This window comes from Lepidochelys olivacea, assembly GCF_965140295.1.
Source record: "Lepidochelys olivacea isolate rLepOli2 genome assembly, chromosome: 8".
Classification (NCBI taxonomy): Eukaryota; Metazoa; Chordata; order Testudines; family Cheloniidae; genus Lepidochelys; species Lepidochelys olivacea.
In genome coordinates this window covers 25,808,466-25,880,554 of record NC_140418.1, presented here as the reverse complement: position 1 = coordinate 25,880,554, position 72,089 = coordinate 25,808,466, and the positions used below count along the sequence as shown (strand labels likewise).

Genomic DNA, 72,089 nt, shown 5'->3' with positions numbered 1-72,089 from the left:
TATGAGTCTTTTACAGCCTCTAGACAAACAGAAATCAAACAGTACAGGGCCATACTTTGAAATCCAAAGATCCCAGATTCAATCCCAGCCAAAAAACCATGGAGTTATTGTTACAAATTATCTAAAAGCATGCGTCTATACATCTTGAACTAAAGGAACTAGCCCATTAGCTTAGGGACAGAAGACTCATATCTATACACGGGCTGGTTGCTAGTGTAGAAGAAAGACCCGTAAATGGTAAATCTATATATCATTTACAAGTCTCTGAATTATAAGTCTGGTATCTGAGGACCTTAAAAGATCTAAGTGTTCTCTTAAATTATTAAGTGTAAACAAAAGGAAGCCCCTGTTGTATAAAAAAAGTAGCATATTTTATTTGATTGCTCTCTTTTTAAAAGGAGCAGGGGCACTAGATGGGTCAGGGTATTTGTAATGAGAAAGGGTCCGATCCAAAGCCCATAGAAATCAATAGAAAAAATTCCCATTGACCTCAATGGTCACTGGATCAAAACCCAGTCACCTCTAGATCCTGCATTACTGGGTCCTCTATGACTGAAAATTACTTCTTTCTGTCAGCTCTCCATATGGCCTGTGAGAAATATGTCTGTTGTTTCAAATCCATCTAGCACCTAGTGATACGAAAAACAAAAAACAAAACAAAAAAACACCCTGCACACCTTACCATGCAAGTTGGCTGCTTGAGCACAAACACCAAGGACTGAACAAGAATGCCGACTGAACCACCTCTCCCTCCTAGAAGTGGGTGGCCCGTTAAAGAGCCCTGGAAGGGAGGTTAGCCCTGCTACTTGGTGCACTTTACAGACAGAGGAATTCAATCCCAGGGGCTCTATTCTTCCAGTTCCTCTGGCACCTTTCACAGATACTAAAATCACTTCAGACTTAAAATAAAGAAAACTTCTTCAGCTTGACCAGCAAATCCGGATAGTAGATTGGATTTTGCCACCAGCTGGCAAACTTGGAGCGACTACAGCGAGTTCGAAGTCACTGCACGCAGCAGCACAGGCTATGTGGCACCATAGGCTGTGCTTGATTCTTGTACGTGGTCCTACAGAGAAGCCGGAAGAAATAAAGGAAATCTCTGCAGAGATATGCAGTTGGAAGTTGCAGCATGGAGATTATTTTAAAAGAACAAAAATACACCCTTCTTAGGTCCAGAGAAATGCAACCTTGTTTCTAGTACAAGTTAAGAGATGAGAATTATGAGAGGAATTCTACATACTGAAATGTAATCAAACTAAAAAACAGCAGTTGATTTGTCTTCAACAGAGAAGGGGAAAGTGTGTAATATCTTTAATATATGGATGGCTGGGTAGACTAAATGACTGTCGCACAGAAGATTTATCTGTAAACTCTGCAGCAAGCCCTAAGATTTTTACCACAATAAATGATTGGTTTCAATCAAATGCTGCTAAAACGAAAGGCAAGGCCCACAGGAGTAATTACCAGTCTCTTGACTGAAACAAAGGGCAATTACAAAAACTGAAGTATGCTCACAATAGCTGTGAACTTGATTATAGAGTGCTGCAGCAATCAGCAAGCAAGCGACACTCTTTTTGCCTACATGATCACGGTTTGATATTATTGTGAGGGGAGGGGCTCTGTTAACGCAAGGCCTCATTCTCCTCTTTTAAAACATGTGATGCAAACTTAAAATATTGAAAACGTTCTAAGCAGAGCTTGAACTAGAAGCCCAGTGAGGAAAACATACTAAGGCCTTGTCTACACAGGCAAGTTTCTGTGCAGTAAAGCAGCTTTCTGCGCTGTAACTCCCGAGGTGCACACGCTGCCAAGCCACTCAGTGCGCAGAAACTGCGCAGCTGCAGCGCTGTAAAAAAACCACCCCAACGAGAGGGGCTACAGCGCAGCGGTGCCAGTGTAGATACCCTGGTCGACTGACCTCCAGGAGGTTCCCCAAAATGCCTGTTCTCGCCTCTCTGGTCATCGGTTTGAACTCTACTGGCCTGCCCTCAGGTGAACAACCATGAGCGCCATCCCTTAAATTCCTTGAGAATTTTGTAAGTCCCTTTCCTGTTTGCTCGGTGATGTGTGCAGTGGTCTCAGCGCATCTTCCCAGGTGACCAGGCCTGCTCCACGCACCACGTGATCCCCAGTAGGGAGCAATGCCGAGCTGCTGGACCTCATCAGCATTTGGGGAGAGGAGGCTGTGTAGTCCCAGCTGCACTCTAGCCATAGGAATTATACCTAAGGACAGATTTCACGATGCATGTCAGAAAGGGGCCATCACCGGGACACACTGCAGTGCAGGGTCAAAGTGAAGGAGCTGCAGAAAGCCTACCACAAGGCGCTGCACCCACGAGCTGCCGGTTCTACAAAGAGCTGGACGCGATACTCCGTGGTGACGCCACCTCCATTGCGAAGGCCACTGTGGATACTTTGGTGGCTCGCATGCCAGTCAAGAGTGGACCAAGCCAGGAGGAGATCTTGGACGAGGATATGGAGAGGGAGGGGGAACCAGAGGCAGAGGATGACTCAAAGGTCAGCCAGATCTTCTCTACCCCGGAGGAGGCTAGCCAGTCACAGCTGTCGGAGCTTGGCGAAGCGCAAACAGGAGAGGAGGACCCTGGTGAGAAGCTTTAATTTTGAGAATTGCTGAAGTGAGTTGTTGGGGGCAGGAGGGTTGCAGAAAGCAGGCTTGTGTCTGTATGCTGTGTGTACCACCACATGCCTAGTCCGAACAGCACAACAGGGTGTTGATTGACTCCCTCAGTTACCGGGAATCTGCCTCAGAAATCTCCACGAAACTCTCATGGAGATACTGGGCAATCCGCTGCTACAGGTTCTTTGGCAGAGCTGCTTTGTTTCTTGCCCCATTAAGGGTAACTTTCCCACGCCACTGTGCTGTCACGGGGGAGTGGGGGAACCATTGCTACACACAGGCAAGCTGCATAGGGCCAGGGCAAAAGCCGCAGTCTTCAAGAACACCTTCCTTGATTCCCTTCTCACCCTCTGCAGTGAGACAGCTTTCATAATGAACACGGCTTGTGGAAAATGTGGGGACAGTAATGATTATAAGGCCCCACCCTACAGTGCTGGCTCTCCCCAAGAGCCACATGTCCAGTGTACTGTATGGTCCTGGAACACTGTCCCTGTGGTTACTCACTATTTTGGGGCTCATGTGTGCTTGGTTGGGGCCATCCAGTTAGTGACAGGTATGTGAATAGTAGCTGTTTTTTAAATCACTGAATCAGTGGTCTGTGTGTTGCAAACAATACTGCTTCTGTAAAATGTTGCATTTTGGCTTCACAGATATGACCTTGGGAGCCCAGCCTCTCTCTTTCTTATCACCAGCTGCATGGCTGTGCAGAATTAGAAAGCAGCCACAAAGAACTAAAGAGGACTTTTTGTGTGATGTCCTGATGCACTCCGCGGCCAAAAAACAGGAATTGAAGGAGTGGCGGGACAGCGAGAAGAGGAACTGAAAGGAGAACGCGGGGTGCCAGAACGAAGCCACGGAGCGGCTCTTAAAGGTTATGGAGCGCCAAGCAGACACGCTCCAGGCACTACTAGCACTGCAAACCAAGCACCTCCGTGCCTGCCCTCCTCTGTAGCTGCTGTCACAAAGCTTTCCCATGCGGCCCCCAGACACCACCAACACACTCTTATCGACCTCCTGGCTCCAGTCTGTACCCACTGCATTCCACTCCTCCCCCGCCACAGTCCAGCCCTGCGGACTCCCAGTACCCACCGCACTCAACACCCATCCCTCTGCAGTTTAGCCCTGCTGAAGTACAGTACCCGCTGCACTGTACTCCAAAGGAGAAGGCTGGATATGATACCTGGACATACACAAATCTTTAGTCGTCCTGGGATCCCACCTCCTCTTGGGACCTTCCCTTCTTCCATCCCCCTCAGTGCTAATGTGTTTTTTTTTTGTTGGTCTCTCTCCTCCAGTTGTTTAATAAAAGAATTGTTTTGGTTTGAAAGCAATCTTTATTCCATTAATTGAAACCAAAAACAGAGCCCTGCAAAGCAACAGGCAATTTTCTTAAATCTTCACAGTGCATCATCTGCACCAATCACAATCATCTGCTAGCATTACAAGCACTGCACTCCTGAGCATAGCAACAAGTATTTGTGGTTTTCAGCTTCAAATTGCTGCCTCAAGGCATCCCTGATCCTTATGGCCCCACGCTGCGCCCCTCTAATAGCCCTGGTCTCTGGCTGTTCAAATTCAACCTCCAAGCACTGAGCCTCAGTCCAGCCCTGAGTGAAGCTCTCACCCTTTCCTTCACAAATATTATGGAGCGTACAGCACATGGCTATAAGCATAGGAATATTGTTATCAGCCAGGTCCAGCCTTCCATATAGGCAGTGCCAGCGGGCCTTTAAACGGCCAAAAGCACACTCCACGGTCATTTTGCACTTGCTCAGCCTGTTGTCGAACCACACCCTGCTGCTGTCAAGGTGTCCTGTGTATGGCTTCATAAGCCATGGCATTAAGGGGTAGGTAGGGTCTCCCAAGATCACAATCAGCATTTCGACTTCCCCTACGGTGATCTTTTAATCTGGGAAGAAAGTCCCTGCTTGCAGCTTCCTGAACAGGCCAGTGTAATCAAAGATGTGTGCGTCATGCATCTTTCCAGACCAGCCTGTGTTAATGTCCATGAAACACCCACGGTGATCCACAAGCACCTGGCGAACCATTGAGAAATACCTCTGCCGATCAATGTACTCTGTGGCTAGGTGGTCTGGTGCCAAAATGGAATATGCCTGCCATCTATCACCCTTCCAAGTTAGGGAAGCCCATTTGTGCAAAGCCAACCACAATGTCATGCACGTCGCCCAGAGTCACAGCCTTTCGGAGCAGGATGCGATTAATTGCCCTGCACACTTCCATCAACACGAGCACAACAGTCGACTTTCCCACTCCAAACTGATTAGCGACCGATCAGTAGCAATCTGGAGTAGCCATCTTCCTTAGAGCAATTGCTACGCACTTTTCCACCGACAGGGCAGCTCTCATTCTTGTGTCCTTGTGTCGCAGGGCTGGGGCGAGCTCATCACACAGTGCAATGAATGTGGCTTTCCTCATCTGAAAGTTCTGCAGCCACTGCTCGTCATCCCTGATGTGCATGACGATATGATCCCACCACTCAGTGCTTATCTCCCAAGCCCAAAAGCGGTGTTCCACTGTGGTCAGCACCTCCGTGAAAGCCACAAGCAATCTCATGTCATAGCTACTACGCTTGGCGAGATCAATGTCAAACTGCTCTTGCCTTTGTAGTTTAAGGAATAATTCCACTGCCACTCAAGACACATTAGTGAGAGCAAGCAGCATATTGGTCAACAGTGCAGGATCCATTCTTGCAGTCCGAAGAGGCAGAGCACGCAGTACACAAACCAATACCTCATGGCATCCCTGTCTCTCCTCCTGATTCTCAATAGTCTAGAGATGTGAGTATGGAATAGAAGGGCAGCATAAAGAGAACCACAAGGAGACAGAGTGACAGACATGCACATATGTACTCCAGGGGATGTGAATGCAAGGAAGGAATGGACCAACTTACAAACGAGCATCTTCTTGGTGCTTGCCATCTTGTGTTTTGTTAAAAATATCTCTAGCACTTCTGACTACTCAGAAAACCCACCGTCACTGACCTGGGACAAGTCATTTCACCTCTCTGTGCCTCCATTTACTCTCCCATTCTTGGTCTGTCTCATCTCAGACTGTCTGTTCTTTGGGGCAGGAACTCTCTCTTGCTACATGTTTGTACAGTGCCTAGCACAGGGGTGGGCAAACTATGGCCCGGGGGCCACATCCGGCCCTTCAGACGTTTTAATTGGCCCTCAAGGTCTTGACGGGGACCGGGGCTTGCCCTGCTCCACGTGTGCCGTGGCTCTGCACAGCTCCCGGAGGCAGCAGCATGTCCCCACTCTGGCTCCTATGCACAAGGGAAGCCAGGAGGCTCTGCACATTGGCCCCGCCTCAAGCGCTGCCCCTGCAGGTCCCATTGGCCAGGAACCACGGCCAATGGGAGCTGCAGGGGCGATGCCTGTGGATGTGGTACATGCAGAGTCGCCTGGCCGTGCCTCCATGTAGGTGCTGGAGGTGCCGCTGCTTCTAGGAACTGCTTGAGGTAAACGCTGCCCGGAGCCTGCACCCCTGACCCCCCTCCCACGCCCCAATACCCAGCCCTGACTCCCCTCCCACCCTCCAAACCCCTCAATCCCAGCCCAGAACACCCTCCTGCACCCAACCCCACCCCAGAGCCCGCACCCCCACCTGGAGCCCCCCACAACCCTGCCCCAGCCCCCTCCTTCACCCTGAACTCCTCTATTTCTGGCCCCACCCCAGAACCTGATCCCGCCAGCTGGAGACCCCAACCCCCAATTTTGTGAGCATTCATAGCTCACCATAAAATTTCCATATCCAGATGTGGCCCTCAGGCCAAAAAGTTTGCCCACACCTGGCCTAGTACAATGGGGTTCCAATATCTAATACGGTTCTCTATGCACAGCCTGTCACAGCGTCTCTCTTGAGCACTCACCAGACTGCTGAGAGAAATCCAGCTGCTGGATCTGTTGCAACTCCCGAGTCTGAACAGAGTCCATGCATTACCCCTGGCTTGAGGGTCTCTAGGCTCCCTCTCTGTCTAGTATCCCCTCACGAGAGCTGAGACATCACAATGCAACTGCCCAGCCCCTGAAACCAGTAGTGATTCTCCATTCTCCCCCATAGCTTAAACACACCATCCCCCGAACTCCAGTGTTCTGGGTCCACAGGTTAACTCTTCAAGGACACAAGGCATATGTAACATATAAAACAACCCAGACGGACTTTGCACTGGATTCTAAAACACCATTGCTCTTTCTTTAATAGTACGAGAAGTGCAGAGCTAAACAAAAATAATAAACCCCACATGCATTTTCCTGCCGCATTTTCCCCACCACTCTGGAGTTTTCTTTGAGGTGCATTCCGAGTCCTCTGAAGGTGGCCAGAACCCTTCTGCTGCAGCTTGATTTCTGAACCTTGAAACCTCTCTTTCCATCTCCGTCAGCTTGCTTTGAAAATGGTTGGTCCTTTAACTCCATGGAGTTAAACCATGCCTCACATGTCCTTCCCCACTCTTCAAAGCCTCCTATATGATTGGTCTTCCCGACTCACCCAGCCGCTGTGGTTTTCAAAGGTGAGCATCAATGCCCTTTTCTTTGTCCTGGAGCTGGCACTTTTGCCCACTGCAACATCAGCCACTGCAGACAGGTGGGAGAAAACTGGTTCTCCTTGCTTCAGCTAATCCATTGTCCCAAGCTGCTTCCATCTGAAAAGGCAGTGGTTGAGTTCTAAAGAGCCTGTTGTCCCTGGCCAGGGCATCTGAAGAAGGGGGGTGGGGTTTACCCAAGAAACCTTATGCCCAAATAAATCCGTTAGTCTTTACCAGACTCCTCGTTGTTTTTGTGAATTCAGACTAACACGGCTACCCCTCTGACACTTAAAAACCTATGTCAGGCATATGCAACCATTTAAAAATTTGTCCCTTGTAAGCTCTTTAGACATGAAACTGTCAGTTATTATATGTTTGTACAGCACCTAGCAAAATGGGGCTTCAATCTTGATGGCCTCTAGGCACCACCACAACAAATGTTATAACAATTTGAAATTTTTACTGTATATTTACTAATAATCTGATGTTTAAAATATGTACTGTACAGCACCAGTGTTCGTTTAGTATACATAACCTTCTTGTTCAGTAAGTAAAAAAAAATTACACTATGAAGCTATCAATCCCACACAACACTTTAAAAAAAATTATTTACAAAAACATTTTTCAGTTAAATATTTGAGCATCAAACTGCTGGCATAGCAAGTGGGGGAATCCCAGGATTGCTGGTGTAGCAATTTGCAGGGGGAAATCAAGAGTTAATATTTTTTTTCCCTCCACTTCCCTCCCAACCTCTCTTCATTCCCTCGTTTTATCATTCAGCATGAGCCCAATCCTTGGCTTTTTAAAATCAGCAGATCTCCACTGAGGTAAATGAAGCTGCACCAATTTATGCAGCTGAGGAACTGGCTTTACACTTTATTCTGAAATGAATGAAACACCTAAGGTTTAATTGGAGGACTCTGTGGAGGAAAGTAAGTTTTAGAACTTATTTTCTGATCTGTTCTTTGCAGTTGCTAGTGCCAGAGATCAAGCTAATTAAACAGTGAGCCAAGAAACTCAGATCAAAGTGGGGACATATAAAAATCAACCTTTCAAAACCTTTAGTGCTTAAGAGTGTTCTGTGTAAATCCTACAGTTGTTTCAGTTGTACCTTAGTTATGCTCCTTGTACTAGAAATAATATAAAAAGGTCAGTAAACTGAAAGAAAACGAAGATGAAGGTGAAATAAAAAAAGAGGAATAAAACAAAGCTTTGCTGAGTTTAGAGTCTGTGCCTTCTAGAATCCAAATGTCATCCGAGACTAGAGCCACACCAGGCATTTTTAGAGGTTGAACATTATATGATTAACATTTTTCACCAACACTATTAATTGTTGCCATGCACTATTGGACTTACTGATTCCAACAAGAAGCAGCAGCAACATGGGAGAGGCTGTCCTTCTAATATTCCTGATGGGAATGTTGATACTAAAATTCTGTGGGAACAATTCCCCAATTTTTACAGGCTCAAGAAGTTTAGATACTTTGAATAAACCTCGGCTAAACTCCCAGATGTTGATTTTTTTATATCAACCCAGCCCAAACTTTGAGCCTTTTGAGGTTTGCTCATTACTTATTTCAGACTTATTTTTTATTTCAGTGAATTGGATAAGTAAAAAGTGAGTAAAAGGACTCTCAGTTCTTCACAGAGATAAGGCAGTTGGGTGCTCCATGAGCAATTTCCCCCATACCACAAGAGTATTATGCATATGTCTTGTAACTGTGCCTTCTTGGGCCACAACTGAGAATGCCAAATTCAGGACAAACCACTGAGAAATAGGGCAGATAAACCCCAAGATTGGTGGCTAATCCCCCATAGGATATACCAAACCAGCAACAAAAGTAAACTTCTGTTTCACCACCCTGGCTAACAAGAATTCATAAAAGCAGTTTCCTTAGGCTTTCCAGTCCTTGTATTACCACTGAAAACACTAGACTTAGAGATGCGTGATTCTTTAAAACCAATCTCTTCAAATAAAAGGTTCTTCTGATCCCAAAGGACCAGCCACCCACCCAGGTCAATATATAACTTAGATCTTACCCAAAAATCACACTGATGCCAATTCTTTAGTATTTAACATCTAAAGGTTTATTCATAGAAAGAAAGGTGAGAGTTAAAATTGTTTAAAGGAATCAAATACACACAGTACTTGCAAAGTTCTTGGTTCAGACTTGTAGCAGTGACGGAATAAACTGCTGGCTTGATAAATCTCTGCTTGCTTCCAAATCACTGGAAGGACCTCAGTCCCTTGGTTAGAATGCTCCCATTAATATATAGTCCACAGTCCAGAGGTTTGGGCAGGACAGAGGCAAAATAGAGGGGTTTCCAGGGCCTTTTATATCTTCTGCCATGTGGAGGGAAACCTATTATTTCAAACAAAACCCTCAGCACAGCTAGCAGAAAATTACAGATGACAAGGTGGGAGTTTGGAGTCACATGGGCAAGTCTCATCTGCATGCCCGATTTCACTTAGTCATTGCAGGAAGCCATTACCTATACTCCAGACAGTACGTTTGCAGGACAGTCCATTCAGTGTAGATAGGCGTCTCCCAGGGTCCCTTGTCAACTAAATGTTTCTTGATGAGCCACTTAATTTGAATAGTCCCTCCAAGGTGTGCAGGCTAAATACCTTGTGGGCGTTACCCCAGAAGCAAACATTTGAAATCCAGGTATAGAGCCAATACTCATAACTTCAAATGCAAAAATGATACATGCATACAGATAACATAATCATAACCAGCAAATCATAACTTTTTCATAGACATCTTACATGCCACATTTTTACCAGATTTGTTGCAAATATATAACAGTGGTTGCAACAATGATCTATATGGTCATATTTTAATTAGATACCGTCACAGTAATTAACAAACTTCATTGACTTGTCCTTTATGTAACACCACCCTACTGAGTTATTTGCGAGGCCTAATTCTGGGACCGCTGGATACAGATGCATGAGCTAAGAGACCATGAATGTTAGCTTGAAGGCAGGAACAGATTCAGCAGACTCTTTATGTGGTCCAGATAGTAGAGGGAAACAAAGCCCAGACTAAGGTAACATAGATTACATCTGTTGCACACAGACTTAGAGGCCTAAGGATTTCTCATGCCCAGTTCTCAGATTGCAAATCTCAATTTTAATAGAAATGCAATAATATAGGCTCAATCCAAACTTCTCACTCAGGCAAAACTTCCACCACGCAGAATATGAACAATTATTTGTAAATATTCTGCTGTCAGCTGTACCTCTGAAAACAAAATTCCATTGATGCAGTTGTTAATTCATCCCAGTCATTCCACTATCTTTGACTCCTTTGTCCTTCTTTCCCATCAACTCAAACCTGGCTCACCCCCAACATCCACTTCCTCTATTGATGTTCCCACGCTTTTGCAAAATTCCCTCCTCTCCCTCAAAATGGTCTAGTCTTTCACTGAACCAGCACAGTACTGATATGTCCACATTAAACAATCATTTCTATAATATTATCGATCACTCTTAGTGAGCCTCAGAACATTCTGAGTGCACTTTTAAAGGGTTTTTATTTTAAGTGCTGGAGAAACTTGACAGATTGACAGCAATAGAGACTGAAGTTCTATAGTAATCCAAAGGAGACATACAATATAGGCAATGACTGTGTAAACCTCCAAATACTCCTTTGGCAGCACACCTCAATGCAACTACTCCAGGGGACGAGCAATTAGTGAAGTCCCCGTGGAGCCTTTGGGCTCTCTGTTGAGGCTGCTAGCAACAGTGCTATTTGGTGCTCATCCAATGCTGGGATTCAGTTGAGAGCACTTTGCTATGTGGGTGGAGAGGGGAAGGAGAGGCCATTTTATTTGGAATGATTCCCACACTGTACAAGTTGTGTCTGTGATTTTAATGACATTTACAACTGACCTCTGGGAAAGTGACCTCCATCACCTTCGCAGTTCAAGGCCCCATGTTCCCTTCTGCACATACACAACAGTTCTGCCTCTGGACAATGCTGCCCTCTTCACCCCTACTCCTCATTCTGCACAAGTAGATGGGAAGGAGAGTGACGATTCCCCCTAGGAGAGGAGGGAACCCTTGGTTTGGGGGTTAGGAAAAAAAGGGACTCACAGCATAACTCAATGATGAGAAAATGTTTGTTTCCATCAGACAGGGCACTCCATGCCAGAGTCTCACATCACATATAATTAGCATAGTCACTGGTACTCATTAATTACATCAGATACTCTATCTGTCTCCCACACCTCCCTCTTTTAGCAGAGTCATTTTTTTACATTGCATAATGTTGCCAGCGACAGTCACCCGGACATTTAATGGCCCACACGGAGTCAGAAGCTTGAGGCCTGAAGGGTCAATATAGTTTCCTCACTCTCGGCCTCCCTTTCACTTGGTAAGGCACTTGCATAACACACAAATAAAGGGTGGTCATTAATCTAGAACAGAAGCTCTCTGTAGAGCTCTGACAAAGGCAATATTTTCTCTCTTTTCTAGGTTACAGACAACATTTTTAGGAGAAGTAGCATCCATAACTAGTTATTGAAGTGTGGCTAGAGAGTGGAGTCTCACGGGTGTGGCCCCCACATTCCAACAGATAAAAGGATAGTCTAGTGGCTAAGCTACAGGCTTGCGAGTCAGTAGATGTGAGTTTTCTGCATGCCTCTGCCACAGATTTCCTGTATGAGAGCAAGTCACAACCTCTCTCTCTCTCTGTTCCCTCATCAGTAAAATCAGGTAAGTACTAACCTCACAGGGGCTTTAGGGATATTTTTGTCAAGCAAAGTGAGACCTTCAGATGGACACACAGAGTTGGCTGCGTCTTTTTACAGAACTGTCTGAAGAAGGAAAGGGCTAGATGGGCTGTGGAGGAAGAAGGGAGTTTGTTGTAAACGCATCTGCTCCAACATCTACTCAGATATTATACTTAGTGCAAAGGGTTGTGGAGCATGCGGGCCTGTGGCCCAGAGCATGAGAAACCCAAGGTGCCAACAAAGAGTGCAGACAGATATTCATTTGCTCGTGCTGCTGATCCACATGGGGAGGAGAGACAGGGAGGAGTGACTGGAGCACTAAAAAAAGGGGGTGCTCCTTTTGGTAATGCTATGAATGCGGCTGAGGTTATCAGGTCAAACAGGGGAAACTACAATGCACGCAACCCTATAGGTATGTATGTATTGCAATAAAAGACCCAGGCATGGCCACGATCAGCCTGGGTCAGCTAACTTGGACTTGCAGGGCTCAGGCTGTGAGGCAGTGTAGGCATTTGGACATGGGCTGGAGCCCAGGCTGTGAGACCCTGCAATGTGGGAGGGTCTCAGAGTCCAGGTCCTCAAATCTACACTGCTATTTTTTAGCCCCGCAATCTGATGACCTGGGCTCTGAGACTCAGTGCCACGGGGTTTTTTTATTGCAATGTAGACATGCCCTATGGGATTGCTGAGGCAGCAGAGGACTAAACCCTACACTGTTTCTCATTCACATGGTCACTGTAAGGCTCGATGTGCACTGCAAGTGAAAAGAGGGGGGGAGGGAAATCACACCCACATTTAAAAAACAAAAAACAAAAACTTATCCACACATCCACCTGGATAGTTATGGCTGAGATTTTCAAGTTAATTTAGACAGCCAAATCCTACTGAAATCAATGGGAGCTATGCATCTAATTCCTTTAGGCTTCTTTAAAACTCTCAGCTGATGTGTTTCACGTCACACAAGCAAACAAGTTAAAAATTTATTCAGTTGTTGAAGAATAGCAAGAATTTTGTTGCAGAAAGACTAACTAGTCCTACTTCCTGATGACTGGTGCTCCATTCTCAATCTCACTCTTTTGTTTCCTGTCTTTGGCAGGGGTTTTTTTTGATTGTTTTTCTGTTTTTGTTTTTAATCTGGTTCCTTGTTGTTTGGTGTTTCAAAAGGAGAGATTATTTTTTAAGCAATATTTAGCAAACTTCTTGTGGTTATCAGCTAAAACATTCCCAAGCTTCCCAGCTTTGCTCTGCAGCCGGCCTTACATAATACATCTCTGAAACAGCTGCAACCGTAGTTCTGAGATTGATTTTTGAGCAGGGGAATAGCACGTTCAGACACTTGGATTTTGTTATACTTCAGTCAGTACAGTTTTAATTTCTTTCCATGGCTGGAGAGCAACCATTTAAAAATAAAACACCAACAACAAAGGGGAGTTTTGCCTTTTTAAAAATACACAAATCTTATAAAAGGGTTTTCCACTGTGATATTAGTACTTCAGATATTGAAATGGCCACCTGGCATGAACAGATAAAAATGCACTGGCGACTTTTAAAAGGTCAGGTATTTTTGATGCTAGCAGATATTTTGAAACCATAGGAGTGAATCTAATTTGTTAGCAGCAAACATATGGGTGGAATGGAATCTACACATTTAGACACCACCACCAATGACATGTATTATAGCACTCACACAGTACAAAATAAATTAAGGCAAAAATCAAATTGAAAGGACAATTTCCAGAAGAGGAAGGAAAAAAATGGAGAGAAAATGAATTATTTCAAACTAAAAGCAATTATATTGTGAAGACGGAAGCAGATGTTACGTAGCACAACTGTCAAGATGGTACAAAAAGATTAAAGGTTTTTTTTGTCATTTAAAACTTGTTTCCGGGACTCAGAAAAAATGTCTGCCGTTCAGTTTGTGATTTTTAATAAGATTTCTCAATAGACACTTTTCAGTTAGAAAGAGAGAAGCTAAAAAAATTAGAGGTGATAGTGCAAGTAAGTTCACTCACAACTTTGATCTAGTATCATTCACATTCATTGTTATGGCAGAGTCAGGCAGACTGTTTTTGCTAGAGGTTGTGCTCTCTACAATATCTATTGTCGACAGAAAATAAATGCATTTTGTGAAGCTTTCACAGGTTGCAAGCTGCTGCTAGGATTAAAGTCTCAAAGAGCCAGAGTAATTTGTTCGAAACAAAACTGAAAAGTTTTGATCAAGAAGAAAGATGGTTCTATCCAGTCAAAACTACTGTGTGCACCATGAGAAAACCTCAAATGGAACTGCATTTTTTAATGCATTTTGGGATACCATACTATCCAACTGTTTACATTCACACTCTTGACTATTAAGCACTTAGGTTGTTGTTTTGCAAACACTTTACTACCACTGGGCATAATGCTTATTGCCAGGAAGACTCAGGCTCTGATTTTCAGTTAGTGTATCCATGTACTCAGTACAAAGAGAAGCAAAAAAGGGACTTAAAGAAACCTTTGTGCTACCCATATTCTGGGGCCATTCAGTTTGCTCTTAACTTACATACTACTTCCCTCAGTCCCTTACAGAAAAAAGAGAAAAAATAGAGTGCAGCATGCTCCAGGCATGGCCCCCTGCTACAGTAGCGGGTGGTAGCAAGGCCAGCGTAGGGCTGTTCCAGCACCTCTGTGCCATCAGAGGAGCCTCCTTACTCTGGAGGCATTGCCCCCATGGCCGTTTTTGACCCTTTATGTTGCCAGTGTGCAGCAAAATGGATATTCAGTCCCCCAGACCACAGTGGGGCTGCTCATGGTACATTCTCCCCAGTGCTTAATTTGTAATGAAAGAGGCACAAGGGGTCAAGCAATTAGGTACCAGGGCTCAAGCAATTTTTTTACTTTCATAACTGACGGTGGCGAGCCCAGAGAGATGCCAGGGCTATGAACTGCCAAGCCTACAGGTGCCGGGGCTCAGCCCTGGCACAAATTAAGCACTGACCACACTGGGACTGCTCACGGTAGTAAGCACTGTACAAGGTATGGTAAACACAACAGTAAATGGCTGGGGTAATGAATCATCTGGGGGCTGAGTTCAATCCCTCGTGTGGGCCAGTGAATTTTAAATGGAAAAGAATTCAAGAACCAGACAGAAGTGCCCAAAGAGGCAGGACCACCAAAATCAAGTGGATATGTGGAAATATCTGACTAATTATTGTAAGCAAGTAAAAAGACTGACAAAAGGTTCCTCTAATACAGGGGAAGTATTTTGTTTTTTGTAAGTATAGCCTCTGATTTGACCTATTGCACAGGTTTCAAATTTCTCAAAGTCCAACCTATTTCATAAAAACAATAGCAAATGAAATACTGAATATGCATGAGGCATTGTTGGTATTTTAAGGGTTTGTTTTCTTTTCCAGGAGACAGCTCAGCTGAAAGCACTGAAGTGAATTGCTAATTATGTCTCACACCATTTTGTCCATTCAGTTAGCTTGATTAAGTTTGAGTCCTCATGCAGGTGCCACACTTGCAGCATATTTTAATACCCAAACATGGATTAGAGCAATTTTATTTTCAAAAATGTTTTCAATTCCCAAAGCTCTATCAGCAGCCATGTTGATTTTCTGTCTTTTATTACAGGTACTTATCTTTAGAGTCACTTCTAAATTTGAGATGGGGGTGGCTGGGATGTTTTTATAGCAAAGTGTAGATTCTAATATGCTCCCATACATCAATAGACACACACATGACTATAAAGAAATATAACAAAGAACCTTGGAAAAATTAAAAGCTAGTTGGGAGAGCTGAATGGCTCAGGGCATGTTGTCCATCTCAGTGTGGCTTCAGAACTAACGCAGCAGCCCTCTGCCCAACACACAGACAATTTTTCTATTGTTGCACCACTGCTTCGATGGTGGTTACTGAATCTTATGTCTGCAGCAACTACTGCACTGAAATTAGGGACATAAGTGAGTAATTTTGTTTTCCTCCAAAACTCATTTGCCCACTTAGGCATCTGATTTTAGCTGCTTTCGCCTCTTGATTTTATCACTTCCAGAACAGCTGAGCTCAGTGGTACACGGGTTTCCTTTTCCGTACTGGTAAGGAAGCACTTAAATGCTACATGAACATTCTCTCCTTCTGCTTGTTGAGTGTCTAGGAGCATAACAGCCCTCTTGTTCATACCTTCAATATACTCCAGTGGGAATAGTATCTACTGGAATCCAACCTCAACAAGCTCAAAGTTCCCCTTCTTCACAGGTGGAGGAGTTGGCTCCTTAGACATAAATGCACCTGGGCTCTTGCTAGCCCTTTGGAGTTTCTTCTCCACCTTTGATTTGCCATGAGAAGTATCCAAGTGCTCTTGCACAACTCCAGGCGCTTTCATCAGGCCAAAGCCTTTTTGAAAGAAGTAGGTAGGCTTCCTCCCCCCCCGACCTAGATCTTCCTGGGATGTAGTGGGAAACCTCTGGATTTGCACTGAAGTAAGTGATTTGAGACTCTGGCCCAGAAATTGTTACAGTTTATGCTGAGGGGAAGGGGAGGAAATGGAGAATAAAACCCACTTGAATCACCTACTTCAACACTTCAGGAGGGACATATGGCCAGGAGCCAGAGGTTATTGCTGTTGGGGTCTTTCTAGCAACGGAACACTGCATTGCTGCTACTACTACTGCAGCCTTGAGGATTGGGTGAATCTGAGAAAGAGGAGAATAGGCTGCTGAATAGGCTACTTAGCTCAGGCTTCTGTCCCTAGAGCCTCTTGTGTATTGCCGTGAGAAAAGTGGCAAGGGGGAGGGTCACCTGAGTAGCCATCTGTACAATCCAATGAATCACTGCTGACCAAATTAGGAAGAACTATCTTCAGCCAGGATCTCTGAAGATCTCCCATCAGAAAGACTTTCCCCTCAGCACACAGAGGGAGAGAAACACAACACTGGCTATGAAGTGGTTCCTTCCTCCTCCGCTACATTGGGTTCACCATTTTGAGAGTTAACAGGCCTATTTCTCCCAGGAGAGGAAAGAGAAGCACTTCCCATTCTCAGGGAGAGAGAGAAGATGAACACACAGATGAGCAGGGAGGAGCTGAACAAATTAGAAGGAGGAAAAGGGAAAATAGCTGTGGAATATTGTGCTTAAGACAAAGGCACCAGGAGCATGGACTAACACAGGCAAAACACTATAGCAGAAAGTGAAGGGCAGGCTCCTTAATTCTGGTCCACAGTCAATTGTCATCTCAGTACACTGGTCCAGAGGACTCTACTTATCAATTACCAATCAGTCAACATGACTCAGAGCAGTCTTTTACCATCATAAACTTCTTGGGCCAAATTCAGGTCAATGGAGTTGCACTCTCAGTATTCAGGCTGAATTTGGCCTCCTGTATCTCTCCTCCACATATGATTTCATTCTTTAATTTACATAAATAATCAAATGTCACCTTTCAGGTCTGAGTTGTACCCTGAGCTGAATCAAGCCGTTATTCCAATGCCCTTTCCTGGTTCTTCCTTCTTCACATGCCAATGGGCCACTCTGTCAGCATCATCAGTCGAGTAATCCCCCCTGTAAAGCATAAAATAAGGTGAATTGATTCAGCTCCTGAAATTCATTTTATGTTAAGGTTTTCTGATGCTGGAGAAGAAGCTCTTGCTGTGAGCTGAAGTCATCAGCGACACTTCATAATTCACATTTTGCTCCTTTTGCCTTTTGAAGTGTCATGTTACATTTTAATAAGTTCATGATGTGTTTGTACCCATTTTCCATTATTTGATTTTAAATGTCTTCCCCTATGTTAATCATTCCCTTTGCTTCCTTTTTGTCTAAATATTTTACTGCATCGTTACATTTAGAGACATTCATAGAAAATCACCTATCAGAGGAATTTAGGGGGAGATTTCAAAATATCTAAGTAATTTCGGAGCACAAATTCCATTAACTTTCAATGGGACTTGTGCTCCTCAGTAACTTAGCACTTTCAAAAATCCTCCCTTTAGCCCTTTACCATTTAGAAAATATTGCACACACAGACTTTGAGCAGTGTGGCAAGGCACCCCTTCTGCCTCACCGGACTTAGCACTTCCTCCTCTGTCAGGAAAATCAGCCTGGAGAAAATCAGCCCCCCCACTCTGGAGTGTCTGTCTTCCCTCTTCGGGGTTTGTTTCTCAGAGCCTTCCTGGTAGGCCTCGGGGCTGGCCTGAGGAGTGCTACTCTGCCAAGCAAAGGGAAACAAGTCTATAACGCAGGGATTGGCAACCTTTGGCCCGCGGCCCACCAGGTGGGCCGGGCCAGTTCATTTACCTGCCGTGTCTGCAGGTTCGGCCGATCGGGGCTCCTACTGGCTGCAATTTGCCGCTCCAGGCCAATGGGAGCTGCGGGAAGCAGTGGCCAGCACATCCCTCAGGGGCTTACCCTGGCAAGCCACATGCCAAAGGTTGCCAATCCCTGCTATAACACACCAAAACAAAAGGGAATACCTTTCCCTGGACCCCTCACTGGGGCAGATGTTGTCCTGTTGCTCACCTCGGGGTGTCAGTCCTTCCCCTAAACAGGCACTGGGTTTGGGGTGTCTCCCCTATAGGGAGGACCGCAGTCTCTCACACTGGAGAAGCCTATCTCCCTGCTGCCTTCAACCTTGCAACAGTGAGAGATTTAACAGGTTTCAAGCTGCCCTTAATTGGACTCAGGTGTCCCTAATTGACCTGAAGTAACCCCTTCCCAGCTTGTAGGAAAAAGGGCCTTTAGCATTCTAGGGCTAACATACCTGTTTTCCCAGACCCTCCTGCAGCCTGACTTTGTCACAACAGTTACTGATAAGGATGTAAGAAAATTATGGGTCTCAATTTTATTATGGAAACCACCACTTTTTATACACACCACAACTTTTTATAGTAGCCACACATTTGAGTAGCATTGCAACCATGCACCAGGTCATAACGCCACTCACTCAAATCTGGCCCAACCACCCCTATGTCACGCCAAAGGAGCTACAGGCCAAATTTGAGTGAGCAGTGTTGTGATCCTGTCAGAAAATGGTGTTGCAACCTAGTGCACAAGGTCGCAATGCCATTCCAATTTGGCCCAGCTGCCGCTCTGTTACGCTTGCCTTCAAGAGCCAAGTGGGTCTCTTTTTTTACTGCTGCCCTGCTTTGGAAGGCAGGCTGCATGACTTGCACTAAAACTGCAACTTTAAGAAGCTGTGGCCATAACTTTTGAACCTCCCACACACACACACACAAAAAAAATCACCACTTTCTTACAGCCATACTAACAACAAAAAAATGCTCATACATTCAAACGCTTGGTGGGAACACATTTCTGGCTTTGGATTCTTTGAGTTACTTCAACTGTGCCTTTGACTATTTGCTCTTCGTTATGCATGGTATATGACTGGTCCCCAATGTCACATGAAATTGCAGCCACTCTTTGAGTGGATGACTAAATGTCTAACAGTGGAGAGCACTTCTGGCAAAAATGGAGAATGCCTGTACTCAACTGGTCTGTACGATACTCATGAAGAGACCAAAATGGGGAGGTTCATCCCCTTGTTGTCTCACACTTAGGACTTGCCTATACAGAGCGTTATACCAGTTTCACTAAAGGTGTGAATTTAAACCCATGCAGACACGCTTAGTTCAGTTTTAAAGCTTTTGATTAAATTTATTAACCAGTTTCATCTACACCTAAACTAGGGTGGCTAGGTGTCCGGTTGAAAAGGGGACCTGACAGTGTCCAGTCAGCTCTACTGACCGGACACCTAAAGTCCAGTTACTGCAGGCGTGGGAGGCACCAAGCTAACACCTGCAACAGCCCCTACTCAGCCAGGGCCCCTAATACCTGCATTGGGCAGCTGCAGCTCTCAGCTCCAGCAAAGCAGGCAAGTCTCTCCCAACCCATGCAGGGAGGGGAGAAAAAGCAGTGAGTGACAGAGGGAGGGGGAAAGAGAAACGAATGGAGGGCAGGGCCTCAGGGAGAAGGGGCAGGAGCAGGGCGTGGGGGGAAGGGGTAGGACAGGGGCGGAGAAGGGGAGGTCCCAGCTGGAGTGTCCAGCTGCTGGAGTGTCCAGCTTTTAAATATTACAAAGTTGGCAACCCTAATCTAAACATTCTTAAACCCAAGTGTGTCCACACAGAAGCTACATAAACCCTTTTAAAACTGGTGTCAGCTTGTGTATAAATAAGGCATTAAATTGTCAGAGTTTTTAGGCAGGGACCATCTTTTTGTTCCATTTGTGTACAGAGACTGGCACACTGGGTCCCTCATCCTTGATTGGGGCCATTAAGCCCTACCGCAATACAAATAATTAATATTGAGAATGTTCTGAGGAATAGAAAGGGTTACTTTTACTTAGTCTATCCTCTAAAATGTTAGAAGCTGAAGGACTAACAAGATTTCCAAATGTTTTCCGATCATCCTTAGCTCAAGGGTATTCTTGTGGGTAAAACTGCTTAAGGTTTTCTTGGACAGAACTTTTTTCTGATTAAATCTCTTCTCTGTTCCAGCAATGGCATCATTATGATTCTGATAAGCTGATGTTACACCATATCTCACTTTACAATCCCATTTGCACTTGCAGTGATCATGGAAGAATTTTTTCTCCCCTTCACTGATACATGAGATTGAGCTGTTATGCAAAGACATCAAAGCCCAAAGAATTAAAATCCCATAGCGAGTTACAGAAACTACTGAGGCATGAGGAGAAATATTTGTAGAAACTTCACAGATCACAGCAGTAAAAGAATGCCTTAATAATTACTGCTAATTAAAAATAATACCCACTCCACCCCTAGTCCTCCCCCGCCCCAAGTCTTCAAGAAGAAAGTAAGGGTATGTCTTCAATACCCGCTGGATCGGCGGGCAGCAATGGATCCAGCGGGGATCGATTTATTGTGTCTAGTCTAGACGCAATAAATCGACCCCCGAGCGCTCTCCCGTCGACTCCTGTACTCCAGAGCCGCGAGAGGCGCAGGCAGAGTCGACAAGGGAGCAGCAGCAGTCAACTCACCACGGTGAAGACACTACAGTAAGTCCATCTAAGTACGTCAACTTCAGCTATGTTGTTCACGTAGCTGAAGTTGCATAACTTAGTTCGATTACCTCCCCTCCGCCCCCGGCCTGTGTAGACCAGGGCTAAGTGACCTATTTACTACTGGGATCACAAAGTCACAGAATCCAAAAAAAATATCCTAATGCATCTCCTCTGTTTCTATCTCCTTGTCAAGTCAGGGTTGTTCCCACCATGACATTTTCAAGTGTTTGACCCAGAATAATTTTAGATGTCCTAAGCAAAGTCTCTTGGGAGACTATCCCACAACCTAGCAACTTCCTAAGAGACAGGAATTTCCTCTTGATAATCAGTCTATTATTATTATTTGTATTTCTGCGGTGTCTGGGAGTCCCAGTCTTGGACCATGACCCCACTGCTAGGAACAGTACAAACACAGAACACACAGATGGTTCTTGCCCCAATTTATGTAAGTCTCTGCTGCTAGTGTCATCCCATTATTCCTAATTATACCCCCATGTGGCACCTAAACAATTCCTCTTCCATGATGGTACTTACATCCTTTGGGCTAAGACTGAGCCTTTAGGAACAGCCCTGAGCAAGGGGCCCTACCCCAGAAGCAGGCAATGGAAGGCACTGTTCCTCAGAGACCCCTCTCTGAGAGGGGAGCGTGGTAGTAATTTGCTGCTGGCCTATATCAGTAGGAAATTAGGTCACCCTCAAGCCAGTGCAGCTCTTCTGGCTGGCATACTGTGGGGGTGGAGAACCCCAAACCTCTCTGTCCATCTGCTATAGGAGGAGAGGCAGAGAACTAGTGGGCAAGCAAATTACTTAGGCTGTAACCTCTTTATGTTGGGAACTTTTTGTTATGTGTACACAGTGGGGTACTGATCCTGGATTGGGGCTTCTAGGCATTAGCATGATACAAACTTACAACTACACCCAAACAATCACATCCAGACCAGACCTGATGTCCTGGTACACCACTCAAGTGTGTATGCAGGATTCTTACTCTGCTGCTAAGGCATGTATCATAATCTAGCCCTTCAGATAGCTGTAGCTAGTTCCATTCTTGTCAAGGTTCCTCCCCCACTCTGAACTCTAGGGTACAGATGTGGGGACCTGCATGAAAACCTCCTAAGCTTACTTTTACCAGCTTAGGTTAAAACTTCCCCAAGGTACAAATTAATTTTATCCTTTGTCCTTGGAATAACCACTGCCACCACCAAACTCTAACTGGGTTTACTGGGAAACGTAGTTTGGACACGTCTTTCCCCCCAAAATCCTCCCAACCCTTGCACCCCACTTCCTGGGAAAGGTTTGGTAAAAATCCTCACCAATTTGCATAGGTGACCACAGACCCAAACCCTTGGATCTGAGAACAATGAAAAAGCATTCAGTTTTCTTACAAGAAGACTTTTAATAGAAATAGAAGTAGATAGAAGTAAAGGAATCACCCCTGTAAAATCAGGATGGTAAATATCTTACAGGGTAATTAGATTCAAAACATACAGAATCCCGGCAAAACCTTAACTTACAAAAAAGACACACAGACAGAAATAGTCATTCTATTCAGCACAATTCTTTTCTCAGCCATTTAAAGAAATCATAATCTAATGCATACCTAGCTAGATTACTTACTAAAAGTTCTAAGACTTCATTCCTGTTCTATCCCCAGCAAAGCAGCATACCAACAAACCCAGACCCTTTGTTTCTCTCCCTCCTCCCAGCTTTTGAAAGTATCTTGTCTCCTCATTGGTCATTTTGGTCAGGTGCCAGCGAGGTTACCTTTAGCTTCTTAACCCTTTACAGGTGAGAGGATTTTTCCTCTGGCCAGGAGGGATTTTAAAGGGGTTTACCCTTCCCTTTACATTTATGACAGTTCTCTTACCCTTACTAATGTCGAGTGGTCCCTTTTGAATGAATGGAACCATTTAAAGAGTAAGATACTACTCAACTTCAGTTAACATTGAAAGAAACTGGGCCTTGATCATTTCCAGGCTCCAGGTCATTGTTATTGCCCCCTTACTAAATAGTTTCTTATCTATTGTGATGCTCTACACCATTCCAGAATATGCTGCATGATCAAACTTCTTATGAGTCTCCATTTTATGAATGACCCCAGGAGCAAAGTGATCGAAAGGTAGCCCTAGGATGATCCAGATATTGTGGAACCTTTAAGTGTTTAGACAACAGAATATAATTGCCCAAGTTCAAATTTGGCCACTTCACCTGCATTAACTTTCTTCCTCTTATGAAACTATGCAATAGAGACCTCCATACTCATAATATCAGCTTTTCACCTCACTGAAAGAACATTCAAAATCCCTAACATTGTGCTGAGGTATTGGCTTAATTCAGATGGAAGAGAAAACTCATCGAGCCATAAACACCATGTTCCTTGGGTACTGTTCACACAAGTGCTAAGAAGCAGTGGGATCTACTGGACAGGAATCAGTAGGCCTGGATTCTATTCCTGGATCTACCAATGACCTCCTGTGTGATTGTGGGCAAGTCACCACACCCATTTTCGCTCCACCCTTTGTCTGTCTCATCTAGTTAGCTGATGAGCATTTTGGGATAAGCACCAAGTCTTATGTATGATTTCACAGTGCCTAGCACAATGGGGTTCCAATTTCCAATTTTGGTCAGACTAGGTACTACCATATATGATGATAATACTAATTCAGCCTGATCCTGTTGGCCTTGTAACAGCTGATGGGGTCATAGCACAAAATGGCCTGGCTGCAGGGTATAATGCTCTGCCTCCTTTTTGTTACCCATGGAACAACCACCACTCTTTGGTAGCACTACCAAAGAGGCTTGCTGCACTACATATTATTCCCACTTGTCTTGCAACACTTGTACATGAAGAGCTATAGTACATCCAAGATATGATGTTTCTATTATGCTATTTGCTAACACTGAAATGTCCTTTTTGGAGATGCACTCACCCTGAGGCAGCATTATCAGAAATGTCATTTAATAGATAATAGGTGGGAAAACTTGGGACTAGATCCACAAAGGGATTTAGGTGTCTAAATCCAAAATTTAGATCCTAAAACCCCCCACTCAGCTGCCGCCTAATCCCACAGGCATCTAAATTCCCTAGGTGCCTAAATTTCCACCAATAAAGTCTCTTAGGCTCCTAAAATCTGCCACTAGGAATGTGCACAACTGCCTCAGTCCTGCACCTACCTCACACCTAAGCTCCAGCAAGATCCTCAAATGAGGCATTTCCTCATCTAGCTTGCCTGCGGGACCCAATCCTGTAGGTGTGCTCAGATGCTGCCTAGAAGATTGGACCCCACACAAAATGCCAACCTTTGGGCATTATATTTCAATTACTAGAAATTACACTGAATTATCAGAACAGAGATATATTTTTGCCACTTCTACAAAAATAGGGAGGACGGAGTTACCACTTGGTGGTTATTTGCTCAGTGTGAAAGGCTTTGTCACCTTAATCCAGCTCCTAATGGACAGGTGTCTCCATCACAATTGTTGATCTCAGAAGAGTAGCCACAGATTGAATGAAAATGGAGACAAACTACTCCCTTCCACCTCTTCTAAAAGTTGTCTGAAGCACATTGGTAGGTCTGTGTGGTCGTGAGTCTGGATTGCTGCTGACTGTTCTGTGGCTAATTAGCATATCCTTTTCCACTGCTGTCAGTCCAGAACCCCTATACTAGCATTAAATCCATAAAGGGGGGGGGGAGGAGAAAGACTCCCCTTAGTTAAAAAGCACTTTATTAGCTGCATATCTGTGGTCACAAATTACTGTTTACCTGTCAACTGGGCTCTGAACACCAATAAGGTATTCTTTGAAGTTAACCTCTTGGATTTAAAGAGAATTTTAAAGAGCTGTTGAAGAACTGTTTGATCTAAAATCTGACTCTTTTGAAGTTGAGTTAATGGAAGATTATTTTTATTCACAATGATCAAGCAGTTAATGAGATAAAGTGATAGGGAGACAGGCTTAATAGCATATGTGGTTGCATTGTATGTTAATCCTTACAAAACAGAAAACCCAGAGCTAGTCAAGGCCACAAGAGTCAAAAGCACAATGAGAAAAATTAACTCTTCATCAGACAAAGCTCCTTGATTAATTTTTGGCCAGACCCCAAACATTTCAGCACCATTTTCCAAACTCCCTCTCTGATGAGTGGTGAACAGATGACCGGTGAACAGATGACCTTTTGTTCACACAAGCACAAAGTACAGTTAATAAGGAGCTCAGCCATGCTGTTTTTGCCATTATCTCAGCATGCTCCCTGACACTTGCCTGATGCACCAAAAGCTAACATCCTCCTGGAAAGGTGAGCATGGCTATACAAAATGAAGGCCTGGTTAAAAGGATAAGGACTCCATGCATAAAAAAGCTGGCATGCAGAGGGCGTAAATTCAAATTTCAGGCTGCTTTTTAGGAGACAGCACAAATGGGTGTTGGGCACAGGGTCCTGAAGGTTTGTACCACACTGACAGAGAAGCATCCTGGGATACTGTGTGTGTCAGGTTGCCCAATGAAATCTTCAGCTAGTATATACCAGAAATGTAAGTTAGAGCTGCCTGTAGGTTGCTCTAAGTCATGTGGCAGACAGGACCAGATAGGCACTCATCAGACAATAGAATAAGGAAGTCACAATTGGCACAGGGAACGATCATCTCTCTCTATATATATACATATATAGGTATAAACAGGTGACAGAAGGATTGTCCCCATATCCAGTGACAGCATAGTTAAAAGTTGAAGCAAAAATGGGATTTGTCTGTATCCTTATAACCGAGTAAAAACCCTAAACAGACAAAGGATATAGCTTAGTTATTATTGGGTTACAGTTAGGTCCAATCTGCACAATTTTTAATCAGGCTGTAACTGGATCTTCTAGCTTGTTATTTATATAATTCAGACAGGCCTGTCAGAGAGAGAAAAAGCAAGGGCTACATATATAGAAAGAAGATTTTACCACAACCCACACAAATTTGTTTGTATATTGCCAAGGAAGGATACCAATAACACCATGTATTTATGCTCTGAGATTTGCTTTCCTTCAGTTCCTTTTTTCTGTTCTTTTATATAAAAAAAATTGAGAACACGAACATAAAAATCAAACTTTTGGCAAAGCTCCATATTTGCTTGTATCCTTCTCTTACACCAGATAGTTGTACCCTTGAAATCAACACCTGAAAAGGATGAATCAGTCCAAACACTGCTTGAGCAAATAAAATTTTAACATGTACAGAAATAACCCTATAAAGGAACTTGCAATCTAGCTTAATAGCTTAGTGCACTCCACTTTTGCCTCCATAAGTCACAATAAAATGGCAGAGGATTTCAGTCCTGCATCCTCTTAAGCTGCAATATATCAGTGACAGAAATGGCAAACAGAAACCATGGCAAAATTCAGGACACTACTATTTATTTTCCTGAGCACATTTTGTTCTAGGGTAGAAATGCCAAGGACACTTGTAATGGAATTGTTACATAAACTGAGAAAACTAAATAAAACGTAAATACTCAAAAAAAAAAAAACACACATATCCAACACATTTGCCAAATACTGTGTTATACATACTGTAGATACATCATCTGTCAAAGGTACAAATCCAAGTCTTATAGTATTTCAATTGTTTCAAATCTGCCCACTGATTATTCTACATATACTAAATACAAGTTTAGTTATTACAAAATATCTTCTTTCAATCAGATATTGCTTATAATTAAGGCTACAATTTAGGCACAGGTATTTTTAGTATAAGTCATGGACAGGCCACAGGCAATAAACAAAAATTCATGGCCTGTGACCTGTCCATGATTTATACTATAAATACCTTTGACTAAATCTTGGGGCAGCTGCTGTTGCGGGGGGCCATGCCCCAGGGCCCACAGCTGTAGGGGCCACTGCTGTCGGGGGGCCAGCGACACTAGCTGCTGTGGCCTCTGGAGCAGCAGCTCTCTGGCCACCCCAGGGACTGCTAGTTGGGCAGTCCTTGGGGCCAGTGGCTTCAGTCACTGCTTGGGCGGTCCTGAGGACCATATGCCTGGAGCTGCCTGAGCAGCAGCCCATGCAGCTGGCCTTGGGCTGCTCCAGCTGCCCTGAGCCAGCTGCTTGGGCAGCCCAGGGGTCAGTCACACTGCCTGCTGCAGAAGTCACAGAGGTCACGGAAAGTCATGGAATCCGTGACTTCTGCAACCTCCATGACAGACACTGAGCCCTATTTCTAATATAAAAGGTATCCAGTTTTACAATACTGGAAATATTTGTGTATGTTGCACAATAAGTTTGATCACACATACTATATGAGAAACATATGAACATTATAGGAACTGGCACATGAGATCAGATCAGTGGTACATCTAATCCAGTATCTGATCTCTGATGGTGGCTAGTACCACACGTTTCAGAGGAAGATGCAAAAAAACTGACAGTGGGATAGTTATAGAATAACCTGCCCATATGGAAAGATACTGTAGGTGTCCACAAATGAATGTGAAAATCATGGCTCCAATAAATGGCACTACTCATGTGAGTAAAGTTGCTTATGTGTAAGTGTTCGCAGGACTGGGGCCTGGGTGCACACATATTGTTGAACATGCACTTTAGAAGGTCTGGGCAATATTCTGCTGTTTTAAATATTAGGTCCAGTGTGTGGAATGTTAAAGAGAACCTATTTCCACAATTAGAAAAGATATGTTACTTTGTATTTCAAATCAGTGAAGGCTGAATTAGTTTTACAGGTGATCCTATAAACAGCAATTTACATGCAGAGATCATGAAGCCAAATGGAAAACGCCTCTTTCCCAGGATTTGAAATCAGCTGATTAATTTCAACTTGACCGTGTGCCTTCAGGACAACAGAAGTTTAATTCATCTCACTCATGATACTTATAACTAGTTTTACATAGTCACTAAATAACTAGTGAAGAGAGATTATTCTGTAGACGAAATCCCTCTGAATGAACACAAATTGAGTGAAGTGGATCAAAAGTGCCTGGTTCTGATACCAGAGAAAGTAAGTAAGTATTCTTCAGTGCTAGAGAAGTGGAATATATTCCTATTACAAGAACTTTAGACAGGGTGAGATAACAGCTGTGTTTAATACTCTGAATCATTTTCGTTCCTATGAACAAGATTTAATAATAGAGAAGGAACTCCAGTGCACTAAAAAATACGGAAAAGCATTAGTAGCTGATAACTAAATAGTGACAGCAGAACATGATAAAGTGACATCCTGATGGGGCATCTCCTGGCTCATTAGTACACAGAAGGCTCAAAGTATTTAAAAAAAATATTTTATATAGATACATATGAAGACTTTATATTTTGTTATTTATTAGGCCTTATGCAAGACTCCTTGGAGTCGAGGGGAATCTTTCCATTGACTTCAAGGGGCTATGGATCTGGGGCTTAAATCCAAACTGTAAACTCCCTTACATCCATCCATCCATATAACCCTACTCTGGAGATCTAAGTTTACTCAGTGAACACAGAACTAAGAGAAAATCTATTGGGCTGTCCATGTCATCCAGCTGCCACTGCAGAACTTCAATTTGTGTTAATAAAAAGGTGACACTAAATAATTAGGACTGATATTTTCTTTTAATAAAAGCTCAATAAAAACTACCCCCAATATTCTAATATATGTTTTCTCTGCATTAGAGGGTGAATGTGTTTTCTACATGGTACATTTCCTAAAGACATCATAAGTACGGGCCTGATCCAGAATCTAGTGAATTCTGCGGGACATTTTCCATTTACTTCAGTGGGCAGTGGATCTGGACCTATATGTAAGCAGGCACTAGACTCAGAATCTGCCTATGTGGATGTTAAATATAGACATATGGAGTTGCTCTTTTGCTCATACTATATAAGGGAGCGGTGAAACGATGTGTCTGCTTGAGTAGTATCTGCCATCCCATAGGAAAGGTCTGTCACTCCAGCTGTAAAACATAGCAAGAGTAGCAGCTCTTCAAAAGTGTTATGAATTATCAATATTTACACAGTAATTGAGGGATTGATAAAATACATCTCTATTAAGCATCAGATTGTATCGCCATTATTGTTTTGAACTAACAAGGTCAGCAGCACACCAGAGAATATTTAGGGGCAGTGCTCCCATGTAACTGCTTTGCCACCTCCCACCACACCCCCGCCACTTCAGATGCTAACTCCTAGAAATGCCACTGGCACACTGCAAACATCACAGTCAATTCCAGGGGGTCACAACTTGAATTTTCTTTTTGGAAGAGCTGAATTACGTGAGCACAAAAGCAAGTCAATTCAGCATTAACTAGATCCAGGCACTGCACTGGCAGCTGCTTTAGGCCCATGAGCTCATATTTTTATACAGTGTAAAATTGTGATTAGAGCAGTGTACCTCACTAGTTCACTTCTGGTGAAATTCACCACTATGAAGATCAGCTTGAGGCCTACACATTGCTAAGCCCCATTCAAGACTATTCTGAGGGAGCAACTAACATAGTGTTGGCTTTATAGTGTATAGCAGATCAAAAAAAAATTGAATTTCAATTAAAAAAAAATCTGGAAAAAAAGGTCACAAAATATTTCCCCTTTTTTGACCAGCTTTACTTGTGGTGGCCCTCTACACAGGGCTGAATTTCATCTGTAACAGCAGATAGGTAGATATTCTATTCCACCTTACCTGCCTCACAGAAGCTAAGTCTGAGAAATACGACTGGACATAAGGAAATTTAAAGTCAGTTTTATGGCATGGACACAAGACTATGGTCCTTCATAAAACAATGAGTCCGTATTATCTTATTGGAAGATCACTATTTTATTTTATTGAAGCATTCACAAAATTCATCCCCAGTGTCCCAATGTCAGAAGAGCGTGCAGAACATCTAGCTATTAGACCATGTGAAATACCTGAGCAGCACAGAAGGATGCACATGCATATGTCCCAGTATAAATTTGACAATGGATCTTTGTGAATGTGATGACACCCAAAACCTGTTAGCTGATTACAATTGGATGAATTCATTCAGCCCACCCTTGTTAGGAGTTCAGTTCATACATCCAAATTTCTGCAAAATTTCAACACGCTTTTTGGAAGACAAGAACTACTTTTTGGAAGTGGAAAACTCTGTGATTTTGCTTTGCCAAGATTCATGCAAACTCCCTCTCTGACTCAAGTCTATGGAGGGATTGTCGCCACCTTCTCCCACTTCCCCAAGCCTCTTGATGTTTTGAGTTCAAATCAACTCCCCACAAACCCAAAGTAAAATTCTGTAAAACTTGCCAAGATTCAGTGCAAAACCATGCGGCTGAGATAAATTCACACCAATAATTTGTGAACCTGTCAGTGATAGAGCTGAGCAAACTATGGCAGAAAAACTATCCATGAATATTCATTTGAATTCAAAAGTGAATTTCAATTTGGCTGTGTTCAAAACTCATTTGTGTTCATTTTCTGTGGACAATCAGGTGCTGGAGTTTTATTCATGAAAATGAATCTGAAGCTCAAATAGTTACTAAAAGGGAATTTTGAGCAGCATATTCAATTGCAGTTTGTGCCTACCTTGGTGAGCTACATAAGTCACCTAATCAGGGAAGAAAACACAAAGAACAGTAACTTATGTACCTCTCAATGCAACACAATCTGTGGATATATACACAAGAAAGTGTTTACAAATGATCTGCAAAGCAAGCACTTATTCATTGAAGAGTATGGCCTAGTGGCTAGAGTATTGGACTGGAACTGAAGAAACCTGGGTTCTGTTCCCAACTCTGTCACTGACTTTCTGGGTGACCTTTGACACTTCACATCATCTTTCTAGGCCTCGGTTTCCCCATCTGCAACTTGGGGAAAATATTTGGTAAAATTCCTTAGCAAAGTACTTTGAGATCTAGGGAAGAAAAGTGCTATGTAAGAACTAGGTATTATTAATGAATCTGGAAATCTCATAATTGTTTGCAGACAATTCACAAGCAGCAGTAGAGGGAGGAAAGATAAATATATTATTGGCCATGAACAATTTACATTGCCCTAGATGACAACCTGGTTTTAGTTGCAAGGCAAGTGTCACATGGTTTTACATTCATTATGCACAGCATGTATGGTGTTTGTTTCGGACAGTTTAGCTCTTCTGTTCTTTCTATTCAATGAACCTCTTGCAAACTTTCCACAGATATACAGTACCTTAGATTCAAGGAGGCAAATGGCAACTTTGTGTAATTGGAATCCATCAAGAGCTGCATCGTGCCATCTTCTTCTTCAGAGTACATGAAAACCCAAGAAATGAGATTTAAGTCAGAAAAAGATAGAGCCTGAATAGTGAGGCTCTCTCACATCTCGGACTTTCAAATTCTTACATTTGCCCTTTACTTAAAAAAGTCAATGATTTCACCAAGAAAGTTTGATTAGTTTCTTTTACTTTCTGTAATGAAGTGCCATCCTTTTTACACTTGAAAGGATCTTTGTAATAATGCAACATTGATCTTTTGAATACAGATGAGCTAACCTAGATAATAGGATTTGGTACCCGAAAGATGGGACTTCTGAACATATCTAAGACTCCACTGCCATCAAGTGGATTTTCAAAACAGAGCATTGATTCACTGAGCAAATTTTAGATTTACCAGTGTCCCTCTAATGATAGATCTTTTTTCTCTTCCATTATATTTTTAGTTGCTCTTTTCAGCCCAAGGAAAAATCCTATGACAATTGAAAATTTAACATCTGCATGCCAACATGGGGATGCACAACCACTCATAGATGTTCTATACAGAGAGAGAAGCAGCTACCAGCAGATCCCAGTGACATGTATTTCAGAGCCTTTTTTCTTTTCTGTAGTTCTTGCTATGCCATCATGTCTAAATTTACAATCATGTAACAATAATTTCTGAAGGTGACTAGAGAACGGGAAGAGTTTGATGAGCATTTTGAATGTATCTGCCCAAATACCAAGAAAATTGACTGAATTTAAAACAATCTGTTATATTTAAAATGTGTTTTCATAAAAGGAGTGATGCCACCAACAGTGCCCCATGAAAACTGTCAGATTACATATTTGTTTAACTAATGTATGCTAGTCCCAATTTTCAATCAATTGCCTACGTTCAAATCTAACAAGTGAAGCGAACTGGGCACTGTACTGGGATTCAAGAGACCGAAGTTTTCTTCCCAGCTGTACCACTGACCTGCTGTGTAACCTTGAGCTAGTCACTTCATATATCTGAGACTGTTTCCCCTCCTGCCCTTTGTCTATTTAGATTGTTCCTTACTATTTGGTTGTAGAGGACCTAGGACGACAGGGCCCTGATCTTGGCTGAGGTATCTAGATAATAAATATGTGTACTGGCCCTAAATGCCCATTTGGGCAACCAAATTATTATTTAACACCTATGTGTCAAATTAAGCACCCAACTGCAAGATTTGGTCACCTAACAGCGACTTTTAGCTGTGAAAACTGGGCTTCATGTATCATCATTATTGAAAAAAATCTGATTTGCAAGAGTCTGTTAGTTCAGTTTGTAAAGGGCTTTCATATGATAGCACAGTTCTTCAAGAATTTAAGTAGGCTTTTTAGGATGTTCAAAAAATTAGGGGCTTCATTCACCCCTACTTCACTCCAGTTTTACATCTGTGTAACTTCACTAATTTCAACAGAATTACACAGGTGTAAATTACACTGAATTACGATTGAAGTAATGCATGGGTGAAGCAGGCCTTAGATATATAATCCAAGAACAACCCTAGAATGTGGGTTGATGGGGGTGAGGAGTGGAGCTAGATCTAACTTAAAGATGGAAAGAACTTGAATGAGTTGAATGAGAGAATTAGTTTCTTTAATTTGAATGAGAGAATTAACCAATAGATGCTATGCTCATCTGAGTTAGTATCAGTTGCTCCTTGAGGCATCAGCCAAACATTTGCCAATGAGTTGTGCGTCTGAGACCCAGCAGCAGTCTCAGAAATTGCACATAATCTTGCAAAGTATAAGAGAAGTGTCTCAGCGCTGCAGAAAATGATGCAGGAAAAGTTGTGTGTATAGATAATGTGTAGTCTCAGAACATACCTAAAAATTTATTCTTAAAAAAACAAAAAGGCATGGGAGATTATTTTAAGCGTACAAGATCACTGGGTTTTGGAAAAGCTTAGTTGCATCTCAGCAAGTCCACCGTTTGCTGCTCTCTAGATATTTCACATACTTTCTAATAGATACTCATTTCAATGGACCCTGGCACTTTGAAATTTAAATCCTTACACCTCAGCTACATCAAGAACAGGGCTATGGTGCTGTGTTAAAAAGCAGTCCAAGCATGGCTCCTATTTATCCATCATCTGTAATACATGTTACTCAGCAGGTAAGCACAGCACCAAACTGTGTCAGGAAAACTTTCAAAAAATAAGGGCCAACCTTGGCTCTGTAGGGTTGTTTTGATGGGTGGAGGGGAAGTTAAACAGCTTCTAAATGGTTATTGATAGGGTTGCCAACCCTTCCGGTTCCGCCTGGAGTCTCCCGGAATCTCCTGGTTCTTTAGCTCTATCTTTTGGTGGCTAATGAAGCCAAATCTGGAGATTTTAGGTGCTAAAAGTCCAGTGGCTCAACAGGGCTAAAGCAGGCTCCCTACCTACCCTTGCTCCACGCCGCTCCCAGAAGCGACCAGCATGTCCCTGCGGCCCCTGGGGCGGAGCAGGAGGTTTCCACACGCTGCCCCTGCCCTGAGCGCCAACTCCGCAGCTTCCATTGGCCGGGAACTGCGGGCAATGGGAGCTGCAAATGCCGTGCCTGCAGCCAGGGGCAGTGCACAGAGATGCCCTGGTCCCCACCCCCAGCCTAAAAGCTGCCACAGGGATGTGCTGGTTGCTTTTAGGAGCCACCTGAGGTAGGCCTCACACCCAAACTCCCTCCCAGAGCCTGCACTCTCTCTTGCACCCCAACATGCTGCCCCAGGCTGGTGAAAGTGAGCGAGCGGGGGGGAGAGCGAGTGATGGAGTGAGCGGGGGGCAGGGACTCGGAAAAGGGGTGAGGCAAGGGTGTTTGGATTTGTGCAATTATACAGTTAGCAACCCTAATTGTCAGCCTGCAGAACTACTTGGGAGCTCAGTTTAAACCCTGTTTAACATTTTTCACATGCAACTCTATTCCAAGTGTATATGGAGCCTTAGAATAAGATAAGGTAAGGTAAGAGTCAGTTCAACCGACCCTTCTGAAGTCTTTTTTACTATATAACCCAATAACAGACTTATTGGGGATGCATTTTACACTGGCAAGATTCGTATTGCACTTGATAACTGTAGTTGGGCGTTATCCTGTGTGCATAAATCAGAGTTTGTTAGCACTAGTGCACATGTGCCATCATTTCAGTTTCAGCTTGCCAGACTCTGAGATTGTTTAAACACAACAATTCTATATTCAGAACATCAAGTGCTTCTGTTAGACCAAGACAGCAGCAGGATATCTCCTGACTTTTCCTTTGCAAGGGCCTTCGGGCAACACCTATAGATCGGTAGCTTGAGAAAAAAGCCAAAGTGAGCCATGGCTTTACTTGTAAACAGGGTCTTTGAAAGAGCAAAGGTGTGAGTTTGCCTCCACTAAAGCAAACTTACTTTGCTGTTTGCTTTAGGCATTTTTGTGATAAATCTGACGAGAAGGAATGGATTTCCTGTCGGTCCCTGCAAACTCTCCTTTTACTGAACCAAGCAAAACTGCTGGGATTTGATTCCAGATGCAAGCAAATATGTCAGGGTCAAAGACACAGGGTCAAAAGGGCATTTTATGATTAGGTGCATTTCTTCTTAACCTTCATGCAATCTGAAGTAGCAAATTAAAATGTAACACTAACATTTTGCTAATATGTAAAAGAGGCAGAATGGTAGAACTCCTGGGCTCTCTTCCTAGCTTGTATATTGATTCATTCTGTGACCTGTTAAATTGCCACTTCCCAAATGAGATAGATGCTTACATCCAATTTACAGCTGAGTAAATTGAGACAGATTAGTAATGTGTCTTAATAGTTCAAATATATGATAAACCCTATCTCTGATGTAGTACTTTCCAGCCACTGATCTCAAAGCACTTTACAAAGAAAGCTAAATATCACTCTTCCCCTTTTAATGATGGCAAAACAGAGACATGAAGTGACTTGCTCAAGGTCACTGAATATGGAGTGCCAAGAATAGAACCCAGGTCTTCTGACTCCCAGGCCCGTGCCCACCTACTGGGCCACGCTAGCTCCCAAGGCCAGAGTATAGTTTTTGTAAAAGGCATATGGATTATTATAAGTCTCCTGGATTTCTGCTTCACAGCTAAATAATGCATATCCAGATTCAATGCTGCAAGAACCTGAGATATGAATGACAGGACTTATTAAATGGTATCAAGCTTATATATATTATCTTGGTGACATTTCCCACTAACCACTACCTATTCCATAAGCATAGTATCAAAGGGGAGATGAACGTTCTACTCAGATTGTTAGCATGTGTCTATCAAGCCAGGAAATGAAGATAAATTGGCTACTCTGCCACTTCCAACAATATATATACACAGAGAAATAATATACAATATAAATTTTTAACTATCTGTCTGGTTCTACCTGCAAACATGAAATTCTCTTGCGATTCCATAAACAAAATATACACTCAATGAAATCTAACAAATGTGCCATCTGTTCTGGAGTGGCTGAGAGAACAGAACAGCTTGTTATGAGGCAACACTGGCCCCTGGTGGCACAAATAAAGAGTAACACCCTAGAATTGATAGGAAGCAGCAAAATTTCGATTTTGAAAACTCAGGCATTTCCATAAATATTATTATTATTTATTTGGATGTTCATGGTGCCTATGATCCCCATCTCAGACCATAGCCCCACCATACCTGGCACTGTATAAACACCAAACAAATGCCTTATTTACTATAAAAAAACTTAACTTTAAGCAAATGTCATGTGAGTTGCTGTAAAAGGGAATATGGGACAGACACAGCTTGTCGGTTTGTTCATTCTTTATGCCTTCCTTCTATTTAATACAACTGACAAGGGTGAATTGGAGCATGGCACGTGTATTGTATTGATATTGTAAATGCTTGAGCCCAGATTCATCCCAGTGCAGAGACAGAGAGAGATGGGAGGTTGATGTGTCTCCCGACTCAGAGACTGCAGGAGTTCAGTGCAGACTGGAGCGGCTGTTGAGGCTGGTCTAACTCGTGCCCCTGTAACACTAGCGCCTCTACAGCAAACCACAGGGTTCAGGTTCTCCCTAGCTACATCCCCCTCCTACCCACACTCCTCCAAGCTACTCCCAGCCCACTCCCGAATGCCTTTGCACCTGCGGCGCCAGCTCAGCCCCCATGGCAAAGAGACGCTAGGGGAATAGTGACTCTGGCCTATGGATCCCTGGAGTGGTGGCTGACCGGGTACAGAAAAGGTCATAGTGTTTGAGACTGACTAAAAGATTCACATTCTTATCATGAAGAGGGCATTACAGGCACTTAGAAACACATAAGCAGAGCATTGCAGGAATTCCCGTGACCTGGGAGTCATGGAAGTGAACCCAGGACAAAAGTGAGTATGTCTAGATTTTAAACTTTACTCCTCCAAAGTCAAATGGTCATTAAATCTGAGGTGCCACTGGAAATCAGAAATAGTCATGGGTAAGAAAAGGATTAATAAGAGCCCTCATGGCTTTTAGTTGTAAGTATAGGGTTTTTAAACTACCTTCTATTTCAATGTTTGGAGCCCTCTTTCCCCATGCTAAAGCAATTTACCATGGAGGAGGAGAAGTCATAGGGGTGGGGAAGGGGAGAGAAAACCCTTGGAAAGGTTAACCCAGGAAGGGACTGCAACTGTATGTGACCCCAGCTGCATAAAGAAGTAAAGGGGAAAAACCTGTTGCTGAGTTCCTGGCTCCTGCAGCACTGCACTACTCCACGCACAGTGCAAAGGAATGAAAAGCCGGTTCCTGCAGGCTCCAGTATCCTCCTGGGTGAAGAGGCACTGAACACCTGGCAGAACCTCCCCACTGCTCACTGCTGCCATTTTGAATCCTGTGACTGAGTCTGGGAGGGTGAGGAGTGCAGCTCATTTATAAATACACACAGCCCCACCTGGTGGCAGAAGTGCTGCACTGCTGCCTTCCATTAGAACGGAACAGAAGGTGCAAATCCAAGGTTTTTTTGCTCTATCTTTTAGGGTTACCAACTTTCTAATCCCACAAAACTGAACACCCTTGCCCCACCCCATGGCCTGCCCCTTCTCCGATGCCCTGCCTATGCCCTGCCCCTAGTCTGAGGCTCCCCCCCACTCGTTCCACCCCCCTCCCTCTGTCGCTCACTCTTCCACAGCCTCTCTCACTTTCACTGGGCTGGAACAGTGGGGGGGGGCGGTTTTGAGGGTTCCAGCTGGGGGTGTGGGCTCTGGGGTCGGGTCGGGCCGGGGATGAGGGGTTTGAGGTGCATGAGAGGGCTCTGGGCTGGGGCATAGTGTTGGGGTGCGGGGGGTATGAGGGCTCTGGCTGGAGGTGGGGCCGGAGATGAGGTCTTTGGGGTGCAGGAGGGAGCTCTGGGCTTGGCCAGGGTTTGGGTGCAGGGGGGGGTGTGGGGTCCCAGTGGTGCTTACTGCAGCTCCAAGAAAGTGGCCACCAGGTCTCTGTGGCCTCTAGGTACATGGGTGGCCAGGCAGCTCTGTGCGGTGTCTTCACGCCCGCAGGTGCCACCCCCGCAGTTCCCATTGGTTGCAGTTTCCGGCCAATGAGAGCTACAGAGCCAATACTTGGGGCGGGGGCAGCGTGCGAAGTCTCCCAGTCCCTGGTGGCTGCTTCTGGGAGGGGCACAGAGCTAGGGCCCCTGGCCCCACTGCACCACCGATGGGACTTTTAACATCCCGGTCAGCGGTGCCAACCAGAGCCCCCAGGTCCCTTTTCGACTGGGTGTTCTGGTCAAAAGCTGGATGCCTGGCAACCCTACTATCTTTAGTTTCGTGCTTTGTTGTTTTGCTTTTTTTTTTTTGCTTGTGGAAGATGCTGGTGCCCCCTGATGGCTAAGGGAGCATAGTGTTTATAATGGGGAAATAAAAGTTATTGGTTTAAAGAAAAAACATGGTAAGGTTGCAGCATTCTGATTACCTTAACCCACTACACTTCAAGTACTATCTGCTGCATTGAAATGTCACAGGAATTTAAGGGGATATTGTCTAGCAGATTAGGCCACAAATGCAGGGACTAATCTATAGAAAAAAGAAAGGCAGATATATGTGGGGACAGAGCTCTAAAAATCCAGTTCAAATAGAAATTTCGTTTATTAAATTGAAATTACATATAAGAAAAAGCAGGTGGTGTTTGTGTTATTTAAACATTCCCTTGCAATGCTGGAAGCCCAAATCAAACAGCACTGTTAGTGCGTGAGAACTAGAAAATGAGACTGTCTATATTCAAGAAGTTAATCAAACCAGTTTAATTTCCCTATCTCAGCTGGGAGATATTCAGGTAGGAAACAAACCATGTAGTGCAAAAGGAAATCAAGTTTGCAGAAGTATGTCAGTGTCGTGATCATTCTCTCCCTCCACAGTAGTTCCTACTGAAGCCAAATTAGTTTGCTTTATGATGGAGACAGCATTGCTTGCGCTTAGGTCAGTAAACTCTTTAAGGTGGGGACCACGTTTTGTGTTTGTACAGTTCCTAGCACAATGGGGTCATGGTCCACGACTGGGGTCCTACATGCTACCATGCTACCAATAAATACCATAATAATAAAAATTAATAACAATGATAAGTAGGGTATGACCCAGAACCACTTATGCATATGCTTAACCTTATGCATTTGTGTAGGCCATTTACTTAAATAGGACTACTCATATGCCTGTGTGTATGTATGTGTGTGTGTGTGTGGTTTGGCTAGTGACTGGAGTAATAGGACAATACTGAAGTTACTTATATCCTGTGAAAAGGAGAACATGACTTCACGGTGGTGTTAGTAAGGCATATGGTAACAGATGCTCAGCTGATGTAAATCAGAATAACTCCTTTGGCCCAAACGTGGCTTTGTTTGTTGGTGGGTTTGGTCCAGGTCCCTTTAATCATTTTCCACAATTCATATCAGGCATGTTGGTAATGCTATTGTTATATTGTGTTCTCTTGTCTCTACTTCCATTAATCTCTTTGTAACCCATATTTATTTTGGGTGGCCTGTATTAAGAGATATTCCCCCCTTCCCCTGGTAATCCAGATAAATTATATCTACTCTCTCTGTCCTGTCTACTTCAAGAAACTAAGCACATTTATCTGGCCTAATCTTCCTTTCCGCACTGACTCCCCCTTAAGCAATTACATATATTTAAATGTTGTGTGTGCATAATTGCTCTCCAGGTATTTTCCACAGCTGAGATCAGATTTATGAGTGTGCAGTGTTCTCAATCTTCCTTAGTCATTCTGCTATTAGATGCCCTCCAGTGCCTGGTGCTTTTCTTTGTCCCTTAGTAAATTGTCAGTAAAAATCAAAAATAAATTACTAAGAACTGAAAGCAGCCTGCCCCAATTACAGCAGAGGGCTCAGGCAGTAAAGCCTTCCAAATTCACTGAATTCAGAGGGATCCACACAGGGCACCAGGCCTACCAGTTTCTCTCCGAGTCCATTTGGGGACCAGCAAGGAGGGTGGACTTTTGAGTACGGTAGTCCAGGGGTGGGTAAACTTTTTGGCCTGAGGGCCACATCAGGTTCCGAAACTGTATGGAGGGCCGGGTAAGGAAGGCTGTGCCTCCCCCTACAGCCTGATCCCCGCCCCCTATCCGCCCCCCCCCCACTTCCCACCCCAGCTGCCCCCCTCAGAACCTCCGATCCATCCAACTCCCCTTGCTCCTTGTCCCCTGACAGCCCCCCAAGCCTCCGGAGAATGAGGGCACCATGTAAAAACCCACCACTGATTGATTATCCTGTTTCTAATGAACAGATGAAGCCATTAACAAGGGGGGAGATTTTCAAAGGTACAAAGAGGTATTAGGCTTACAGCTCCCATTGACATCTGGGTGTTGGGTGCATAACTCTCCTTTGCAGCTTTGAATATCTCCTTCAAGATTCATGCTTTTGAAACTTTCCTTCATGTCTTGGAAAGCCATCTCTCAGGTAATCCCACCCCTCATGAAGTACACAGACCCCTCTAAATAAGTTCCACCTAGACGGTTAGTGGTTACAGGCACATAGGAAACGTATGCCTCTTCTGCTCAATGCCTGGCTCCCAACGCCCTTGAAATTCCATTCTAAAAGGAAGATATACAATTTATTGAATGTTGCCTTATGTCTTGGTATTATCGAAGATCTCCTTAAGGTAGAGTTTTCCTCTATCTTGTAGTGCTTAGTTGCAAGAAAAGCAACACTGAGATAACATTAAGGAGATAAAATGAATATTACGCATCTTCATGTGATGGGTGCTTGGTTTTGTGCAGCCTCTTCTGTGCCTATGCTGTTTATTTCTTTTTCCACGGTGTAGGACTTTGTTTACTGGTGCCAAATATTTCCTCTAATCTCACCAGGTCACTTTAGAATCATTGAAATGTAGGCCTAGAAGGGACCTGAAAGAGGTCAACTAGTCCATCCTCCGTGCTGAGGCAGGGTTGCGTATATCTAGTCCATTTGGTTTTCTTCTCCTTTGAGTCTCTTGTACCCATGTGTCATTGTTGTTCAAATATTTGCTTGTGGTTGAAAGACACAGACCAGCCATGCAGAGAAGTGGTTCCTTTTTGCTTTTTAGTTTAGTTGGTCAAAAAATAAAAACCAACCTGTAGCTCAGAAAGAGTTGGACTGGGTTACAATTAGCAGGAAGCATCACTGCCTGAAGCCACTGTTCCACCCCTGTGGCACAGGCAGCTCTGCACAATACCTGTTGACTACAATTTGAGAATTTAGCTGCCTAAGGGAAGCTCCAGCTCTTGCTTCTACTGCCACCTTTGACTGTGCACATATTACCTATTCTTTGCATGTAGCAATTGTAGGACTGTTAATTTACTATTTATATGAATTATTGATAGGACTTTCATTCCTTAACTTTGATCAAAGGCAAGAGAGCGCTTTTTGCACTTATGTAGATAGATCCCCCACTTCTTCTCTATCCATGAAATTGAGCATGGACAAAATAAAAGATGCCTCCATATTGGGACCCCTTTTCAATTTTTTTTTTCTGTCCTTGCTCCACCAACCCTACCTCTGTCTTGCCTACCTCTGGCTTCACAGAGCATGTGCTACCCAGAACATTTCCTTTTCTATTCCCATTAGAACAGTGAAATTTGTCATTCATCTCAACTTTGTACCTTTTCAGCTTTTAATAGTTCTAATTGCCTGTCTGCCCCAGCATAATCATAAAACCTTTTAACATCTCACTCAATTTGGTTCCCAGACTTTGACTTTCTTCAGCCTGTCTCTTGAATAATGGGCCAAACACATTCATTCATTCTGGCTTTTGGCAACATCAGCATCATCCATCTTCATCTTTCCCCAATGACTTCTCCCTGGCTGTTTGCTGCTTATAGATTTAAATTACCTCTCACTTCTTTCTTGATTTCCTTGGCTCTTTTCACTCTCCCCTCTCCACTGAGCATGTCCATATCTCTAAGAAAGATCCCATTTTCCCCTTTCCCCATCACCACCTCAGTAGACCAGTGTCATGGTCATTATCTGCCCAGCTAAAGAGAAAGTGTTGGGGTCTTGCTGCTGAGCTGACCAATGCAAGCCCAATACTAATGAGTCAACCTCCATTCCCTTGAGAGTGAGTTGCACCACTTTTGCGGCACTCATACCTCCGCAGTACTAAGTGGCTACCACTGATAACAGAACCCAACTCTCCTTTTTAGCTTCTGCTTTTCCTTGGTTTCTAATAGGCTTTTTTCCTTTTCTGACTGAACTCCCTAATTCAGGACTTTTGAAAACTACTGGCCTGGCTTTCAGCGGTGCTGATCGTTCTCAACATCCACTAAAGTCCCTGTTAGATTATATTCAGCACCTCTGAAAATGAGGCCCTGTATCAGTTGGCTCCAAAAACAACAACAGAGTACAAAATAATCACGTGGTTGAGTCAACAGCAGAAACTGAACTTGGGACCTCCAGCTTCAAAGTACAGGTCTCATTTGTTTGGCTGAAAGAGAAATCCCCTGTACTGATAGCAGTAGTAGAAGCTTATCTTTTTACATGGATCAGCCACAAGAAGGAAAGAAAAACCTACTTAGCCAGCTTCTGTGCGTGACACTGATGCCAGCTCTTACCCAGGCTGCAGGTAGCAGCTAAGAACTGACCGACTCAAAGCTGGAGACCAGACCAGTATGTTAGTTTTGCTCAAAATAGGTATTAGTTTTATAATGTATTTAGAGTTTAGACTCTGTGAAATGCTTGTAAGTTTCTGCATTCATTAATCTCACTTGTAATGTCTGTATTCCATGCTGTAAGAAAATATGTAAGTTTTGCTTTATAACTTTGGAAATATTTGGAAACATTTGTTCTGAACTTATGAGTCCAGACATGGGAATCATCCCCCTTCACCCATCCAGAAGGACTATCAAAATCAGATGGGCCATCAAGGAACATAGCAATACAAAGGGTTGGTTAATGGCCCTATTGTACCTGGGAAATGCTATGTGCAAAGAAGCTCGTCCTGTAGACTTGGAAGCTGAATGAAGGAAATCAAACAAAGTCACAGGAAAGTTTTCCATCTCTGAGCTGTTTGAACTCTGAGAGGGCTAGAAACACGAAACTGAATCCAGAGATTCCCGGGGGTTACACTGAGAGACACTCTGAATTGACTCAGACTCAGGAGGGACCATCAAGATTATCTATAACTACAACCCTGTCCCTCATAGGCTTTGGGTGGTAACTCATTTGTTTGTAAATGTTTACTTGTTTTAACCTATAAATAATTCTCTTATTCCTTTTTCCCAGCTAATAAATCTTTAGATAGTTTATTATAAGACTAGCTACTGGCATTGTCTTTGGTGTAAGATCTAGGGTACCAAATGATCTGGGAGAGTGACTGGTCTCTTGGGACTGGAAGCAACCTGAATATGGTGTGATTCTTGGTGTAAGTGACCATTTGTCATGAAGTCCAGTTTGTCTGGGTGGTGAGATAGACTGGAGAGTCTATGGGGACTGTCTGTGACTCCATGGTAAGACTGATATAGTGATGCAGGAGTTCATAATGTTACTGGCTTCATAACATCTAACTGTAGAACACACCAGCAGTTTGGGGTGTCTGCCTTGTTTGGACAGTCTGCCCTGAGGTAGGCACTCACAGTTGTGAGTCACTCCAGACAGCGTGACACATCAGGTCCACAGCAATTCAAATTTCTCTTTGATGAGCTAAATAGGGGGGTTGGGAGAGGCTTTCTAATGGTGATCTGTACAGGGGTTTAAACTGCTGCAGACCTCAGAGAATCAGGATGAGCTCCTCCAGACTGAGGAAATGTGTAGCACCAAGACCCAGGGTGTCTTTGTTCTCCTGTAGTGACTGACAAACATGAAGGGATAAGTGTCTACTATTACCACCAACTGGTTAAATGAGTTACTTCTTATCTGAAATGGTAAAGGTCTGTGCTTTGGAGATTGGTAGATCACTTCCCCCTCACTGTATCCCCTGCTTCCTCACCCCAGTGGTTTTTTTAAAGCCTGTGTGAGCACCGGCCTTTCCCAGGCTGCTCTATAACAAAGCCCACACACTAAGTACAGTCAAGAACTCACCCCTTCCCACAACTGGTTTCATTAACAAAGAAATTAACCGTAATGTGAAGTGCAGCTCAAGCCTTCTCAACAGGCTGCTCTTAGAGCTCCTATTGCAGAATTGATCAGCCCACAGCCTAGATTCCCTTAACAGACTCACTTACCTTTGTTATATCAGGTGAGGTTGCTACCAGCTTCCCTTACACTACAGTGCAAAGATACGGAAACTCCTCCTCCTCTTTTATACCAATGTAAACCGGGATAAACCCTACTTAGTCCCATAGAACTACCCTATTAAAACCCAATCTGAGAGGAGAATCAGGACTAATACTGATGGTTTTGCTCCACTCAAGAAACTCTCATGTTCTGATGAGACAAAAATGTATGCACATGTTTAACTGTATGCACAGTGAGTAATCTCACTGAAATCAATGTAAGGTTAAGCACGTGCATAAATCTTTGCAGGATTGGGGTCTAACACATCATTGAAATATAAAACCTAAGTCCTGGAGCTACATGCTTTCTCTTTTCACAGTTCCTGAGTACAATTTCTGATGCTGACAAATCACCTGAAGCCTTATACAGCAGTAATTATTTTGGGATTTATTGTCATAAGACCACCAAATACTCCTCCAGAGCCCTTCTTTGGGTTATAAAGAAGCCAACTCAGGCAGATTTCTTTTCTCCAAGGTTTTCATTAAAAGCAAATTTAGGCAAATGTAAGTTGCAAAGTAAACACAATGCTGAAAAGCCACAAGTTCCTCAGCCCAAGGCTACAATTCAGTGTCCCTCAAGAGTGTTAAACCTATCATTTCCTCTATCTTTCAACTCCAAAATCTCATCAAAAACAGTAGACGTAGTACCAGGCTGCATAGTGCCATCCTATTATGGCTCTGATCTCAACTCCTGTTACATTCAAATTCCTAGTGGTTCAAATGCATGTGTATGTTGTAGCAGTTGACTGTCAACTGAACACGTTCATCCAAGACAGGGCCTAAATAAAAAATACACCCAGTAAAAAAAAAATCACAGCCTTTGCTGTAATGCCTACAAAAACTCAAAAATTGTTAGGCAGCTGGTATGCTAATACCAGAGCTGATCCTACTGACTAATATTGTCTCATTGTTTCCTTCTACTCTCCTATATGTCTATCTGTATCCATCTACTGTCTCTTGTCTTATACTTAGATTGTAAGCTGTTTGGGCAGGGACAGCCATTTTATTCTGTTTGTACAGCTCCTAACAGCAGGAGCTGGTCCGTGACTGAGGGCTCCTAGGAGCTATGATAATACAAATAAATAATAATATAAACATCTGGACTTGAGATAATTATAGCAAATTGTAAAACAGAATAGTGGGTCTTTTCTCCAACTGGATCTTTAGCTGACAATAGGCAAGATAGCAAGAATCCTATTTGCTTCTTCTAGGCCAGGGATCGGCAACATTTGGCCTGCGGCCTGCCAGGTAAGCCCCCGGCGGGCCGGGCTGGTTTGTTTACCTGCTGCGTCCACAGGTTCGGCCGATCACAGTTCCCACTGGCCGCAGTTCACCGCTCCAGACCAATGGGGGCTGCGGGAAGCAGTGTAGGCTGAGGGATGTGCTGGCTGCCGCTTCCCGCAGCCCCCATTGGCCTGGAATGGCAAACTGCGGCCAGTGGGAGCTGCGATTGGCCTAACCTGCGGACGTGGCAGGTAAACAAACTGGTCCGGCCCGCAGGGGGCTTACCCTGGTGGGCTGCGTGCCAAAGGTTGCCAATTCCTGTTCTAGGCCTACTCTTCCATCAATAACTAGAGCAATTAATTTCTAGAATGGCATAAATGGTGCAGGGAGCTGGATTTTAATCTGGCCCTGATTTGTTTTCAGTGATTAGTAAATAATACTTAAATTTGGTAGGATGCTAGTTTGGAACATCCATAGATCCATAACTCCTTAGCTGTTGAGGCCCAACAGGAGACAGACCTTTAAAATATGTACTGAGGACCTCACATTACCAGCACCTTCTGCAGCTTGCTTCTCTGTCCATCCTCAGGCTGTCCTCCCTTGTGTTCACCTGACCATGGACTCTTACAAAACACCTGATGGGAAAGGACAGCTTCATCCATGCCTTGTTGACTGAGGCATGTAAGATTCCAGCCACACTTTATCCTTCTCTGCATTTCCTGGAGAATGAGGGAGTTTTGCTCTCTTTGGGACAGACTATGAGAAATTACTTAAATCAGTGTAAGGGTAAAGATTTTAAAAGCATCTGAGTGACTTAGAAGCCTAAATCCCATTGACTTTGAGTAACACTTAGGCTCCTAAGTCCTTATGTCACTTGAAAATGGGATTTAAGCTCCTAAGAGTATGTCTTCACTGGAGCTGGAGGTATAATGCCCAACTCAGGTAGACATGCCCATGCTAGAGAGCTATAAAAAGAAGTTCTTGAGTGGGGGGAGGGGCTAGTGACCTGAGTATGTACCTAAAGTCACAGGCTGGATCGCACTTAGAGGGTCTAGTCCTTCCCTCTGCTCATGGTGGCAGTTACTCTTCTACTTTTAGCATATTAGCTAAGTTAGAGCTAGCCTGGGTACCTCTACCAGCTGGAAATTACACTTCCAGCTCTAGTGCAGAATACCCTAAATTACTTAGATGCTTTAAAAAAAAAAAGATCCTAAGACTCCCATCCGCTTCTTAAAACAGAAGGAGAACTATAGTAAATCAAGAAACAATCAGCAGGAGGTATTTAGATGAAACCCCTCCTACAATAAAGTAGATAAGGCACTCTCTTACTGAATATTGGAAGGAAAATACATCACATTGCTAAAAAGCATCATCCACTTGCCTTCGACTCGCTTGCTAAAACAGCATGAAGACACCATTTGCTTTCTATGTGTCTGAGCCTGGCCCTGTTTCTCAAGACCCTATTCAGTGATTCTGTTTATCTCAAAAGGTTTTATGTCAGGCTGAGGTCACATAAGCATTTCCTCGAAGTACTGATCAGGCACATTCTTCACAGGAAATGAAATAGTATCTGGTTCCTGATTTTCAAATCCAGCATTTCCAAAGTCACTTTGTTTTTCAAAAGTCAAAGTGATCGAATTCTCCTTTGCATGTCCATTGTCTTTGGCTATGGATGTTACAGCACATGATTTCACTCTGAGGTGCCGATACACAAAATGGTTCTCAGGCCTTGCCCACATGCAGAGAAGTTGTACTGTTTTACCTACACTGGTACTACGCTACATTGTATTAAAAACACTGGTATAGTTAGAGTAGAACAACTCCCCACCCCACCAGTCTGCAGCGGTACTGGTATAAAAGTGCGTATGCTGGTATTGCTGTTCCCGTACAGCTACAGTGGTATGCTTCTGCTGATATAGCTACATTCACAGTCAGGTTTGCACTGGTATAACTTCCAGTTAAAAAAAAATCATATACCATAAGCAGAATAGTTATACTAGGTATAAAAACTGTGTGTACACCAGACCAAAGGGGTAAGAAGGTATTTTCTCATTATAAATCATTTACTAATTTTCTTTTGCTATTAAATATAGACAGATACCGAACTCTCTGTCACACCCCAAATAATAAAAATATTGGAAACATAGAAGGAGGAGTGAAATAATGCTGGATTCATTGCTTTTCTGCATATAACATTTTTCACAATCTCAGATGCATGAATTTTGATCATTTATAACAGAGAGTTAATGTAAGCCATCCTTATGTAAATCTAGGCCAGAACTGAGTGACAGAGCTTGAAACTAAGTACACCTGATGGGCAGGCACAGACCTGCCATCGTATACTTATCTGACGTGTGTTCTGTTTTCACTCAGTAAGTACAAAAGATTTAAATACCTGTTCTTGGACCTACACAGTAAAACACAAAAAGGCAGTGAATGTTTGGGATGATCACAGCACAGCTGAGAGGTGTTATGCACAGCTGGCTGAGTGAATTCAACCCTCTGTGAAGTGTAATGATGCCTTGGGAAAGTATGGCCAGGAACATCTCATCGTTAATGCAAAGTATTTTTAATGACATTTTGTATGAATTTATGTTTAAAAAAAAAAATCCTCTGCATACAGCATACATGACTAGGGTTGCCAGGTGTCTGGTTTTTGACTGGAACGCCTGGTCGAAAAGGGAACCTGGTGGCTCTGGTCAGCGTAGCTGACTGGGCCGCTAAAAGTCGTTGGCCATAGTGACCAGCTCCGCACGGCTCCTGGAAGCAACTGGCATGTCCTTCCGGCTCCTAGGCACAGGGGTGGCCAAGGGGGCTCCACACGCTGCCCCCGCCCCAAGTGCCGGCTACTCAGCTCCCATTGGCCAGGAACCACGGCCAATGGGGAGCTGTGGGGGCAGCGCCTGTGGGTGCGGGCAGCATGCTGAGCCCCCTGGCCACCCCTGCACCTAGGAGCAGGACGGACATGCCAGCTGCTTCTGGGAGCCACCTGAGGTCAGCGCCGCCCAGAGACTACACCCTGAACTGCCTCCCACACCCCAATCCTCTGTCTCAGCCCTGAGCCCCCTTCCACACCCAAACTCCCTCCCACAGCCCACTCTCCCTCCCACACCCCAACCCACTGCCCTAGCCCGAAGCCCCCTCCCACACCCTGAATCCCTTGGTGCCCAGCCCCACCTCAGAGCCTGCACCTGCAGTCGGAGCCCTCACCCCCTCCTATACCCCAGCCCAGTGTAAATGAGCAAGTGAGCAAAAGTGGGGAAGAGCGAGCGATGGAGGGAGGGCAGATGAAGTGAGTGGGGGAAGGGCCTCAGAGAAGGGGCAGGGCAGGGGCGTAACCTCAGGGAAGGGGTGGGACAAGGGTGTTTGGTTTTCTGCAACCAGAAAGGTGGCAATTCTAACATGACAGCCATCGCTTACAAAACCCTAAGACAGGAGTTTCTCTTTGGGCACATCTCCTGAGAACCCAAACATGACACAGGTAATCAAAAGCTGCATAGCAAAGCCTACTGTGGACTTTATGGAGGATTATGCTCTTTGCCCTTACCAGAATCTAGGGCGCTCTCTGTCTGAGGCTTTGTCTATGTAAACACACATCACTAAATCCTTCAAGTTACAGATGCAGATCTTTGTCTAAAAGGAGACCTTTGCAGCATTTTCTAAAAGCAGTCTGACATTGTTTTAGTCTAATCTTCTCTGCGAGTTCATTACATAGCTAAACCCCATCAGCTAAGAATGCTTTAGCGCTCACGCTCATGTTTCATCCTGGGCTTTGTTGTAGCCACATTGTCTCAGATGAACACAGCTGCCGTGGTGGTCATGGCTGGAGTTGTCCCTGCCACAGCTGGAGCCTAACCATTCATTACTTTGAAAATCAGGACCAAAGTTCTGAATGGGCCAGAGAGCAGATCAAGAGCCATTTGAGGAATCCATACCTGGGAATGGTGTGCTCAGTGTCCCCGCCTGTTCAGGAGGGGGCTGCCGCATTGTGCACAAGCTGGTAGCCCCCCTGTCCTCACATACAGTCAGCTTCACCAATCCATCTAGAGGTGTTGACTGCATGGATCATTGTTCTTAGATCCTTTTCCAAGAGGACTGAACCAAACTGAAAGTGGAAGAGGGCATATTTGCCGGTCTGCCATTTCACAGACTTATAGTCTTTTCAGTGTGAAGCTAAGTGTCATCATCACCTTTTGAGAATCCTATTTTTTTTAGAAATCTCCCCCATAACACACGAGACTCAAGATAAGCCAAGAGCTGGCTTTGATCTGTAGCTGTATGGTGTCTAGCAACTTTCAAATACATTTTTGGAAGGTGGTTCTTAATAAAGCACTGAAATGAATTTTGTACCTGGGGCCAGATTTTTCTGTTTCATTTCCCACCCCATCTTCCCATAAACCATGAATCCCATTGTTCTACAGTGGAGTAGAGAGATTAGTGCCATGAAATCAATTTAATTTCACTTTCAATATCCTGAGGAGTATTTATTAAATTGGAACAGGGCAGGGAACTGCATCCAAGTAAGTTTTATTTTTGGAGTTTGCCAGCAAAGCTCTCACTAGATATGGAAGTTGGGGGCTGACACTGCTAGGAGTCTTCTTCAAACTTTAAGTTTCAGATTTAGAAAACTAGCAACATTCTACCTCTCTTACAAATCTGTTGGCCATGAAGTTCAGCACTGCACAAAGGCCCATAGAGATGACATCACTGGCAGTGAATTGCTACAAAACTTCTATTGAAAAGCAAAATGCTTTTAATGCTTCAGTGCTTTCCAAAATGGTCAAGAAATTTCCTCATATGACTCACATCTGAAAAATGTCATATTTTTATTGAACTCACAGGTACCCAACTTTCTGGGAAATTGGTAGTAGATATTGCTTCATGGCTTAGAGTCTGCTAGTCTAATAAGGAGCCTGTACCTTTGCTTGATGGTCTTTGAGTTTATCAGCTACAGGCAGTGAACTGTGTCATTATTGGAACTGATCCATATTTCTTAAGTTATATATGACAAACTTTAATTGCAAAATGGACTCAGGTGAGGAGGTAACAACTTTGTGAAGGTTTACATTGACCAGCAATGAACCACAAAGGGCATGTGAAAGAGGTTGGAGAGACAAATCAAAGCCTTGTTATGCTCTCAATATCACACCTTGATCCTCTTTGCTAGCAAAAGTAATGCATGAAGGTAATGGTCTTGAAGCCCAGGAGCTGAAAGTACTTCTGAAAGTTATAAGGATTCAGCAGCACATCAAAAAACTGCCTTTTTCATGAAAATTCTGGAGTGCCTGCTTGGCAAGGGGTAGAATTCTGTGAGTAGCTGAATATGCATGTGTTGTGAAAATGGGTTGTATACAACAATAAATTAGATTCCACCTCCTTACCAGAATACATGGGCAGAATTAAGTACTTGCATTTTAAAAGAAATTATTTGAGAATCAGATCTTTCTTGCTGACAGCCAAATGTCTATGAGCCTAAACCTACCCTCCCATGGAAAGGGCACACGGGAGCCAGGAAACTGTGAGGAGGTACTCTCCTATTCCTGCATATCTTCACCTTGGGTTTAGAGGCCACAGACGAGGTAAGGGGTAAGGCCCCACTGCAATGCGTTTCCTGGGAATCTGCAGCCTGAAAAATAGTTTTGACCTCTGCCTTTTTCGCCCTAGCTGACTGGATTCAAAAATGTCTGTCACTGAAAGGATAGTGTGGGCATGGAGTGTGAGTTAGTGCTGCTTCAAACAGCATTACTGTAGATGCAGATATTCACTTGGATATCAATGGCTTCAGGAGGGGAAGAATGCTATAGAGAATGGCTCCCCTCCAAAACCTTGGGGAGAACAAGCCCACAGATGAGCTATTACAGGATTCCAAAGAGTGCGGTAGAAAATGCTGAAGAGGTAGAAGCTCCCCTCTGACATGATTTGCCTGAGCAACATCCCCTCCATTCACAGAAGTGAAGGGGACAACCCATTTTTCCACATTCCTTGCACTATTTCAGCTGTTTTTCTCCTCCACTTGTGGATACCACAGATTCCTGAACTCGATCTACACTTGGCATAGAAAGAAAAGAGGGACTGGTGTTCCTATATATTGTTTAAATACGTAAAGAATGTTACTGATTTATTTAGTGTAGAAAAACAGACAGATGTTATGGATTTCCCCTTTAAAGCGTTAAAAACCTGCCAGTTCAAGGCCCCAGTCTTGGTTGCAGTCTCATGCTCTATTGTAACGCAAAACTAAAAAAGTAACTCTGGCATAAGCACTCCCCATCTAACTTGTTTTCAGTCATTTCTCATTTTCTTTTTAGGCTGCAATTTTCAATGGTTAGGCCTTGCCTGAATGCAATTATTATTTTGTTAAATAGTTGAGCAAAGCCTGTTCTGTCTTAATAGTTGGGATTTTTTTTCACTCATTTTTCCACTTATAAAAAAAAAATTTTTTATGATCTTGCTAGAGTTTTTCAGTACCCAAAAACCCAGATTTAAAGCTCAAGTTCAGCTGGGGAAGTAGTTCTTTTGAAGAATGCCTTTGAATGTTCCTGAGAAAGTTGTTTTATGAACCTTTGAAAGAAGTTCTACTGAAAATGGGAGATGATTTGGGGAATCTGTCTCTGAGCAGTTTATGAATTCTGTTTGATACTGGGTCCTTTTACATGCATCTGTGTCAGACTGCTGATTACATTTTGAACGTGGGGCTTATTTGTCTTCCGTTGTCCCTCGGTGTTGGACTGGAAGTCCAAGAGGTAGTGCCACAGAACTAATAACAGAGAGTTGTTAAACGTCCATGGTCCTCACCCTAGACAAAAAGCTGGCTCCCACCCACGAGAACTGATTTATTAGGGGAAAGGTGGTCTCGGAACAAAGTCATCTGATAGGTCTGTGCTCACCTGTTAAGGCTACAGGTCACAAGCTAGGAGACTGGAAGGTTATAAAAGGGAAGGAGCTGCTCTGCTATGGTTTTCAGCCTTTTCCACAAGCTCAAGCTGAAGAAAGCTCCTGACAGAGACTGATGTGACAGTGTCCAGCAGGTAGAACTCAATCAGATCTGTGACAGAACGGTTGATTTTGTCAGGGATTTTCCACTAGGCTCCTAGCAAAGCAGCTAAGGGAGGCTATCACCCTGTTACAGCTCTTGTCACTTTCCACTTCCACCCCAGCACTCTCCCTTGTTGGGCTCCCCCATCTCCTGCTTCTACTCGGGGCAGCAGGTTTGTATAATTTTTGGTGGTGCCCAGAATGGGTCTAAGTTGTGCCCCCCACCTCCTTAAGGGTCTGGGAGGAAGTTTGGGTGCAGGCTCTAGGCTGGGGCAGGGAGTGGGCTCTGGGAAGGCATTTGGGCAGGGTGTAGGCTCTGGGAGGGAGCTGGGGTGTGGGGTCTGGGCTGGGGCAGGAGGAGTGGGTGTAAGGGATGTGCTCTGGGAGGGAGTTTGGGTGAGGGGTCTGAGCTGGGGCAGGAGTGTAGGAGGGGGCTCAGGGCTGGGGCTGAGGGTTGGGGTGCAGGGGGTGAGGGCTCTGGCTGGGGGCACTGGCTCTGGGGTGGGGCAGAGATGAGAAGCTTGGGGTGGAGACGGCTAGGGCCAGGGCCAGGGCGGACTCCCCCCATCACTCTCCCCCACTGCTGCTGCCCCTTAACAGAGCCTCACTGGGGGTGGGGGATGGGGCTGCCCTTTGCCCAGCGTGGGGTAGAAGCAGTGACTGTGGGGATGGGATGCAGGGTGGCACTACACTCACCCAAGCCCCAGCTGCTCAGGTCTAGGAAGACCCCTCACCTCCCCTGTGGTAGTGAGTGCTGGAGAGGAGGGGGCTGCCATCACATGTGGCTTCCTCCCCTGCTGCAGGCTGCTGCCCCTCATCCGGGGCTGCAGGCTAGGGGCAGGATCTCAGGATCAGACACTCAAGGAAGCCCCAGCAGTTGCTCAGGTGAGCGAGGTCCAGAGGCTCTTCCGGAGTCTCCTCCCGGTGGGTGCTGGGGGAGGGGAGGGCTGCCAATCATGTGTGCACCTCCTCCCCTACTCCGGTGCAGCAGCTGCCAGCTGCCTCAGCCTGCTCTTGTTCTGTAGCCTAGCCTTAGGCAGCAGCGCAAGCAAAGGACAGCAGCATGGAGCAGCAGGGCAGCGCCCACTTTTAATCAGGCAGGGACATGTCGGGGGGGCAGCAGACGGGGGCAGGGGAGAGACCAGTCTCCAAACATTAGTGGACCTGGGCCCCCAGCCCTGAATATTGCTGGAGCCTGGGCACCGCAGGCCCATGTAACTCGCCACGCCTGCTCCTACTTTGGGTCTTCATGCTATTTTCATGATGCTCCCAACATCTAGAGGTGCAGCTTTCAGACTTTCATTCTCAAAGGGATTTTAAAAAATAAACTAGCTGCTTTCATGTGAAAGGAGGAAAGTTTAGGCCAACATACATGTTTCATATTTTACTTTACTGTGATAAGTGATTTTATTCTACATGCTACAAAATGTTATGAACTCATAACCACAGAAAAATGCTTCTATCAGGTTGAAGGACTCCTCACCTCCCAAAGCCCGTGCTGGAGGTGTGATCTCTGTAGGTTCTTTTATTGTTTAAATATTTTCTATTTAAGGCTTTCACCTTAATAGTAAATATGCTTGCTTAGAAAAAGCTATGTGGTAACTTATCACTGTGGACAATTATGCTGTTTATAATCTCTGAAGAGAAAACAAAGTGTAGATGCAGGTGTGGGTCTCAGCCCAAGAGGTGATGACTGAGGAGCTGGGACTTAAAGTGGGTGCTCTTGCTGGACCACAAGGGTGAAGGGGGTGAGGCCAGGGATGAGCAGTTTGGGATGCAGGAAGGTGCTCCAGGGCTATGGGGGGAGAGAAGAGAACGAACTCCCTCCGCCTCTCTCAGCCCAGGTGCTGCTGCGGGAGGAGGGAGAGAGGCGCCCTGGCAGGTCCGAGGCAGGGAGGGGCACCCCAGCAGCTTGGGGCCAGGGAAAGGTGGTTCCCAGGCGGTTCCCTGCGCGGTGCTCAATAGGCTGTTGCATGGCTGCACAGCTTGCAGGGAACTTAACACTCCACCCATCCCTTGGGGACTGTGGCCCATCCGTTGAGAAAGATTTCTCTAGCCCATGACTGTGGAGTTTAATTTACTTGAAGTATATCAATATGATTTTACCATTATTTCCTCCAGGACATATGAACATTGTGAAGGGGGTTGCAACTTGTTAAGATTTAGAAAAAATTCTTGAGTCAATCACGGACGCTGATGCCAGCAACATATATTTATTGTCATTTTCAAGATATAACTTATTGTGTGCATATCAGGAATTCAGATGAAAACCAAGTTTATGATAAACTCTTCTCATATATGGAATTAGAGGGACACATTTTCAAGTTGGCCTGTAAAAGATTTTTAAAACTGGTTATCTTCCAACTTTTTGATCCATAAAAGCCTGAAGGGTTTCCAGGTTTTTTCCTATTTATTTTTGCCTCAGATCTAGAATATCAAATCCAGTTTTCTGTGGTCTCCCAGGAAGATCTCAGAACAGGCATACTGTAAGCATCAAGCTCTTACTGGTAGTTTGAATCTCTAAACAAGGACATTAGTATACATCAATTCTCGGAAACATTAATTGGGCACTGAATTCAAATAGGTGTTAAGAACAAAGTTTTGAATAGTCTAAACTGTTTGCGGTAGGGAGCTTACACTGTTGTAGTTATTAAGCAAACCCTTAGTGTAGGCATTACACCAGTAAGACACTTACCACATCAGTGTATGTGCCTACCTCAGGAGTTTTCACAGGGGAGCGAGGTTGTTGTAGTCAAATTCTTGACTTTCTTCCCCTGAATTGTTCACCTTTCACTTTTATTTTTTGTTGCCCTTGTTTCACTACTTCTCCTACCATGCAGTGTTCCAGCCTACATAGGATCTGAGTTTCTAGTATAACAAACAAACAGGAAAACGAATATACACTTCAAGTCTTTACACAAAGCAAAGGCAGGCCCAAGCCCATTTCCCTCCCTACACTTGGCAGGTCACCTTTACAGAGAGACAAATGCATACAATGAGACAAGTGCATACAATGAACAAATATATGAAGCTGCAGGAGTTCCAAGATATACAACATTGTGAAAATATATCTCAAGCATAAAAACTACACTCAGTAATTGCAAAAATAAAGTTTCACATTCTTTTAAACATTTTGATCCAAGCTCAAAGCAAATGAACATTAAACTTCAATGATTCTCGCCTTAACTCACATTAGTACAATAACTTTAAAATTTAAAAGTAGAATCTTTTTTGGTGATAAAGAAACTGACCAGGTCCTTCAAAGAAGATACTGTACATATAGCAAAGATCCTAAGCATCAACAGTATATTCCAGCCAAAAGGAAGTCTCCAGCTGACCTGTTTCATACTTAGCATCAAATGTTACTGAAGACTAAGAACCATAATTCACTAGGATCAGATATTAGGTTAGACCAGTACAAACAGAAGGAAAAACAAAACACTTTAAACAAGGTTCATTTTTTGCCATTGAGCTTTTTAGGCTAACAATTTCACTAGTGCAAGACCATATTTTTACCTGATTCAATGAAAGCTCATAAGTGTCACAATTTTTAAGAACACTCATACAAAACTATTTTTTTCCTTTTTTAAAAAAGTGCCACATACCATACTTTAATTAAAAAGTTTACAAATTAATGGAAGACAGTCTGTCTCCATCTCTTGTCAACAAGGAAAGGCCAAAGCGATTCTCTGATCCCAACTCGAAAAGGCGTTCGTTGTCCTATTCCCAGCATCTCTAGTTTAGAGCAGTCGAGCTGAGCATTCCTCGGACGAAGAGCACCCACTACTGGGCTATCAGTAATCTTTAAAAAAAGAGAGAAAAACACTATATACAGTTAAAAACAGGGGCTTCTAAATAAGAATGAGTGCACACTACCATTTGTTGCTTTCAATATGTTTGTTCCCTTCAGGCAATTTTTCTGTTGCTGGACAGAGCCTACATAAGGAATTCCTGCCACCTGAAATGCCCTCTCTCTCCATCTCAGACTTCATCTCAAATTGAAGTAAGTTAAGATCCATTTTTTCCCTTACCCAAAATTTTTGAACAATGAAAGGCTAGGAAGACAAATTTTCATTTTGTAGAGCATTTAGGGACGGTGTGTATTAACCGCCCAACAGAAAATCTCATTTTACTTGTGCTCCTGGTGTGAATCTTCTTTATGACAAGTGGAAGAATTTCCTTCAGCTAGACAGCTACAAAATGCATCAGACCTGTCTGAACTGGTAAAGAGTGAGCCATTTAATGTTTTTCCACGTCGTCTCCTCTCTTCCATATCTTATCCCCACTTCCCTAACAACGGCCAGGAAATCAGCAGTTGTGGATAACGGATGAGGAGTGCATATTCGTGGGATGAAAAATGCTTTAGAGACCTGCTTCTGCCACCAACAGTAAAGGTTGTTAAATATATGATCTCAGACCAACCTAGTATTGTGTGTGTGTGTAAGGTGTCTTTCTTCCGTGTCACATTTCAGTACTAACTTTACTAATTAAGAATCCATGAACTTGTGAGCTAATAAGTCTCACTTTACCTTTAAATATAAACCCTAGAAGTTAACAGCATCTAACTAACAACATATGTAGTAGATTTCTTTTTTAAGTCTGATCCTGAGGTGCTAAGCATTTTCAAATTTTCCCTTTTTCCTGAAATTTCTTCCTTTACATATTTACATAAACTCAAAAGTTATATGTTTTTAAATCCACCATTCTAAATATCCATGGATATCTCTCAACAATGAAGACCTATTCAGAGAATGGAATTTGAAAAGAAATAATAGTAACTTAAACATTACGACAATACAAAGGAGATTATCTTCAAATTAAGATACAGTAAATTTTATAGTCTTCCTTTAATGAAAAATATAAGAGGCAACAATTAGTTACAACTTTATTGATTACTAGAGAAATTGCTCAGTTTACAAAAAGTAGTCTGTGAAACTAAGGTATGCTAAATTAAATCTATGACTGCTAATTAAGTAGTTGGCTAGTTGGTTATTATTCACTTTAAAAAAAATCAAAAGACTCTGCTTTAGCCAGCTGTATCCTAGAAGTACTTTACACACTGGACTTGCACATTTCTATAAGAATATACTGTACTTATGGGTAAACTGATTTCTGATTGGAATGATACATCTGTCATAGGAAAACAGAATCCAGTTAACATAGCAGCTGTCATTTCCCTGCAGCAGAAGATATCTGACAATGTTGTTGGCAATACGTCATGCCAAATTGAGGATTTTGGGGATTCTTCCTTTTGCAGTACTAACATGTAATTGTTCACACTATCAGGAGAAGCAGCTCACTTGTATTTTCAGTATAAGAAAGTGGCTCAAATGAAAACATTCAGAAATTTCTATACTTTTATATAGCCTCAACATTACTTACTGGTCTCAAGTGGCTGCTGGGGAGGTTGAAAGCATCTGCTATAGTACATGCCATTTCATACTTGGTCATCTGTTCATTACCAGACCAGTGGAATGTTCCTTTTATTGATGGATCCTAGAAAGAAACAAGCACAGATGAAGAAACAGAATGTACAGGCTGCCATTCAAACAAGATGATACCATCCTGAAAAACAAGTTAATAATTAATTGAAATATTTCTGGAACAAATACATTTCCAGAGTAGAGACTGAGCAGATGTTTGGGAAGTGAAAAACGTAGCCCTTATAAAGCTATCGGTGGGGCTGGCACAGTCCTGATGCTACACATATCTGGCCGGACTTTTCAGAGACAGTGAATATGCTTGACTCAACTGTGCATGAACTAAATGCGCTCTTAAAGACGACATGACAAAAAAGGTTCAACGTATAGAAAAATCCATTCTAAGCCAATCATTTATCAAAATTCAAATAATGCAAGTGTGAAAGACACCATGAACCCTATTCTCCCTCACATCAAATAAAGGCTATGTAGAAGTTCTCAGACTGAACAAAGGCATAATTTTTTTTTAATATATAAATAGATATAGGAGTTGACAAATCCAATTCTGTCCACGTAATACGGCTGGCTGTGCAGTATGCCACATTTTGAGTCAATTTACTTGTCACCATAGCAATTTCTGGGTAGTGACTGCCAAAGCTAATATTGCAAGACAATTTAGTGTTAGTGTTTCCACGTTTGTAACTTTTCAGCAAGCTGCAATTTTGCACTTTAGCATGAATTTTTCCACGCATGGTTCCTATCAATAGTTTTTGGGGGGAAACTATGCCTGCCAGTTTTGAGTTAAATTGGAAAAATACACTTATTTTAAAAAATACTAGTTGCAGTTTTTAGAAGAGTGATGGGACTGGGATAGTTAGAAACAGCTAAAGGTTGAAAGATGGCTCTTGGACATGTAAGCAGCTCTCTGGAGAGCTGTACTTCTGCCAGGTTGGGGGAGAGTGGGGGGGACACAACTTATTTTGGTTTTGCAGAACTATGATAGTTTGAAAACCCTCCTAGACTGTACATGTTCAATGAAGTGCACACAATGGACAGATTAACTGAACGTGCCTGCGCAACTCAGAAGTGTGCACTCTGCATAAAGATTCTGGGCTGCTCCCTCTTAAATTTGGAGCTACTGCCTTCTAGATAAGCCTCTAAGCCCTTATTTCCCCAGAACTGTGTTTGTTTGAAATTGGGATCATTAGAGAAAATTCAGTTAATGCTTCCTGGATTTTGAGCCCCAAAATGCACTCCAGGGCCCAGCATGTTTGAAACTTGTTACCGGGCAGTGCTTCCCTGGGCTTCTCTTTGGCCTTCTTACCTTCTCAGTTGGAGTCTGTCTACAGCAGCTAAATGTTATTACAAGGGTTATCTGCACAAATGAATACCTCCTCCATGGTCCTATTCTGACAGCTCAGCTGGAAGAGCTCTGTAGTAGCAACTTAATGAGGATTTGTATAAAATGGTAGAGAGCTCATGCTCCATTTCAGAGAAATTGGAACATTTACAGTTTCTCTGAAACCCCTACCTCTCTATCAACATTCACCCCCGTCTGTCTCTCTGCAGCTGCATCAAATATTTTTTAAACCGCACTCAGCACCACTGCATGAGCATCTTAAAAGAACTGTGTCCACCATAAAAAGTCTCATCAATCTTGATCTTAAAAAAACCCAAAGGGTAGAAAATTTAAGTGTACAATTTATTGTAGAAATACTATGGTGATGAACCGATGACTTGCATTTTTAGTCCTGGAGACAGCAAGATTCATGGTCATTCTAATTTCTTGTGCGCAAACAGCTAAGAAAGCTCTGGGTTCTGCTCTCGCACTCTCATCCTTGCAACTTATAATTCCAACATTTCCCAAGTAGCACAACACTCATTGAGGGTCATGGATAGAGAAGTGGTTACTGAAGTAGCAGAGGCTCAGCCCAGTGCTCTGTAAATTAGAACCAGAACCTTGGATTTGATTTGGTACTCAACTGTACCAAAGCATGGAGGGGAAAATTAAAAAACAAAAACAATCTGTATTTTGTCTAAAGGAGGCTCATTTTCTCAAAAATTCTCACCAACATTCTCTTCTCTGATAGCTGTCGGCAAACACTGGCTACATCCTTGATGTTGGTGGGAAATCTCTGTTGCCAGTGGTCCATATTGGCTGATTTGTTACTGAACTGCACTTTATCAAACATAACAGTCACAGCACTCTCTTCCAGCTTTTCTACCTCCCCGTATAAGACAGGAATTCTGAGCACTGCAGCACCTAAAGAGGAAAAATATTTTTTTAAAAGTGTTAAAAGGAAACTATGAATAACTATGACCTAATGAATCCTTGAGAATAACCCTAAGAGAATTACAGAACGTGGATAAAAATTGTTTTAGACCTTTGGTAAACTTTACATATATTCACATCCCTAAAAGAGAAACAGTATTAACTGTGCTTGTGTACAGTCTGCTGTCATCTCATTTTTAATCAATATGAATTTTTCAAATTTCATATAGAACTGAGAACATTTATATACAGTAAATTAAAGCTGCTAAAATTACACCAAAAGACATCTATTCCTCTTTGAGTAAAGCAGACATTTATATAGCTAATACTTTTATTCGAAGTGTTTATAATGCCAGTGATCTGTACTGTTAATGGACAGGGAGAGGCACCTACAGGTGAATTACCCAAGACTTGCAGAGAAAAGAGAATGAGCGAACAAAAGGCATCTCACAAGGGACCCATGGTGCAGGCAGGAGCGGAGGGGAGAAACAATATTACAGAGAAAGTGAGAAATTAGTAAACACAGGGAATTAAATGAACTCAAGTGGCTACTTTAAAAAAAAATCAAAGAAAATATGTAAATGTAGGCAATTAGGAAGTGAAGAAGAAGAACATATAAGTTGCTGAGACTGTAAAAGAGATTTTTTCATTAATGCCGTGACTATATACAAGACTGCTGTCTGGATGATATACTCCCTACTGTAGGAAGGGAATTACCATTTGTTTTGACACTAACAGTTTTTGAAAGGTTATCAAAACTGAGACGGGAAGAAAGAACAAAGAACCATTTTGGGTTGTTGTTTTTTGGTTTTGTTTTTAAAGGAAGCAAAGTGATCTCTCACTGCTTCAAACAAAAAAAAAAAAATCATAAGAAAAGCCACTAAAAACCTAATTGTAAATAGAACTATTCACAATACAAATATATAAAGATCTTCCAATACAAACTTGATTGTAATTCTATAATAAAAGAAACCAAAGTTAACAGTTGAAAGACTGATCCATATACTATTTGGATTTTAGTAAAACAACCAATTCAGTGTATTATGATATCTTACTCAAAATCAACTTAAATCTGCTTACACAGGAATACTGCCACAGACTAATTACTGACTGAAAGACCATAACCAAAGGGTTATGAAACATAGCAAAATACTGAGTTGGGGAAGGTGTCTAGTGTTGGTTCCAGTCTTACCTTCATTACCAATCCAGAAGAGGGAGCAAACAGCATCTTAATAAAATGAATAGATCATACTAAATTGGGAGGTTTTGTAAACACTGTTAGGACATAAATAATACAGAAGCAGCTATGGAGATTTGGAATATCAGCAAAGAAAATTAGATTCCACTTGTAAGAAAGAGAAAACAATCCCACAGAGACAGGAAGTTAGATTAGATGTTTTAATAGGTCTTTTCCAAATCCAGAGTCTATGATTGTATTAATTTAATATGACCTATTAGCTCATCTGTAACAAAGTGAGAAGAAAAAACCTTCAATGGAAGGCTTTAAATTGTGTTCTTACCTTCATTATTGTCAAGGACTGCCTTTTCTCCTTCTAGTTTAGTTTTACCATAAAGATTTAGGGGATTTGGTGCATCACTCTCTTTATAAGGAGGATTTGTTCCATCAAACACATAGTCTGTACTAATGTAGATCAGAAATGCTCCAATTCCAGCTAAGATAAAAGATGTGTGGTCGGGGAAGAAAGAAAACTTACTATGAGCCTTTAGTGATAGAAGGGAAAATTGCTATTCATTGCACCTAAAGACATTTGTACTCCAATTCAAATTCACTATAATTCATACTTTCAGTATGAAACTACAGTCATAGATGGGGAAAAATGCATGTTCTAGATTCAATACTATCCCCTTGCCTTCTCACCCCTTCATTCCCTGACTTTGTCTCCTTGATAATCCTCCACACATACACATGTGCAGTCTTCACCTAAATAAGCTAGATAGAAAGCTTGTTGAGGCAATGATGGATCTTGGCTGTTTAAGTGTGAAGTGCTAATGCATACTTATGCCACTGTATAAATTAATGCAGTATCCTCGCAAAAAAAAAAAAATGAATCCATCTCATTGTCTCTTTACCTGCTTCTTTTGCTAAGTTCCCTGAAGCAGTCACATTGAGCTGAGAAACAACATCTGCTTGACTTTCTACAACATCTGGTCTTCTCTCAGCAGCACAATGCACTATCACATGAGGCTGAAAATTAAAGACTCAATTTTAATGAGGAACAAAATAAAAAAATTGCAATTGTGCCCTCAACATAGAAACCAGGTCTGTCTCATCTACAGAGAAACTAACTAGTATTTTGATTTAATTGTGGCACTGATCCACAACGATCATCATTTATTGTGAAATCTCAAATAGCTTTCTTTCCTTTGGAAATGCAATAGAATAAAGCTGCCTTAAGGTTTTATAATTAATACCTAAGGGTCTCATTTAGTAATTTTGCAGTCATGATCCTCAATAATATCTATCTTACAGCAAGGAGTTTTGTTCTCATCTGAGTGTTAAGGATTATATGGGTTAGACTCAATACCCAATCATCCACAATGGTAATTAAACAATGCTAACCAAATTAGATTTAAATGGTATTAATGCAGAGTTCATAAATGATTTGCTTGGCAGGTGTAGACCAGACACAAGAGCTTTCTAACTCTTTTCTAGACTAGGTCCCTATTTATTCTAGAATAAGCTTTTTAAAAATTTATTTCTTGGAAGCTGTGAAACAGCTCGGAAGTTTGTGAAACACAGAATTGGCTGTTACAAGGCGATTTCTGCCATGAGAGAAACAAGGTATACAATTATTCTGTATCTTTAGTGTAATGAAACCTTATTGTAACATTGCAGTGTCTCCATACAAATCATTACAGAAATGTAACAGCTTTTTATTTAACTACTAAATGGGTGTTTACACACTGACTTGTTGTTGATTGCGTAATAACCCTAGATACAACAAACACAGAGTAGTCACTGTACAAATTAGGGGAACAAGAAAACTGCCATCTTCTTCGAAACTACTACCTCAGAAGGATTTTGGAGTGCCACTTGGATCGTATGAGCTAAATGGTGTAAGACATCTTAAACTTATTTGTTTAATGAAGGATACACATAACTTGCCATTTTGCACTGGAGACTGTCTGCTTCTTCTTTCCTTCCAGTAATCTTACCTGAAAATCCTGGATAATGTCATGAACCCCAATAGAATCCAGAAGATTAACCCGCTCAAATTTGGGTCGAGCTCTACTGTATCCACAGCCAACTGCATGCCAATTGTTTTCATTAAATTCTTTGTACACTGCTCTTCCAAGAAGCCCAGTAGCTCCTGTAATCAGAACACGTCTATTGGGAATATTAGCATCTTCCTGGGTGGGGGGAAAACAAAAACAAAAAAAACCCCACACATTTTTATTTCTTTCCATTATACTTAATGTCTCAGTTTAATGTTTTGCTATTTGAATGCAACCATAATCATATTATTCCTGAAAAATGTCCAGGTTTGCTTTCTTCACTGTTTTCAAAAACGTAGTGATTAAGTGATACATTGAGCCCTATAAAGCTTTGTAAAATGTAAATACTTGAAAGCATAGGATAATGTTACAGCAGCAAATATAGATACACATTTGTGTTATATTTCAGAGATCTGAACTGCTAAGCTTCATTCAGAAACTTATTTATGTCAGTAGCGCTAAACAAAGAATTTAAAAAAATCAAAAACGAAGGGTCAGATATTTAAGGGAGCTCATAATTCAAGAGCTCCCCTGCACAACAGGAACTGCTAAGTGATGAGTGCTTCTGAAGATCTGACTCTGAATGTTTTATTGAAAAAGCTGTGAACTAATCCTGCAATGAGCTCCTTCTGGGCAGCCTCTGTGCCCAGGAAGAGTCCCACTCATTACAAAAGGATTCTGCAGAGGTATTCCCATCAGGAGCTCACTGCAGAATTGAGATGTAAATTGAATATTTCAGGCAAATAATTAATAAAATATTCACACAATTCATGTTTAGTTGGACAAGATGCATCAGAAAAATGCTTTGATTATTTAACTGTTCCAACTGTCCATGTGGTATACTAAAGCATACTTCAGTGCTTAACAAGATTACCTACAGATAAACTTATATAAATTACATACAAAATGGAGCATGCAAGAATCTTTAATAATAAAAAGTGACTAGCAACCTCAATATAGGGGTTGTGAGCTGCTTCCCTTATAATTATAAGCAAGAATATGTTATTCTTAAATTTAGTCAGGTAACTGGATGATGTTTTAGAGAATCATTCTGAATTTACAAGTCAAAAATTGGATGCTCATTTAAATTTGCACTAGAAACTGAGAACACATCCGATGAAATCTAAGCAAAATGATAACCTTTAACAGTTTAACTAGATGCAATTTGTATTCTGTTACTCTACCTTGCTGAGACAGCACAAATGAGTAAGCAAGTTTATGACCAGGAAACCATTTCAAACACTGGGATAAACAATCATGGGTCTTTTCAATCTGCCATAGGTTCAGAACAAATGTATTCTAAGTAACAGGGCTGTTACTCTGAAACCTGTCATTCTAAGTATGAAATAGATCAGATTTCCCAACCTCTATACATAACCCACCCACAATAAGCATTGCATTGATTCTTCATTGAATGCCTCCCTGAAGCAATGTTTGCTCTGCAAGTAGATCCAGTGGGTGCCTTTGATGGTGTTCATGGTTTTGTGTGTCAGCAGGAGCACTGACAGAGTGAACAGAACCTGTGTGTCAGCAGAAGCACTGACAGAGTGAACAGTAACAAGTCTTGTCGATTTCAAGGTTCCTTAGGAAATCAGCTACAGAGGTACTGGAGCATTCTTTTTGCAGACTCAGAATGACAACACCCTATCTGAACACATTCAGAAGATTTTCCTTTAAAACCAGAAGACATAGAAGCTTAAATGCTAACTCCTTGTTTTGCTCCACATTCCCCTTTCTGCAAGAAAAGATTCCTGTTGCTTCTGCATTTCTCTAACTAAAGGGGCAGGGCTAAATATTATATATTAAAGTTATGTCTGGTAACTTCTGTGCCTAGGTAACTCAAGCTGCACAGGTCTGCTAACTCTTTTTTTGAGCTTGTTAAAATTACCAATCCCACTTTATATCAAATTACAAGAGGGTGGATACTTTGACTTTAATATTAAAACTGTGACATGACTGCTGAATGTCAGCCTGAGTTTTACTGTAGTCCTGCATGATTGGAGGATACATTCAAAAAGCTAGTTATGGCTATGAAGGTTTCTGATAAGATTTCTCTCTCTATGACTTAAGTTAAAAATATAAAGCAACATAAAGAATAGTCTATAATGTTTTGAGTGTCATTCCGTTACACATACGTTTTTATCAGATTAACAGATTCAACTATAAAGAGTGCCTGGAAATCCTGGCAGCAATCACTTGCATTCAAACACTTCCAACTATGAATATAAAAGTAGAATAACGCACTGTACAGATACGTCTCACTCTTCTAGGTGTTCACTGAGGACAGAGGCAAAGGAAGTTTTGAAGCACGAACTGGGATGTTAACCTGAGTTATTTAACAGTAAAGTCTGAAATAAGATCAAAAGAACTTTAATCAGAGGTCTCTTTCAGATAAAAAGAATGAATACACAATGACACCAAAAGCTGAGAAACAGAATATTTCAAAAGACAACATTCCTCTGTAGACACTAGTTGAATGCAATTTAAGAGTATAAGTTTTCAAAAGAGGTGGTAAGTTTCAGCTTTCAACTTGAAAGCGGTTATAAAAATATTTGATGAAAAGAGTTAGTTAAGGAGTTAAGAGCTTGACAGCATGAGACAACAATGAAGTCCAACTATTAAAATCCTTTAAATTTCAAAGCTAATATAATTTAGTGATGACAATACACAGTAATTGGATCTGAACTGGCAAGCAATGCAGTTTTCGGCTGTACCATGCACAGAAATATCTGAACTGGGAAGTCACTGTCAAGACTATCCCTAGAATACTCCAGTTAGTTTTGGACACCCTCAACAACAAAAATGAATGGGAACTCAGAAAAAAGTGATGAAAAGGCTGACAGACTTGAGTTGTAAAGACAGAAAAGTGAACATATCAAAATATTTGACTAGAGCAAGGGAGGGACAACTACTGCCCATCACGGCTTTCAATCCAGCCCACGGGATTGCCAGCCCCGTGGCGTAGCGGGGCTACAGCAGGCTCTATGCCTGCCCTGGCCCTGCACCGCTCCCAGAAGCGGCCGGCACCACATCCCTGCGGCCCCGGGGGAGGGGCAGAGTGCTCTATGCACTGCCCTTGCCTGCAGGCACCGCCCCCTGCAACTCCCATTGGCTGGGAACAGGGAAACGCAGCCAATGGGAGCTTCAGGGGGTGGTACCTGCCCCACCCCACCCCTAGGAATCACTGCCAGACATGCCAGCCACTTTCGGGAGCAGTGTGGGGCCAGGGCAGGCAGGGAGCCTGCCTTAGCCCTGCTTTGTGCTGCTGCCACCCCAGAGGCTGCTCGAGGTAACCAGCGCCAGCCCAGAGCCTGCATCCCACTGCCCCTTCCCTGAGGCCCTACCCCCCTGCCTTGAGCCCCCGCCGCACCCCTCCTGCACCTCAACCCCTTGCCAAGTCCCCTCCCATACTCTGTACCCCCTCCTGCACCCCAACACTCTGCCCTGAGCCCCCTACTGTATCCCCTCTTGCGCCCCAACCACACTCCAACCCCCTACCCTAGCCCTATATTCATGGTTCAGCATAAGATTTCCCCACCCAGATGTGGCCTTCGGGCCAAAAAGTTTGCCCACCCCTGGACTAGAGGGAAATTTAATCTCTCTCACTTATTTACCAAAATTTTGAAAAACACTTCTAACAGTATTTAAACACCACATTGCAAATATTAAAGACAAAGACACCTATAATCAGTAGTAAAAGTGTTGCTATAACATTAATATAAAACAAAATTATGAAAAAATTAGTCATTAATTCTTGTTCCACCAATCAATAAAAAACTACAAGACCAAATAGGTATAGGTGGATTTTCCAAGGCAGCAAATTCAGGTAAGAGGCCTGCACTGGGAACATTTTTCTGCAAAGTAAAAACACTCCTTAGGTTCTTCACTGTTGTCATGGAATAAAAAGGTAGACAGGTCCCAGATTGTTCAAGTATATGAAGCTTGTAAATACTCTCAAGCTAAAATAAAAAGATATGATGACAACAGTTACCTACCAGGTTACTAGGAGTCAGAATTTCTAAATTCTAATCCCAGGCCAATATCTCCAGCAAAATTCAGGGGACTCAAATGATATAATGGTGCCCTGAGACTACTCAAAAAAAAAGTCTGACATAAAATCTGAGCCACCAGTACAAGTGGCAAGAGCTTTTTGTATACCATGTCTACCTTTAGATGTTTGCAAAATTAGTGGTGATGCGGTTATACAGAAAATATCTTGTGAACAATGCTTCCCTTTCTTCTTCAGTGGATAAGGATAGAGTCTTAGACCACCACAAAAAGAGTGCTATTGTTCCCCCTGGAGGTGAACATCTGGATGAGGCACAAGCTGGTTTATTAAAATCAAATTAAAGAGCATATACAACAGAAGTGGTAGTAATGGATCCCACTAAACATATTATCTTCAAATAAATTGAATTCATACATTTAGATAATGCAGAAATAAATTACTTCCATCCCCCCCCAAGGAACCGGAAGCTGAAGGAACCTTTTCATCAGGTTATCTAATGACAGTTTCATAAATAACTACTTCTTACCGCCCAGAAATCTAATTAGGTCTGTTTTCCTTCTTTATGTCCACTGATATTTTTAATGCGGTACTGATGAGCACTGCTGTCTGGCTAGGTTTGGTGTAGGGCTGCATCAGACTTGACAGCAGGAACACTTATTTCAAGGCTAAGAGATTCATTCTGCAGTAGGCAACTCGTCTGGGGAGCTAGGTGACCCTGGCTGGCCTGGAGAGCGGGGGTGGGGCTGGGCAGGCCCGCTGATGAGCGCTCAGGCTACTTGGGAGCCGGGTCTCCACTCAGAGTCATGCCACAGGAGTGTAGCTGTCCCGCTCCCCCGCACCCGCTGCGGGGGGGGCGGGGCGAGAGACAGCGCCACCCGACCCAGCCGGGAGCTCGCCCGATGCGGCGCCGACGCAAGGCGACGGCTCTCCGGGGTGCAGGCCTCGGGGGGCGAGCTAGAAGCAGGCCGCAGTTGCCGCCCGCAGGGGAGGGGTCTGGCGAGTTGGTCACGGTGGCTGGAGCCCCCGCCAGTAGCTGTTACGGGACAGGCCGAGCCCAAGGCCCCCCGGCCGCTCTGCGCACCCTGCCCCAGCGCTCGGACCGCCAACGCGCCCCGCTCACCTCCACCAGCTCGCACTGCCCCGGCACGAAGCGGATCTTGAGCTCCTTCTCCCGGCCAACCATCCCCGCCGGCCTCGGCCTCCCGCTGCGCCACCGACCCCCTCGCGACCGACGACCGCTTCCGCGCTCACTGCGCAGCTCAGCAGCTGATTGGCTCCTCAGCCGGGAGAGACGGGGTGTATGTGAGGCACGCGAAGGCCCCTCCCGCCAGCTCATTGGCCCCGCTCTCAGCTAGCTCACGCGCAGGGCTCAGGAACACGCCCATTGGCCGGAGGGGGCCCTTACACGAGCTTCTTAAAGGCGCAGCAGCCCTGTTACGCTTTGTTTTGATTAACAGGAGGGCAGCAGTAAATCGGCGGCCCAGCCTAGCCCGGCTGAGGAGCCCATCAGCTGCTCCCCAGTGCGGGTGCAGCTGTTGCCGCCTAGGCCGGACTTAGCTAAGGCTGAGTTGGCTGGTGCGAGCTACACCCTGGTCTAGGCAAGGCCCAGCGGCAGGGAGAGTGCTGGTGGGGCCCGGGTCAAGCCCTCCCGCTGCGGGCATCGGGGGCCAACAGGGCTGGTCCCTGGCAGGCCCAGCGCTGTGCCAGAGCTCAGCTCCCTCTGCGAACTGAGGGCCCCATCCTCACTCGTTTACAGTGGGCTGGGGTAGGGGCGTGGGAGGGGGAGGGGGAGGGGGCTCCCTCTGGGGTGGGGCTGGGGATGCGGGATTTGGAGTGGAGGAGGGGGCTCTGGCAGAAGGGTTCAGGATGTGGAAGGCGGCTCTGGGCAGGGGTGCCTGGGGGGAAGGGTCCATCTGGGGATGAAGGATTGGGGGTGCTGGAAGGGGCTCCAGGCTGAGGGGTGGGGCAGAGGGGTGCAGGATATGGGAGGGGGCTCTGGGCTGGGGCAGGTGGTTAGGGTGCAAGGGGGTGAGGGTTCTGTATGGGGGTGCAGGCTCTGGAGTGAGGATGAGGGATTTGGGGTGCAGGGGGCTTCAGATGGGGGTGGGACAGAGCGGTTCAGGGTGTGGCAGTGGGTTGGGGTGTAGGGGGAGGGCTTCATCTGGGGGTGCAAGCTCTGGGATGGAGCCAGGGATGAGGGGTTTGGGGTGCAGGAGGCAACTCTGGGTTTGGGGAGGAGGTGCAGGGTTACCTCCAGTGACTCCCAGTCAGTGGGGCAGCTAAGGCAGACTCCATGCTGTGCCCAGGAAGTAGCCAGCAGCAGTAATGCTCCTAGGCGGAGGTACAGCAAAAAGCTCTGCCTACTGCTCTTGCCTGCAGGCACCGCCCCCGCAGCTCCCATTGGCCGTGGTTTCAGGCCAATGGGAGTGCAGAGCTGGTGCTTAGGAGCCAGATCTGCTCGCAGCTTCCAGGGCGCAGTGCGGAGCCAGGACAGGTAGAGACGAACCTGCCTTAGCTCCACAGCACCACTGCTCTGACTTTTAATGGCCCGGTTGGCGGTACTGACCGGAGCTGCCAGGGTCCCTTTTCGACCTGGTGTTCCGGTCAAAAACCGGACACATGGTCACCCTACTCCCCCTCCCTAGCCCTGGGGGGAGAGAATGGAGCCAGTTTGAGGTGCACAGTGGCAGAGACCATCTGTCCCCCCACAGCCACAAGGGATTGTTTGGCTGCTGCAGCTCCATTAACCATCTACAGCAGCAGTTTCAAACTGGATCAGGACCCCAAAATAGGTCACCACCCCTTTTAATGGGGTTAACAGGACTGCTGTTAGACTTCCTGGAGCCCGGGGGCAAAGCCTGAGCCTCACCGCCCAAGCCCAAGCCTGAGCTGCACTGCCCAGGGCCCAAGGGCATCAGCCCTAGCTGGCAGGGCTCAGATTACTGGCGCTCCCCGCCTGGGGCTGAAGTCCTTCAGCTTTGGCTCCCCAACCAAGGCAGTGGAGCTCAGGCTTTGGCACCACAGTCCAGGGTGGTGGGGCTCGGACAGGCTAGTGCTTCAGTCCCCCCTCCTGGGGTCATGTAGTAATTTTTGTTGTCAGAAAGGGGTTGCAGTGCAATGAAGTTTGAGAACTGCTGCTCTACAGTACTTCAAGTGTCCTGTGGGTTTCTCACGCCCTGGTCCATCGCAGCTTGCACTGTGATAGTACATCTGCTGCTTTGCATGTGGAGTTGTTACCCTAATGCTACTTTCTCAAACCACTCTCAAGCTGCATACAGATTGGCGGTGCCACCCCGATACCTTTAATCCCAGGAACAAAATTCTCCTATTAAAATAGTGGCTGAACAATTAGAGTCTTTGGCACAGGTTTTCTAAAATCATAGTGCCCAATTATGAGGATTTCAGGGACGGCCAATGTGGCTGGGTGTCCTTACATTATAAATGTACACGTGCTTCAATGAAGAAGAATCTCTGAATGTAGCTAGAATCATTCAACTCACTTATGCACAGAACTTGGCCTTTTATATGAAATTCAATTAAAATATATTAAATATTTTAAAATATTAAGTATGTTAAGATTGGAAAGCGAGGCTATAAAGAATCAGGAAGTGTCAAAATTAAGGTTGCCTGTGTAACCTTCACTCTACCTCCTTATGTGAATAAATATATGACTTAAGCGATATAATATTCTTTTTCCCCCACAGGATCTTGAATCCGTGTGAGGCAAGGTTATTTAGTGTATTAGGCTGGCATGCCTCTTTTGCTATTTCTAGACTAGAAAAGTTACCCATTCTTGTCAGTAAAAAGCCGGTCCGGACACGGAAAGGATTGACAGAGTGATAGCTCTTTCTCGATTCTGTGGTTGGTGGTGCATGGCCGTTCTTAGTTGGTGGAGCTATTTGTCTGGTTAATTCCGATAACAAACAAGACTCTGGCATGCTAACTAGTTATGCGACCCCCGAGCATGCTCAAATAAATTTGTTAGTCTCTAAGGTGCCACAAGTACTCCTTTTCTTTTTTTAGTAAAAAGATATTGAATCAGTGTGGAACCTGGTTGTTCCTTGTCTACATTTTAGCTCAACTATGTGATGCTCACCTGCCAAAAAGGAAAAACAGTAACAATTTTTCTTTACAAAAAAGATAGTGATGACTCTCCAGCATATCACTATTGTTGCAGCCATGGTAGATCTGGTTAATGTTAATAGCAGTATTGCCAACTTCAAGCATTCAAAAATTATCAGGCCTCCAACAGTCATAAAACTGGCTTAAAAATCATGAGGGTGTTTTTTTTTTTTTCCATTATAGAACGGGGTGGTCAAATTTCTTGGCCCGAGGGCCACATCAGGTTTGAGAAACTGTATGGAGGCCCGCTAGGGAAGGCTGTGCCTCCCCAAACAGCCTGGCCCCCATCCCCTATCTGCCCCCTCCCACTTCCCATCCCTTGACTTCCCCCGTCAAAACCGCTGACACATCCAACCTGCCCTGCTCTTTGTCTTTTGACCACCCCCTCCCAGGACCCCCCCGCCCCTAACCGCCCCCCAGGAACCCACCCCCTATCCAACGCCCCTGATCCCTGTCCCCTGACTGCCCCACCCCCTATCCACAGCCCCACCCCCTGACAGGCCCCCCCGGGACTCCCACACCTATCCAATCCCCCCTGTATCCTGACTGCCCCCCTCAGAACCCCTGACCCATCCAATCCCCCCTCCTCCCTGTCCCCTGACTGCCCCACCGCCTATCCACACCCTGACAGGCCCCCCGGGACTCCCACGCCTATCCAACCCCCCCGACCTCCCCCGTCAGAACTCCCAACCCATCCAATCCCCCCTGTTCCTTGTCCCCTGACTGCCCCCTCCCAGGACCGCCCGTCCCTAACTGCTCCCCCCGGGACCCTACTCCCTATCCAACCCCCCCTGCTCCCTGTCCCCGACTGCCCTGACCTCTATCCAAACCCCAGACCCCTGACAGGCCCCCTAGGACCCCACACCTATCCAACCGCTCCCTGTCCCCTGACTGCCCCCCAGGACCTCCTGCCCCTTCTCCAACCCCCCACTCCCTTACCATGCCACTGAGAGCGGCAGGACTGCCAGCCGCACCGCCTGGCCGGAGCCAGGGGAGGCAGCAG

General features: G+C 43.8%; 1 protein-coding gene across 1 annotated transcript; it reads right to left on the bottom strand.

Annotated features, from left to right (window-relative positions):
• Nucleotides 1-54,223: 54,223 nt before the first annotated feature.
• Nucleotides 54,224-68,253, bottom strand: MAT2B (methionine adenosyltransferase 2 non-catalytic beta subunit). Its single transcript, XM_084637437.1, has 7 exons — nucleotides 68,085-68,253; nucleotides 62,896-63,090; nucleotides 61,810-61,924; nucleotides 61,239-61,391; nucleotides 59,516-59,709; nucleotides 57,409-57,522; nucleotides 54,224-55,828 (listed from the first exon to the last, which is right to left on the bottom strand). Exons 1-7 carry the CDS (start codon nucleotides 68,145-68,147, stop codon nucleotides 55,658-55,660), a joined length of 1,005 nt encoding a protein of 334 aa, XP_084493563.1. The 5' UTR covers nucleotides 68,148-68,253; the 3' UTR covers nucleotides 54,224-55,657.
• Between the last annotated feature and the right edge of the window lie 3,836 nt (nucleotides 68,254-72,089).

Bases quoted from the DNA above. Each gene is read 5' to 3' on its own strand.
- MAT2B (XM_084637437.1), bottom strand. From the start codon at position 68,147: ATGGTTGGCCGGGAGAAGGAGCTCAAGATCCGCTTCGTGCCGGGGCAG. The intron at 63,091-68,084 runs GTGAGCGGGGCG...CCCCCCACCCAG, and splicing joins GGCAGTGCGAGCTGGTGGAG to GAAGATGCTAATATTCCCAA. The intron at 59,710-61,238 runs GTAAGAACACAA...TTTCCTCTTTAG, and splicing joins AGTCCTTGACAATAATGAAG to GTGCTGCAGTGCTCAGAATT.